Source organism: Gossypium arboreum, chromosome 6 (genome assembly GCF_025698485.1).
Source record: "Gossypium arboreum isolate Shixiya-1 chromosome 6, ASM2569848v2, whole genome shotgun sequence".
Taxonomy (NCBI): Eukaryota; Viridiplantae; Streptophyta; class Magnoliopsida; order Malvales; family Malvaceae; genus Gossypium; species Gossypium arboreum.
In genome coordinates, this window is record NC_069075.1 from 56,740,150 (window position 1) to 56,812,238 (window position 72,089).

Consider the following 72,089-nt stretch of genomic DNA (forward strand, 5'->3'; position numbering starts at 1 on the left):
TTTTTAGTGATTTTTCACATCCACATCACTGCTGCTGTCAGCATCTGTTTTCAAGGTAACCTTTACCTACCTCATAATTTCTTTGATTCAACTAGCCCTTTTAGCATACATGGCACAAGGAATGATCATGATTAACCATTCCAATGGCTAATCGTTTCCAAACATTTCCATACCTCTTAATGAACAACATACAAAATGATTATGATACCATGCCAAAGTGTATATAAGCCATTTTCGCATGGCTATCCAAATTTATACAAAATCAAAGGGGTCTATGACCAACAAACGAAAGAGTAGTCCTATACATGCCATTTCAAAGTTCAACCAAAATTTGTACCAAAAAGGGGGCTTTGATAGTGTGGATGACTTCGACTTCGATGATCCCGAATCCGATAGCTAACGAGCAAAATCTATAAAATAGAGAGCCAAAGCAACGGGGTAAGCATTTTAATGCTTAGTAAGTCTCAAGTAATGAAATCAGCTTTGACTAAAGTATTACATTCACATAGCTAAATGAATCACTTTAGTAATACACATTCTCATAATCATACTTGCTTCACACTTCATCAACATATACACACACAAGGTATCAACCTATCTAAGAGCCGAAAGTTCGTTAGTCGATCGAACGAACACTATTTCAAACGAATCGACTTTTCCGATGCACATGTAAACATACCTTATCGTATGGGTTTTTCGAGCGTATTAATTGAATTTATTACAGCACCAAAACGCTCACCTTCAACTGAGCTTCTTCGGAATTTAGCCGGATATAACCACAAGCACAATTGCCTTCGGGTCTTAACCCGGATTTGGTGACTTGCACAAATGCCTTCGGGTCTTAGCCCGGATATAACAACTCGCACGAATGCCTTCGGGTCTTAGCCCGGATATAATCACTAGCATAAATGCCTTCGGGACTTAGCCCGAATATCATTCAAATGCTCATGTACACATATATCAATAATCACGACACATCCATATTTCATTCTCGTTACTAAGGCTCAAACACAAAACATTTATCAAACCTTTCCAATTTCGGCTCAATAGCCACACACAAAGAGCATGATTTCAATTGACTTTATAACTTAGTCCCTACGCACATTCGGCTGTCCGCCATAATATGACAAATCATTTCAATATAATTCAAGTAGGGTCATTATTCGAAGACTTACCTCGGACGTGGTCGAACGATTTCGACGGCTATTCGACTACTTTTTCCTTCCCTTTATCGGATTTAGCTCCCCTTTGCTCTTGAGCTTAATTTAACAAATAAATTGTTTTAATCATTTGAGCATCGAAAGAGGAATTCAAGGTACTTAGCCCATATATTTTCATTAGACATTAAAGTCACATATGTACGGAAATCATGAATCAACTCAACACATTAGTTAGTACTCTCCTTAGCGAATTTTCTAAGCCAAGAATAGGCATCAATATGCTTGCCTCTAACCGAATGCATGCACACCAATTCCCTCATGTGGCCGAATATGCATGTCCATGTTGAGGCCAATTATACACTTAATACCACACAAAACAGCATACATTTTACTAACTAACGATTCCATATTGTAACTCAATACGCATCAATCATTTATTTCATAACCGAAACATCATCATATGCAAATATATACCTTAAGATGGTATATATGTCATACCAATACATCATGTGCAAACATGTATATCTATATATATATATATATGCTAGAGCCGAATCTCAAAGTTGCTTATATCCAAATATAAACATATATCCAAAGCTCAAATCTTACCTACCATGCAATATGCATAAATCATACTTATGGATATACCATGGTGAATACACCACAACACCATACCGCTTCGATTTTGGTCACGGTTGAACAAGGAACTTAATGCCTCACTCGAAAGAAAAAAAATGCTAAAAAGAAGATTTAAGAGTCATCAATCCACCTTCACATGCATCATTACAAAGCTTCATTTTTAGCATGTAAATGACATCAACACCAAGTAAGAATGATGCATCCATGGCCGAGTGTCATTTCCATCACCTAACAAGATTTCAACCATGGGCTAGGTAGAACTCAAGCTACCAACTAAAACATGCAAGAATCTCATGGCACAACATCAAACTTACCTTAATAGTGACCTAGGATAGCCGAATGCTTCACTCCCTTCTTCCCTTTTTCCTTCAATTTTCGGCCAAAAGATGTTCAAGGATGAACACACACATTTTTTTTTCTTTGTTTTCTTTCTCTCATTCACGGAAAGGGGGGGGCATGGATGAGACCATTTTTTTTTCTTTCTTTGCCCATGCTCTTTATTTTATTATTTCTAACATCAGCATTCACCCAACATGTTTTATGACATGTTTTGCCCATAATTCTTTGTCATGGCGGCCATTAGCAAATAAAAGGGAAATTGACATGCAAATCCTCATTTTGCATGCATGATCAACTAGTCATCACACATTTCCCCATCATACTTTCAAAGTTTTCTACTAGGTCCTTTCTAGTGAAATTCACATTTATAACTCTAAATCAAAACGTCAAAAATGTCACACATGAGTTAACACATATTATAGGCAATAAAATAAATATTAAATTATTTTTATGCCTCGGTTTTGTGGTCCCGAAACCACATTTCGACTAGGGTCGTTTTAAGGCTGTCACACGGCTGGCCACACGCCCATGTGCCAGCCCGTGTGTCTCACACAGCCAGTCAACACGCCCGTCTATCTAGGTTGTGCCAAACTTGTAGGGTATACTGACTTAATTCAAAGGGCTATCCCAAGGGACACACGACCGTGTTCCAAGGACATGTGTCACACACAGTCAAGCCAGATGCCCGTGTGCTCGGCCGTGTGGAGTGAAAATAGGCTTGGTTAAAGCCACATTTCTCACCCTTCTCAAGCATGCCTAAAACAACACATTTCATGTCATTTCAATACATTAATAAGTAGCCAAAACATGTTATTTCATGCACCAAACTTACACAACCAATTCTATCCATTTCATCAACTTAAATCAATACTATTTGTACATTCAAACACATACCAAACTAGCATGTTTCATTCCTCATTACTCACCTATTCAATCATATTACAAAGTACATATCATACTTATCAATACAACCTATTTCAATATGTATTTTTACTACCATCAATCACACACAAAGCTTGACTCATAAATCATCTATTAGCCATTTACTTATCAAGTTTAAAATCATGCTTTTCATAAGAAATACTCATCATATGCCAAATGACCATTTGATCAACTTGAACCATCACCAACCATACCAAAATATGCCACTACACAAGGCAAATTACACATTAAACATAAGTCATTAACAAGCCATATAAAAAAAATGGTCAAATACACACCAACATTTACATCATATACAAGACAAACTCACATTCAACATTACAAACACATTTCCACATAACTCAAGCATGTACATGCCATATAACCAAGTCACAAGTGTATAAATACCGAAATTAAAATCCGAATAGTGTGATGTGATCTCTGCCAACTTCCAACCCGAGTGAACGTCCGAATCACTATAAAAGATAGAAAAATAAGACAAAGTAAGCTATAAAGCTTAGTATGTAACGCCCCTTACCCGTACTCGAGACTGGGACAAGATACAGGGCATTACTATGCACGAATATAACATTTTCGGGAAAATTTTGAAATATAAAATTTTGTTCCAAATTAAAACCAATCAATCATATTCATAATGTTCCTATTATGGACCTACGAGGCCCAAGACATACATTAAGAATGGTCCAGGACTAAACTGAGAACTTAAGAAAGTTTTTGAAAAATTTCATAGGTTAAGCCTCACACGCCTGTGTGGAGGCAATGCACACGCCCGTGTGCTTTAGGACATACCTGTGTCCCTTACCCATGTAGAACTAATTGAATTTATTTCTCATTTTGAACCTAAAGGGGTTCTCACACGGCCGAGCACACGCCCGTGCCCCTGGCCCGTATCCTTATAACGGATTAGATATGCCCGTGTTTTCGCCTGTTCCCAAAAACTCGAGCATTCTATCTACGACATCATCATACGTTTAGGGAAACACGACCAAGAAACACGCCCATGTGCTAGGTCGTGTCCTCCACATGGTTGAGACACACGGCCGTGTCTCTACCCGTGTTTTTACTACCATGCATTCTGACCTAAAAATTTTAGGTGTAGGGGACACACGACCATACCACACGCCCATGAGGCTTACCGTGTGTTACACACGGCCTAGACACACACCCGTATGTCTATCCATGTGGACCCTTTTGGAGGCTACAAATCTAATCCAATGGTCACCCTCTATAACCACTCATATTCGTGAACCTCAATGATGTTTAACATGGCTGAAATATGTCCGAGTACTACCATAAGTGGTTTATTGCATGTTAACCTCATCTCATTGGTTATGTACATGCTAATTTATCCTCTTTGTATTTAGGATTTCCATCTCATTCAAAAACACATTTAGACTTGGCTCATTGTTATAACTCATTGCCAATTATGACCTAACCATCCCAAGTGATTTGGACACATTTCATATGTCTATTTATAATATACCATATTTAATCATCACAAGAACATTTAACCATAAACAAGCACAATTAGTAGGTCATAGCCTACATCAAAATAAGCCATGTCTTATGGCCATATACAAAAAGAATAACTTTAATATTTAAGCCTTTACATAAGCCAACCAATGACACATATCACAAAATAACCAAAACCTATACATGCCATTGAAACAAAATAAAGTGTCTATATACCAACGAAAGACAAGTTGATAGTGTTGACAATGCTCTAATCGTCTTCCAATCTTCACGAGTCTACGAGCTCTGTAAAACAAGGAAAAGAGTGGGGGTAAGCATTAACATGCTTAGTAAGTCCGGATAACGGGAAAGTAAACTTACCGGTTATTTAGCATGCAACCATATAAGACATTCAGGCCAAACATTCATGGTAAAATTTCCTATCACATGTACTCAACCATTAAGTTAGGCTCATGCCAGTACAATGTAACATCCTTCATAGATGAGCTCATCATTTCAAACATGTAACACCCCAATCCCGTATCCGTCACCGGAATAGGTAAAGGGGCATTACCGGACTTGAAACTCATATCAGAATAGTAATTTTTTTTTTGAACATTCCTTTAGATAAGTACTAAAGACAGTCAGGGATACAATTTAAACTTCTATAAGTACACATTAAAAAAAATGCCATTTTCGCATGGCTTATATACATTAACCAAAATATTCTTCTACCCTTTGGTCTATTCTATACATGCCATAAAATAATTCTAAACATAACAAGAATAAACAGGTGGATAGTGATAGTGTGACTAGTTGTTGACGATCCCGAGCCTGTAGCTTCGAAATGAGATCTATAAAACAGAGAAAACAAAGTAAACAGAGTAAGCACTACAATGCTTAGTAAGTTTTAAGCAGTGTCAACAGATAACAATCAAATTATAACATAGTTGTTCGTATTTTTATTTCACTCTTCCTTCGGGCATACCATCCCTTTACCGAATATGCACATTCATCATATACAACAGGCAGATAAACTTTCACATAAAAGTGAGCTCATGTGACATGGATACATTGTATGATTTCACATAACCTCTCACACTGATTCGATGTCACATAATCATAGGAATAGTCTCATAGATTGCTCTCGTATGCATCACATAACTACCTTATGATTTAGTTCAAATCAAGCTCACATATAAACTTGGAGTACATACCTGTTTAACCTTTCGCATTGAATATATTTATAAGCAATTCTTATTACGAAGTCTTATAGCTTTAACCTCTACTCGAATTATCAGCGAGACCTTTAGCTCAGATGAAATCTCCACACGAAGTTATCGGGTCTTACCCGGACAAAATCTCCACACGTAGTCCTCGGGTCTTACCCGGACATAATCTCCACACGTAGTCATCGGGTCTTACCCGGAATATATTTCCAAGTTTCATGTACATTTAATCACATGTTACAACATTCACATCGACTGTTATATTTGTAATTCATTTGCCTCATCAAATATCTAATAATACACGCCTTTCACATTTGGTCATTCGGCCACAATATACACACATCGCCTACATGTTTCACACTAGCCATTCGGCTTTACCACATATACATATCTCATACATACTTCACATTAGCCATTCGGCTTTACCACATATACATATCTCATATATATATTTCACATTAACCATTCGGCTTTACCACATATACATATCTCATACATATTTCACATTAGCCATTCGGCTTTACCACATATACATATCTCATACATATTTCACATTAGCCATTCGGCTTTACCACATATACTTATCTCATACATATTTCACATTAGCCATTCGGCTTTACCACATATACTTATCTCATACATATTTCACATTAGCCATTCGGCTTTACCACATATACATATCTCATACATATTTCACATTAGCCATTCGGCTTTACCACATATACTTATCTCATACATCAATTTCCGCAACAGCTTATAAGCAACTCAAATAGTTTCATCAATGTTTACAACAAATTCACATATTCACTACAAGCTGTTTTCCTGAGCAATAGTCACTAAATTATTTATAACTGGAGCTACAAAACTCAAAATCAATTGCCGTTAATTTTCCCTGAATATAGACTCATATATCTTCCATGCATAAAATTTTCAGAATTTTAGGTTTGGCCAATCAATACCAGATTTTTCTTAAAGTTTCCCCTGTTTCACTGTTTGACTAATCTGACCACTCTTCACTACGAATCAAATTTCTCATTGTACAGAATTCAAAATGTGTTCTATTGGATTTCATTTGAAACTAGACTCATTAAGGAGTCTAAGCATATAAATTTTATCTTATAACCATTTTTGTACAAATTATAATGATTTTCTAAAAACCGAACAGGGGATTTCGGAGTCATTCTGACACCATCTCACTCAACTTTAAATATCTCTTTATAGGAAATTTCTTTGCTCACACGGTCTCTTTTATAAGAAACTAGACTAATTAAGCTTTGATTACATATTTTATTCAGCCTATAATTCCACACCATCAATTTATGGTGATTTTCTAAAATCACGTTACTGCTGCTGTCCTAAGCAAAATATTACAATTTGCTCTTAAATTTCCAAGTCCAAACACTTATGAACTCACCATTTGAGTCTAAAACATATCATGGCCACATCATATCTTATTAAATCAACACATTGTGTCCTATTATGATTGAATTTACTCAATGTTTAATCACTTAAAACTTACCTCGGAAGTGGTCGACGACTAGATATCCACGGCTATTCGTTTACTTTCTCTTTTCCCTTATCCGACTTTGATCCTCTAAGCTCTTGAGCTAAATCAAACAATTTACTTCCCAATCAAACACAATCACATGGCATCCATATACATTTTAGAACCATTCTTAACATATTTACTACTCATTTACAAACAAAATACTCATATCACATTTATAAAACTACCTTTCATAAACACTATGTATAAATATGCATTTCTTCACTATTTACTAAGTCAAGCCAAACCACATGATTCATCAATCGTTAATATATATATATATACAGCATTAACAACTTCACTTAAGCTTAAGTATAAAATTTGGTCTTACCAAATTTTGCACATTTTACCAAAATAATAACTACCAATTTTACACATAAGTGCCGAATCAAATCATACCATAGTTACAATATCACTTGACTAATGAAATATCCAAAATATCAATCTATCATTTACCAAATTCATAAACCACATATAAGGCACATTTTAAACTCAAGCATGTAACTTAACAACTTAACCATTAGTTGCCTAACCACAAACAAAACATATCATAGGCATGTAAAAACATATTTTACCAGTTGATAGCCAAATATAAATATACAACCCTTTACCATTTCCAAAATACATATGCATGGCCAACCTTTTAACCATATATTCGGTCATAAAATTTATTCTTTAATAATTCAACCAATTTCACAATTTAAATCAAAACTAATTGCATCATTTATAACCGTACCTAAATGAACATCAAATAGTATACAAAACATATTCATACGTTAATATCTCAAACCTTACCTTAACAACCAATATGCAAGATATCACATATTCGTAACTTAGCTTATGAAAGCATATGTATTATATCATAAACACATCTTTTACCAATTACCTCACTTAAGCCAAATTTTATAATCAACCACAAAAAATATACCACAAATCATACTTCCAAATGAGCTACTTCCATGGCCGATTATATTTCATCATTAACATATCTCATTTTGAATCATATAATCAACATCACAAACACATCACCAAAACACAAATCATACCTATCATATAACAAGCATAACAAAATAAACCAACCATGTCAAATATAACCATAATTTGATCAAACCTTGAAACCGAACTTAACAAAATAAACAAGCCATTGAATGATTAGAACTTGAACTAACCACCTTCTTTATACATAATTTTCCAAGAATTTCAAGGTACTTACCTCTTCCAAACCTCCTCCAAGCCGAACATGAAGCAAGAGAACTCCTCTCTTCTTCCTTTGATTTTTCGGTCAAGAAGAACAAAGAGGATGAAGCCTTTTTCTTCTTTTTTTTTCTTCTAGGTACGGCAAAAGGGGGGGGGAGCAAGGATTAAACAACTTTGGTTTCTCCTCCCACTCCCCTCATATTTTATTGTTCTTCCCACAACATGTTATCACAAATTGTTTATAATATGTTTTACCCATCCCATTTTGTCTATCCTCAATGTCATGGCCGGCCACTACTAATTAAGTGGGGGAATTGACATGCAAGTCCACCCTTTTGATTTCATGCACTAATTGATCCTTATAGATTAACCTATCACATTTCAAAAGTGTCACACATAAGTCCTATTAACTAAATTCACATGCAATTAACAAAATTCAAATATGAAATTTTCACACATGCATATATACATATAATAAGCATCAAATATGGCGGTTAATTATTTTTATGACTTGGTTTTGTGGTCCCGAAACCACTTCCCGACTAGGGTCACATTAGGGGTGTCACAAAACATGTCTATTCCCATTTAACATTTTAATCCCATCGAATTTCTTGGAATCTCGATGGATATCTCGTTTACCATCAAATCATACAAGTGATCTTTTAAATACAGACTCCCATGAACCTCACTTTTATGGTGGGATTACCAATCCAGGCTAAATCCCCTACAACGTAACTCACAGAGTAATGTCGGGATTACCAGTCCAGGCTAAATCCCCTACAATGACATATACTCCTAGGAGTTCAGGTCTGAATTACCAGTCCAAGCTAAATTCAGATCCTATTCAGATTACCAGCCCAGGTTAAATCCGTCAAAGCACATATATTCTTCGGGATGCTAGATCACTATAGGATTACCCGTCCGAGCTAGATCCTTTATACCATTATTTCATTTTTCGAGTAATCCATCAAACATTCCTTTTTATTCAACCTGGAAATTTCATCATAGCATTAATAATTCATGAGTTGTCATACAATAAATATTACTATTATAATTCAAACATTTACATACATCTTTAATGTATTTAAAGATATTTTACATTCGAGTTACACGAACTTACCCGGTAATTGCTTAGGTTTCATATTTCAGTTATTCTAAAATATTTTGTTTTCCATAATTGATCTCTGGAATCGGTTCCTCGGGGTCTATATCAATAAAAATAAATTATTAATACCTCATGCTATTTATTTCGGACCTAAAATTCACCCTCGGGAAAAATGACCATTTTTCCCCTAAAATTTCAAAATTTTACAACTTAGTCCCTAAGCTCGTAAAATGAAATACATGCAATTCCTTGGTTACCCAAGCCTAGCAGGATGTATTATAAACTCATACTAGCCCACATTTTTCTCTATTTCACATTTCTACCACATATTTTGTACCTTTTGTAAAAAGGTCCTTTAAGAAGTTTTTCATGAAAATCACTTAGGAAAAGACGTTTAACACACATCTAACTTTCATATTCTCCCATAAATCATCAAAGAACAAACATGTCAGACATGGGTCATTTTGCATACATGAACCCTAGCTTAAAATATGGGTAGAAATGGAGAGAACATGTTTCAAGGATCTCAAAAATACAAAGAACATTAAAAATGGGGCTAAGAGTCACTTACTATTGAGCTTGGAAAGTGAAGAAACCCTAGTTATGGTGTCGCTTGGAATTTCAGCAGCAAAAGGGAGAAGAATGGCTGATTTTTGCCTTCATTTCCCCTTTTTATTGATTTTATTACCAAATGACCAAAATGCCTTTCTTTACTAAACTTTCAAAATTTTTCATGCATGCCCATTTTTGTCCAAAAACTTAGAAATTGAGAAAATTACACTTTAAGACCTTCTAATTAATAATCTAAAGCAATTTCATGCAAATTGCTTCAAAAATCCAAGTTTTGCAATTTATTCAATTTGGTCCCTAATTTCCAATTGAACACCTTAAACTAAGAACTTCTTCATGAAACTTTAACACATGCTTACTTTCATATTCTAGGCCTCAGAATAATCATAAAATAAATATTTTGACATCGAATTTGTGGTCTTGAAACCACTGTTCTGACTATGCCCAGTTTTGGGATGTTACGTTTCTCCCCCCTTAGAGACTTTGGTCCTCGAAAGTCTTACCAGTAAACAGGTTCGGATATTGACTTCTCATGGTTTCTTTAGGTTCCCATGTGGCTTCTTCCACTCCATGCCTATCTCATAGAACTTTTACCAAGGTTATATTCTTGTTCCTTAATTGTTTGAATTCTCGAGCCAAAATTTTGACCGGTTCTTCACCATAGGTCATGTCCGGTCTAATCTCAACTTCCATCGAAGAAATCACATGTGAGGGATTTGATCTATATATACGCAACATGGACACATGAAAAACATCGTGAATCTTTTCTAATTCGGATGGCAGTGCTAAGCAGTAGGCTAACATCCAACTTTCTCAGTAATCTCGTAAGGTCCAATAAACCTTGGACTTAATTTGCATTTCCGGTCAAATCTCAAAACTTTTTTCCAGGGAGACACTTTCAAGAATACTTTATCTCCGACTTGAAACTCAATCTCTTTCCTTTTTAAATTGGCATATGACTTTTGCCTAACCGATGCCGCTTTCAAACAATTACGGATCACTTTAACCTTTTCTTCAGGATTAAATCAACCCCGTGAATATGGTGTTCCTTGAGTTCCATCCAATACAATGGAGTCCGGCACTTCTGGCCATACAACGCCTTATAAGGTGCCATCTTTAAATTCATCTGAAAATTGTTATTGTAGGCGAACTCCACCTATGGTAAATATTTTTCTCAACTACCCTAAAATTCAAGGACGCAGCACCGTAACATATCCTCAAGGGTTTGAATCGTCTGCTCAGACTGACCATCGATTTTTAGGTGGAATGCCGTACTAAAACTCAACTTTGTACCCAAGGCTTCTTATCGTTTCTTCCAAAATCTCGAAGTGAATCTCGGGTCTCTATCTGAAATGATCGACAACGGTACCCTGTGTAATTTCACAATCTCGGATATGTATAGGTCGGCCAATCTATCAAGAGAGTAATTTGTCCGTACAGGAATAAAGTGACCGACTTAATTAGTCTATCCACTGCAACTCAAACAACATCCTTCTTTTTCGGGGTTAATGGTAGTCCAGTCACAAAGTCCGTGGTGATCCTGTCCCATTTCCATTCGGGAAACATTACAGGCTGTAATAAACTTGAAGGCACTTGGTGTTCAGCCTTGACCTACTGACATATCAAGCATTTTGACACAGATTCAAAGATATCTCTTTTCATACCATTCCACCAGTGCATGGTCTTTAAATTGTACATCTTGGTACTTCCCGGGTGAATTGACAGACGACTATCATGTGCCTCTTGCAAAATCTTCCGAATAAGCTCATCATCTTTGGGTACACAAACCCTATCTCGAAACATTAAACAATCATTAGAATCAATCTGAAAATTTGATTCGACTCTCGTTTCACATTGTGCTCTTTTGACTTGCAAGTTACTATCATTGATCTGAGTTGCGCAAACCTCTTGGAGAAATGTCGGTCTGGCTTTCAACTCCGCCAAAATCAAACCATCATCAAATAACGCCAAATGCGTGTTCATAACCTTAAGAGTAAATAAGGATTTTCTTCTTAACACGTCGGTGACTACAATTGCCTTACCAGGATGGTAATTAATCACAAGCTCATAATCTTTAATCAACTCTAGCCACCTTCGCTGTCTTAGATTCAATCCCTTTTGAGTCATCAAGTACTTCAGACTCTTGTGATTGGTGAATACACGGCAAGTTTCACCATACAAATAATGTCTCCAAATTTTTAAGGCAAATACAATAGCAGCTAGCTCTAAGTCATGAGTCGGATAATTTTTATCTTGTAGTTTCAGTTGCATCGAGGCATAAGCTATCACTTTGCCCTCTTGCATAAGCATACAATCCAGTCCATTTAAGGATGCATCGCTGTAAATTACAATTTCTTTTCCCGGTTTGGGTTGTACCAAAACTGAAGCTTCTATCAGTAATGTCTTCAATTTATCTAAACTTTGCTGACATTTTTCCGACAATTCAAACTTAACATCTTCATGCAGTAACCTCGTCAAGGGAGTTGCAATCATCGAAAATCCTTTCACAAAGCGTCAGTAATAACCGGCTAAGCCCAAAAATCTTTTAACCTCTGCGACGTTCTTTGGCGGCTTCCACTCGACAATAGCAGAAATTTTATTTGGATCAACTTAGATGCCATCACCCGACACAATATGACCGAGTAATCTAACTTCTTGAAGCCAAAAATCACTCTTGCCAAACTTAGCATAGAGTTGCCTATCCCGTAAAGTCTGTAAAATAGTCCTCAAATGTTCAACATGTTCAACATGTTTGAACTCATTCTAGGAATAAATCAAAATATTATCTATGAATACTACTACAAACTTGTCCAAGTACGTCTGGAATACACGATTCATTAAATCCATAAACGCAGCTGGGGCATTTGTTAGACCAAAAGGCATGATGAGGAACTCGTAGTGACCATATCTCGTCCTGAAGGTAGTCTTAGGTACATCTATCTCCTTAACTCATAACTGGTAGTAGCCGGATCTCAAATCTATTTTTGAAAATATGGTGGCTACCCCCAACTGATCGAACAAGTCGTCAATCCTAGGCAATGGATACTTATTCTTAATAGTCAACTTATTGAGTTGCGGTAGTCTATGCACAACCTCATCAATACATCTTTCTTTCTTACGAATAAAACGGGAGCACCCCAGATGAAGAGCTCCGTCTTGGAAAACCTTTATCAGTCAATTCTTGTAACTGAAATTTTAACTCTTTCAACTCAGTAAGGTTAATTCTGTATAGAGAAATAGAAATAGGCATCGTTCCCGGTACTAGCTCAATACCGAATTCCACCTCTCTAATAGGAGGTAACCCTGGTAACTCTTCTAGGAACACGTCCGGATATTCACGGGCTATCAGTACCGACTCAATCTTCAATTAAGATTCTTTAGTATTCAATATAAACGTAAGGTAAGCTTTATATCCTTTCCTCATATACCTTTGAGCCATCATTGAAGTAATCACAGTTGGTTGTGCATTCAACTTATTCGAATCAACCCGGAGAATGTCACCATTTGAACATTTTAATTCTATGTGCTTGCTACCACAGTTTACTATCACATCATGGATGATCAGCCAATCCAAACCAAGTATTACATCAAATTCGTCAAATGGCAAAAGCATAAGATTTGCCAGAAGACAATGTCCTTGAATTGTCAAAGGACAATTCTTACAAACTTTATCTACTAATACCTACTTGCCTAGAGGGTTCGACACCTTAATTACAAATTCTATTGATTCCACAAACATGTTCATGCTAGACACCAATTTCATACATATGTAGGAATGGGCCGATCCCGGATCAATTAAGGCAATGACATGAGTATTATGAAGAGAAAATGTACTCGTAATGACATTGGGAGTTGAAGCTTCCTCTCTAGCGCGTATCGCATAAGTCTTTGCTGGGGCTCGAGCCTCTGATTTTGCAGTCGTATCCTTGGCAGCAGTTCGACTACGACTTGCACTTCTAGGATGTCGTGGTGGTCTACCTCGAGCATTAGGAACATTAGACTTTGGGGCTAAATCCACCTCTTTATTGGCTCATTCCGAGAAGTCTTTAAGGAAGTGGTCAAGGGAACCGTATCTAAAACATGCCCCACTCTTCATTCGACATTCTGTGAAATGAAACTTGTTGCAGCTCTTACATCTTGGGTTCTGATCATCTACAATCCCCACTAGTTACTTTAGGGGAGGAAAATATTGGGTTGTGTCGTTTAGAGCTTTTTGTTTTGCCCGAATATCCCACCGATACAGTGGAGCGTTCTGCTTGACTCTTCAATTTTTTCATAGGAAAGGAGTGCGTTCTGACGCTAGATCTCTTACTCGAAGCTCTAGCTTCTCTCTTTGCTCACTTTCTTTCACTATTCAGTTCCTCAGCCTTCTTGGCTCAATCAGCTAACGTAACCAACTCTCTTATTTCAAGAATCCCGATTGACAGTTTGATTTCTTCATTCAGACCTTCTTCGAAGCGCTTACACATTTCTGCCTCCGATTAGACCCACTCACTTGCATACTGACTTATTCTCATGAACTCTCTTTCGTATTCTGACATGGTTTTGTTTCCTTGTTTGAGTTCCAAGAACTCCTTCCGCTTCTGGTTCAAGAACCTTTGGCTGATATACTTCTTCCTAAATTCTACTTGGAAAAATTCGCATGTGATACTCTCTCTCGGTGCTACTGAGGATATGGTCTTCCACCAATGGTATGCAGTGTCCTTCAATAGCGACACCGCACATTTCAAACTTTCCTCAGGAGTACAAGACAGTTCGTCGAGAACTCTCATGGTATTCTCAAGCCAAAATTCGACACGTTCTGGATCGTCATCAATTGTGGCCTTAAACTCTTCGGCTCCATATTTACTAAGTTTGTCCACAGGGGCCTTACCAATTCTCACGGGTTCCACACCTTGTGGCACTTCTCCTTCAGGTCGAGTAGGGGGAGAAGGAGGTCATGGTATATTGGGGCGATTTCTTAATTAATCCCTAAACTATTCATCCATCATCTCAAAGAAGGTAGCTCTTGCCTCTTCTCGGCCTTCAGACATAGGTCTTCTACTACTAGTAGCAATAACTCATTGAATGGAAGCTAGAGCATGGCTCTCGACTCCCTCAGACTCATCTTGAGCTTGATTGGAAGACATTTACTATATTCAAATACAATTAAAGATGGTTAGGAGATGTCACACATTCATAACTTGTATAATGGCATGTATAGATATACTCGACATATGCTACATTATCCTAGAATTGACTAAACCGCAATTCTGATACCTTCCCCTTACCCCTACCCGAGACTGAGACAAGGTACAGGGCATTATTGTGCATGAACATGACATTTTCGGGAACATTTTGGGTTATAAAATTTCATTCCAAATTAAAACCAATCAATCATATTCATAATGTCCCTATTATGGACCTACGAGGCCCAAGACATACATTGAGAATGGTCAGGGACTAAATCGAGAACTTAAGAATGTTTTCAAAAAATTTCCTAGGTTAAGCCTCACACGCTCGTGTGGAGGCAATGCACACGCCCATGTGCTTTGGGACACACCCTTACCCCTATGGAATTAATTGAATTTATTTTTTATTTCGAACCTACAGGGGTTCTCACACGGCTGAGCACACGCCCGTGTCCCTGGCCCATGTCCTTCACACGGCTTAGACACACCCGTGTTGTTGCCCGTTCCCAAAAACTCGAGTATTTTATTTATGACATCATCATGCATTTAGGGAAACATGGCCAAGACACACGCCCGTGTGCTAGGCTGTGTCCTCCGCACTATTGAGACACACGGCCATGTTTCTACCCGTGCTTTTACTACCATGCATTCTGACCTAAAAATTTTAGGTGCAGGGGACACACGACCATGCCACATGCCCATAGGGCTGACCGTGTGTCATACATAGCCTAGACACACGGCCGTGTGTCTATCCGTGTGGACCCTTTTGAAGGTTACAAATCTAAGCCAATGGTCACCCTCTATAACCACTCATATTCGTGAACCTCAATGATGTTTAACATGACCTAAATATGTCTGAGTACTACCATAAGTTGTCTATTGCATGCTAACCTTATTTCATCAGTTATGTACATACTCATTTATCCTCTTTGTATTTAAGATTTCTATCTCATTAAAAAACACATTTAGACTTGGCTCATTGTTATAACTCATTGCCAATTATGACCTAACCATCCCAAGTGATTTGGCCACATTTCATATGTCTATTTATAATATACCACATTTAATCATCACAAGAACAATTAACCACAAACAAGCACAATTAGTAGGTCATAGCCTACATCAAAATAAGCCATGTCTTATGGCCATATACAAAAAGAATAAGTTTAATATTTAAGCCTTTACATAGGCCTACCAATGACACATATCACAAAATAACCAAAATCTATACATGCCATTGAAACAAAATAAAGTATCTATATACCAACGAAAGACAAGTTGATAGTGTTGACAATGCTCTAATCATCTTCCAATCTTCACGAGTCCACGAGCTCTGTAAAACAGGGAAAAGAGTAGGGGTAAACATTAACATGCTTAGTAAGTCCGGATAATGGGAAAGTAAACTTATCGGTTATTTAGCATGCAACCATATAAGACATTCAGGCCAAACATTTATAGAAAAATTTCCTATCACATGTACTCAACCATCAAGTTAGTCTCATGCTAGTACAATGTAACATCCTTCATAGATGAGCTCATCATTTCAAACATGTCTATTCCCATTTAACATTTTGATCCCTTCGAATTTCTTAAAATCTCGATGGATATCTCATTTACCATCAAATCATGCAAGTGATCTTTTACATACACACTCCCGAGAACCTCACTCTTATGGCGGAATTACCAATCCAGGCTAAATACCCCACAACGTAACTCACAGAGTAATGTCAAGATTACCAGTTAAGGCTAAATCCCCTACAATGACATATACTCCTACGAGTTCAGGTCTGAATTACCAATCCAGGCTAAATTCAGATCCTATTCGGATTACCCGTACGGGCTAAATCCGTCAAAGCACACATATTCTTCGGGATGCTAGATCAAAATAGGATCACCCGTCTGGGCTAGATCCTTTATACCATTATTTCATTTTCGAGTAATCCATCAGACATCCCTTTTTATTCAACTGGGAAATTTCATCATAACATTAATAATTCATGAGTTATCATACAATAAATATTACTATTATAATTCATACATGTACATACATCTTTAATGTATTTAAAGATAGTTTACATTCGAGTTACACGTACTTACTTGGTAATTACTTAGGTTTCGTATTTCAGTTATTCCGAAACCTTTAGTTTTCCACGATCAATCTCCGAAATTGGTTCCTCTGGGTCTATATTAGTAAAAATAAATTATTGATACCTCATGCTATTTATTTCGGACCTAAAATTCACCCCTAGTAAAAATGATCATTTTGCCCCTAACATTTCAAAATTTTACAACTTAGTCCCTAGGCTCGTAAAATTAAATACATGCAATTCCTTGGTTACCTAAGCCTAGACAAATGTATTATAAACTCATACTAGCCCATATTTTCGTCTATTTCACATTTCTACCACATGTTTTGTACCTTTTGCAAAAAGGTCCTTTTAGGGGTTTTTCATGAAAATCACTTAGGAAAAGATGTTTAACACACATCTAACTTTCATATTCCCCCATAAATCATCAAAAAACAAACATGTAAAATATGATTCATTTTGCATACATGAACCCTAGCTTAAAATATGGGTAGAATTGGAGAAAACATGTTTCAATGATCTAAAAAATACAAAGAACATTAAAAACGGGGTTAGGAGTCACTTACTATTGAGCTTGGAAAGTGAAGAAACCCTAGATATGGTGTCCCTTGGAATTTTGGTAGCAAGAGGGAGAAGAATGGCTGATTTTTGCCTTCATTTCCCCTTTTTATTGATTTTATTACCAAATGACCAAAATGCCCTTTCTTATTAAACTTCCAAAATTTTCCATACAGCCCATTTTTGTCCAAAAACTTAAAAATTGGGCAAATTACTCTTTAAGACCTTATAATTAATAATCTAAAGAAATTTCATGCAAATTGCTTCTAAAATCCATGTTTTGCAATTTATTCAATTTGGTCCTTAATTTCCAATTAGACACCTTACACTAAGAATTTCTTCATGAAACTTTAACACATGCTTACTTTCATATTCTAGGTCTCATAATAATCATAAAATAAATATTTTGACATCAGATTTGTGGTCCTAAAACCACTATTTCGACTAGGCCTAATTTTGGGATGTTACATAGTAAGCTCATATGGTAAAAAACTCGTATTATTAAAATCGCATTTTAAACCATTATTCAAAACATGATATAATTCATATGATTTCATCATTCTATATCGAATTCGTGGACATAGTTAATCAAGATTTTCATGAGTTTATTCATTCAAAACACATATGGTTTGAATACTTCTTATCAATTCATTCACACTTTTATCTGCATAAGCAATTATACATATAAACTTTATTCAATTCAATATTCATCATCTCATTATAACTAAATAAACACATTTTGGCATGAAACATACTTATACATAAATCTTTCTCATTTCATATACATGATACATTAAGAACTTACCAAATTACCATCATTTGATTCTCATATAAGTTCTGTACGTACCTGTATTATTTAATTCATTTGTACTTTTATTCTCATCTTGACTTTGCCCGTTGAGCCATTCAGAATCATTAAGGATACTCAAAAATCACATAAATTTCATACAATGCAATATCCCGGATATGGTCTTACATGTTATCACATATCGATGTCATTGTCCTAGACAGGGACTTACACGAAATCATATAACGATGCCAATGTCCCAGACATCATCTTACACATAATCACAATACAATGCCAACTTCCCAGACATGGTCTTACATGTAATCAATCTTGATAATCCTAATGTTGTGACATTTGTATCCTATCCTATTTCTAAGGTTCACACGGGACTTTTGTACGTTGTAACTCTGTCGATTCTTGCTCTTAGTTGCTCATTTGACATTCATAGAAGTTCAATGACAAATAAACATATATAATTCAATTAAATTAAATAATAAATAAGAATTTATAACACAATTTAAGTACGTTTATTAGCATACGGACTTACCTTAATTGTTAAAATGACAGAATGGATCGACTAGTCTGATACTTTATCTTTTTCTCGATCTAAATCCGTATTTCACTTTTCTCAATCTAGTCATAATCAAAATTAGCTTATTCAATCATTAATTCATTCAATTTAACACAATTTACACTTTTTTCAAAATTACACTTTTGCCCCTATTATTACATATTTTTTGCAGTTTAGTCCTTATCACATAAAATCACAATTTCATGTAATTTCATCCTACCCATGCTTATTCTAATTCTCCTTATTGCCTTAGTAGCCCACATTTTCCAAATAATCACACTTTTAACCACAAAATTTCAATATTTCACAATTTAATCCCTAATTTGCATTTTTGTCAAAATTTACTTTATAAAACCTGTACATCTAACAACAATGATTTATTTTCTATCATCAACTAACAAAATACTCATGCATTCAACAATGGCAACATTCAAATACTTTAACAATTTTGAAATTGGAGATACGAGCTAGCTAGATTATGAAGCAAAGATCTCAAAAACGTAAAAATTATTAAAAATGAGACAAAAGCCGTACCTTGATTGACCAAAATAGCTTGGACGAATGCTCAATCTTCCATGGCTGTTCTTATTATGAAGATTCGGTGGTGGCATCTCAATTAAAAAGATGATATCTTTTATTCTTTTGTTTTATTAACCTTAATTACTAAATTACAATAATAACCTTATTATTAAACCATTTAAACACCTGATATAAGCCCATAAATGTCCACCCACAATTGAAATGGTCTATTTACAACATAAGGACCTTAACTTTAAGGTTCTATAGCTATTAGACACCTTTAACTATTAGAACTCAAGTTTTACGCTTTACATGATTTAGTCTTTTTTACCGAATTAAGCATTTAAACAGTAAAATTTCTTTATGAAACTTTCACATAATTAATCTATCATGCTGTAGACCTTATTAAAATAATAAAATAAATATTTTGACTTCAGATTCTGGTGCCAAAACTACTGTTCCCATTAACCCTAAAAACGGGTTATTACACCTGTCCATAATGCTCCTTCGACACATAAATCCTTCACCAACAGGCCTCTTTTGTCGTTTGTGATATCCTTAATAAACTCAGAATGTTCATCTACATCCATTTAGTGTTGCATAGCTCATTGATTTTTTTATCATCCCATGGGATGCAGTCTTCTCGAACACAGATGAACTCTAACTCATGGTCATAAAAGGTTAGCGTAAAACTCACGTACCAATGAACTCTACTTCAAATTACAGATGGTTTTGTAGACTTGCTTGCCCAAGTCTTACTGTTGTGAAAGGAGAATGCCTTATTCTGGGTGGAAGTTTCGCTTCAAAATATTATCTTGAAACCTGTCCTTAGTTGTTTTCATTAAAAAGATCATCGGCTCCTTTTTTCTGCATTGGCATGGAGGATTTCGGTTCACGAACTGTAGTTGCAGAGGATGAGTGTTCTTCAACAGACTTGGTGGCTTTCTTGACTGATCCTCTCATTCTTGCCATATTTTTTGAGTGAAGACTGTTTAAAGTTGTAAAGGTACGAGCTTGGGAAGAGAAAGTGAATAAAAATGGCTATTTTGTATGTGTTACAGTTGGCACAGTGGAGAGGGGGTTTATAGCGAGTGAAAGAAGAAGATAGAAAGGCGTGAATTTTGTGAAGGGATATAAAGTTGGCGAGAATAAATATGTCCAATAAGAATTCTGCCCGCTTAGACAGATTAGTCAACTAGGTCACTTTTGATCAAATAGTGGGATCTAAAATTTCTTATATGCCCTCATTCTTGATGAGTCATAAGTGATAGTACGATAATACGAATTGTGTTGACAATAAAGTCTAAGTGCGTCGACAATGGTACCTAATTATTCTGCAAAAAAAAAACAAGAAGTAAAATAGACTTTAAGAAAAAAATAAAATAAGATCACATAATGATAAATTCAATAAAAATTAAATTTTTCGACCAATTTAATGGTCCCTGCCTACTTTTGAATAACATTCCCAAAATAGTATTTCAACCACTGTCCATTTACTTTGAACTAGTGTCCATCATGTAAATCTTTGATTGTGACTGCACCATGAGGAAATACTTTGACAGCTTTGAAAGGTCTAGACCAACATGAGCACAATTTACCAGGGTGCAATTTCAGTCTAGAATTGAATAATAAAACTTGTTGACCGTGATAAATTGTCGCTACAAAATAATTCTGTCATGCCATCATTTGGTCTTTTCCTTGTAAATTGCAGTATTTTCATAGGCATTTCACCTAATCTCCTCTAGTTGAGTGATATCCAACAACCTTTTCTTTCTAGCAGCTTCATGGTCCATGTTCACTTGCTTAATTACCCACATTGCTTTGTGCTCCAATTCCACTAGCAAGTGACAAGCTTTCCTAGAAACCAATTAATATGTTGACATCCCTAATTGAGTTTTGTATGCTGTCCGCAATTCCAAAAAAGCATCATCTAGTCTGGAAGACCAATCTTTCCTCAAAAGGTTCACAACCTTCTCAAGAATGTTTTAAAATTGTTGATTCAATATTTCGGCTTGTCCATTAGTTTGCAAATGATAAGTAGTAGCCATTCCATGATTAACTCCATATCTTTTCAGTGCGGTTGCCACTTGGTTGCAATAAAAATGTGTACCTTAATCACTAATCAATGCCTTTGGTAAGCCAAAGCGGATGAGTATATGCTTGTTAAAAAATTTAAGCACTGTCTTTGCATCATCCTTGGGGACTGCAACAACTTCAACTTACTTCAAGACGTAGTCAACATCTATTAATATATAAAGATTTCCAAATGAACTTGGAAATGGTCCCATAAAATCCCTACACCAAACATCGAATATTCAACCTTCATAATTGGCTACTGCAACATTTCAATACATCGGGATATAGAACCTGTGACAGCCCAAAATAGACCCTAGCCGGAATGTGGTTTCGGGACCACTAAACCGAGTCATAAAAATAATTAATTGTTATATTCTATGCTTACTATGTGTGTGCATGCATATGTGGAAATTTCATTCTCTAATTTTACCCATTTGTATGAGAAAGTATTAAATAGGGATCAAAGTGAAACATGGTGAAATATGATAGGCTAATTTTAAATGGCTTGTTAGTACATGTTAACAAAAAGGTGGAGTTGCATGTCAAATAATCCCCTTCCTAAGGAGGAGTGGCCGGCCATGACAAGGTTATGGGCAAGGGAACATGTTCCCAACATGTTTTACTAAGGGATGATGTTAGAAATAATAAACAACTAAGCATGGGTGAGAAAAAAAAAAAAATGTGTGAGAGAGTAGCATCCCCCATTGCCGTGCAACCAAGAAGAGAAAACAAAAAAATTGGTTCATGCTTGCTCTCTCCCTTTTTGGCCGAAAATACTAAGAGGAAGAAGGGATTTTTGCTTCATTTCCTTTGTTTAGAAGAGATCTAGAAGGAGATTTGGCTAAGTTGCATCAAGATTAAGGTATGTATGAGGTTGTGTTGGGAGTTTCATGCATGGTTTGGTTGCTAATTTGATGTGCATGTTAGCCATGGCTCAAATCCTTGTTATGCCATGGAAATGGTATTTGGCCAAAGTTGTTATGGTGATAAAGCCATTGCATGCTAAGTGTGAAGCTTGATGATGATGCATGCAATGATGGATTGTCTACTCTTGAGTAAGATTTTGAGTTTTCTTTTTGTGTTTAACCATGATTGAAGTTGAATGGAGCATGATTGTCATATTCGCCATGATGCATTCATGAGCATGGTTCATGCTTCTTGCATGTTAGTTAAAATTTGTATTTTTGGATGGCTATGGACACCTTGAAATTCGGCCATGCTCATATTATATATATATGTTTGCACATGATGTTTTGGCTATGAAGTAAGTGATGAATATATTGGTTTAAAGAAGAAGATGTGGAAGAATGCTTGTGAAATTGCAAGCACAATTCGGCCTAGCACACATATAAGTGCTTGATGCTATATTATAAGTTTTGGGCCACAATGTGCAAAGCATTAACTACTTGAATTATGTGAAATAAAGTATGGATGTGTATTGATTATTGGTTATGTATGTATGAGCATTTGAATTCTACCCGGGCTAAGTCCCGAAGGCGAATATGCTTGTGATTATAATTGTGTTTGAGCCTTAGTAATGAAAATGAAATATGTATGTCCAATGATTATTGATGTATGTGTACATGAGAAATTGAATGATATCCGGCTAAGCCCAAGACAATTATGCTGGAAATTATATCCGGTTAAGACCAAGGCAATTGTGCTAGTGGCTATATCCGGGTTAAGACCAAGGCATTCGTATGCGAGTTATTCTATCCGGCTAAGACCAAGGCATTTGTGCACGTGATTATATCCGTTATATTCAAGAATCTTGGGATGGAGGTGAGTGTTGGTTGCTGTAATGAATTCAATTAGTACACTCGAAAAGCCCAAAGGATAAGGTACGTTATATGTGCATTGAAAGTCGACATGTTTGAGCAACATTCGCTCAATCGACTAATAAATTTCAGTTATTGAATTGATTGATACTTTGTGAAAGTATATAATGATGAAGTGTGAAGTAAGAATGTGTATTAATGAAATGATGCATTTGGCTATGTGAATGTATTGCTGTAATTAGAGCTGATTATATTCCTTGAGACTTACTAAGCGAAAAAAATGCTTACCCGTTACTTTGGCTCTCTGTTTTATAGATTTCGCTCGATAGCAATCGGATTCGGGATCAATAAAGTCGAAGTCATCCACACTATCCACGCCTCTATTTTGGTATAAATTTTGGTTGAACTTTGAAATGGCATGTATAGGACTACCCCTTGTTGGTTGAATATGTTGTGATGTATATATGTACGGCCATGCGAAAATGGCTCGTAAAAGTGAAGTATCGACTTAGACTAATTGTGGTTTGTATGTATATATTTGATGTCATAATGTGGCTATGGCTTGGAAATGGGAATGTTGGTCATATAATCAGCCATTGGCATGGTTAAAATGATCATATATGAACCTATGTATGGCAAGACTAGTTGGTTCATGGAGACTACCAAATAGGTAAGACCTACCTTAAAAACAGATGCTGCCAGCTGCAGTGACGTCAATGTGAAAAATCACCAAAATTCGTAGGAATGGAATTAAATAGTGAATAAGCTATGTAAATGAACCTTGATGAGTCTATTTTCATATGGAAGAAACGAAACGGTCATAGGAGTTACATGTTAAGAGATATTAAAGCTATTGTGAGACAGGGCCAGAATGGTTTCTGGGTTCCCTGTCGCAACTTTAAAAATTCACTATAAATTATCCAAAAATAATTAGGAGACATACCTTATATGTACAGATTCCATTTTGAGTCTAGTTTCATTAGAAACAAACTGCACCAGCATTAAATCCCTGTACAGAGAGATATTCAAGTTATACCACGGAAAGGTCAGAGCAGTCGATCCCTGTAACATGGGTGACTTTAACTAATAAACTGTACCAATTGGCCAGACCAAAAATTCTAGAAATAAATCCATGGATGGATATATGAGTCTAAATTCAGGGAAAATTTACGAAACCAGTTTCTGAGTTTTGAAACTCGAGATATGATTTTTAAGGCGACAGTGACGCAGTTTTCCAGCCTGACTGGAAATGTCAAATGGATGGGCAAAACAAGTGAACTTGGCTTGTTAACCCCTCGTGTCCGACACCGGCGATGGTCTCGGGTTCGGGGTGTTACAGAACCAGTGCGTTGACACATATTGTATTGATTCACAAAATTGTGGGCATCTTTGAATAATAAAGGCCAGTAGAATCCTGATTGGATAACCTTAATAGTAGTTCGCATGCCACAGAAATGACCTCCATAAAGAGCATCATGACATTGCTTCAAGATTGAAAGATCTCCTCTTCTGGAACACAACGCCAAATAATGTTCTCATTGTATTCCTTGAATAATTAGGGCTCATTCTAATGATACTTCACTACTTCACGAATAAATCTTTTTTTTATGGCCTGTGACACCAATGGGAGTTTTCTACACACTAGATAATAAATCTTTCAATCCAGACAGACGGTCTCCAACTTGATTCTTTGAACCTTTGTGATCTTTTATCTTAATGTTGAATTCTTGCAATAGTAAGATCCAGCATATCAGTTTTGGTTTTGCATCCTTTTTCGCAAAAAGATATCTCAATGTCAAGTGATCAGTAAATACGATAACCTTTGCGCTGACAAGATAAGAACAAAACTTGTCGAAAGCAAAGATTATAGCCAACAATTCTTTCTCTGTAGTGGTATAATTGATTTGAGCCTCTGTAAGAGTTTTGCTAGCATAATAGATGGCATGAAATATTTTTCCCTTGCGTTTTCCTAGAGCAACACCTACAGCAAAGTCGCTTGCATCTCACATAACTTCAACAGGTTGAGACCAATCTGGTGCAACGACAATGGGTGCATTTACTAGATGTTTCTTTAATTGAATAAATGCATCTAGACACGCATCGTCAAAGAAGAATTTTTTTTTTTGTTCAGTAATAAGCATAAGGGTTTTGTAATTTTTGAGAAATCTCTAATAAATCTTCTATAAAACCTCGCATACCCAATAAATCTACGAATCCCTTTCACATTTTTTGGTGGAGGTAATTTCTCAATGATTTCTACTTTCGCTTTGTCTACTTCAATGCCTTGACTAGAGATGTGATGGCCTAATAGAATGCCTTCAGTTGCCATGAAATGACATTTTTCCCAATTTAGAACAAATGTGCATCTTTACATCGCTTCAATACTTTATCCAAATTGTCAGCGCAATGATCAAAATCATTTCCATAGATTGAGAAATCATCCATAAAAACCTCTAAAGAATCTTCAATCATATACAAGAATATTGCCATCATGCACATTTGAAATGTGGCTGGTGCGTTGCAAAGACTGAAAGGCATACAGCGAAAAGCAAAAGTACCAATGGGATAGGTGAAAGTTGTTTTCTCCTAATCCTCTAGTGCAATAGAAATTTGATTGTACCCAGAATAGCCATTTAAGAAGCAATAATAGGCTCTTCCAGCAAGCCTGTCCAACATTTGATCAATGAAAGGAAGTAGGAAGTGGTCATTCCTTGTGGCAGCATTAAGTTTGCGATAATCCATATAGACTAGCCATCCTGTAGGAATGCATGTAGGAATTAATTCATCTTTGTCATTTCTAACCACAGTGATGCCACTCTTTTTAGGACCGCATTGCACTGGACTTACCCAATTGCTATCAGAAATAGGGTAAATAATTCCAGCATCAAGCCATTTTATAATTTCTTTCTTGACAACTTCCTTCATCTTCTCGTTTAACCTTTTTTGTTGCTCAATTGATTGCTTGCCTTCATCTTCCAAATTGATCTTGTACTTGCAAAAAGATGGACAAATGCCTCAAATATTGGCACTACTCCAAGCAATAGCTTATTTATATTGCTTAAGAATATGGACCAATTTCTCTTCTTGAGTTACATCTAGTGTTGCGGAGACAATAACTGGGAGAGTATTATTAGCACTTGAAAGATGTATTTAAGTTGAGTAGGTAGTGGTTTCAATTCTAGGGTAGGAGCTTCGTCAATAGATGGCTTGAAAATTAGATTTGTTTTGTTGGCTAAGTCTAAGGATTCAATCTGCCATCCATGTCTGAGTTCAATATTATTAACTTCAACCATGCTATCACAATCATCTAAGAATTCATCATCAAATGTCACTGCAAACTCCTTAGAAAGTATTATGCTTTGGTTATTGAATTATTCCTCAATTAGATCATCTAGCACATCGACAATACGCCATTCTTCTTTATCCTTGCATTGAATAGATTCAAAAACACTGAAAGTAACATGCTCATCATTAAGTCGCATTGTCAGTTCACCTTTGTAAACATCAATAAGAGTTCATCCGGTGGCAAAAAATGGTCGTCCCAAGGTTATGGTAACCTCCTTGTCTGCCTCACAGTTAAGTATGATAAAATCAGCCAGAAAAATAAATTTATCCACACGAACTAAGATGTCTTTGATTTGTCCTTCAAGTTGAGCCAAGGATTACAATGCCACTATAGTAGGTTTCATGTGACCAATTCCCTACTTTCTAAAAGTAGATAGTGGCATTAGGTTAATGCTAGCTCCCAAGTCACGTAAAGCCTTACCCAAATAATGGTTGCCAATTGGAGATGGGATAGTAAAGCTCCAATGATCTTTCATTTTTGGGCAACTTATTTGTCAAAACAACACTACAGCTTTCTATGAGTGCAATAGTTTCAATATCACTGAACTTCTTCTTTTTGGACAAGAGGTTCTTCATAAATTTCCCATAATTCAGAATTTGCACAGTAGCGTCTACTAAAGGAATATTTACGTGAAGTTGTTTCAGTGTGTTTAGGAACTGTTGGTACCGCTTATCCTGCTCATCCGTCCTGAATCTTTGTAGAAAAGGTAAAGGTGGAGATACATCTGATTGTGCCGACACCTTTGATTGCGTCGACAGTTTCGAGGGTCAGACATTAGCCATATGAGTGTCAATTTGTGGAACTTCTTTGTCTGGTAAATCAACAAGCTCTTTATATTCAACCTTCTCACCAGGGATCACTTCACTAGTATCTTAAGGTGCTACAGTAGAGTCTGTAGTCGGCTAACTAGTTTGTTTACCACTTCTAAGAGTGATAGCCCTGCAGTGTTCTTTTCCCCTCGGATTGGGATTTTTTGTGTCACTAGGTACTATGCCTGGCGGTCGAGTATTTAGATTCGTAGTAAGTTGTCCTAATTGTGCTTCCAACGCTCGAATAGAAGATGAATTCCCTTACACAATAGCTTCTGTGCGAGTAGTATGCTCCCGCATTAAAGTCTCAAGAGCTGCTAACAGGTTAGAAGGAGAAGCTTGCGTGTACTGTTGTTGTCGATGTCCTTAAACATGCTGATTCGACATTGAAGAATGTTGTGGCTGCACCTAATTCTGGTATGGATGCATCTGGATTTGTTGGATGCATCTAAGTGTGCTAATTATAGTTTTTTTTGTTGTTCATTGTAATCCCCCTGTCTTGGATTATAATTTCTTGAGTAAATATATTCCCATATTAGAATGTTGCAACATTTTGTCCAGCAGTCTGAGTTTCCCAAGCTTGTTGATTGTATGCAGAATTATTATAAGAGTTGCCATAAGGATTGTTGCGGATGTTACTAACATAAAAGACATTCTCTACATGTTGTGGACAATCTTCATAGCTATGGTTGTCACCGCAAATCTTACAACAAAAGGTAAGAACATCAACTTGTTGAGCAACTTGTATAGGTGCAACATCAGTAGTCCATTGTATTTTTTTTATCATATTTGCAAGAGAAGAAACTTGAGCACTAAGTGCAGATATTACATCAAATTCAATAACTTCTGGAGTAGCTTTTGCTTATTCAGCTCTAGAGATAAGATATTGATAATCATTCTAAGCAATTCTTTCAAGAATTCCAACAGCATCATTATAAGTACAATCCAGAAAATGACTATTGGCTGATGCGTCAACAAGATTCCTCATGTGTGAATTCAGCCTATTATAGAAATTTTCAATTTGTGTTTCCTGTCGAATGCCATGCATAGGGCAACATCGAAGCAAAGATTTATAATGTTCTCATGTAGTGTGAAGATTCCCATCATCTAGCTAATGATAAGATGTAATATCATTTCGGAGATGAACATTCATTGTCGGCGGGTTCAAGCGCAAAACAAACTGTGTTGCTAGTGCATTCCAAGAAGTAATTGATCCCACAGGTAGCCCAAGGACCTAAGTACAAGCTCTTCCTGCAAGGAATAAGGAAATAATTGCATCTTCAAAGCATAATCAAGAACGCATTTTTGACTAAAGGAAGCACAAATCAATAAAACTGATTTAAGATGTTTTCGGGTATCTTCATATGGCAGTCCAACATATTGCCTATTAGAATTCAACATTTGAAACATTACTAGCTTGAGTTCAAAATTCCTAGCTTGGATTGCTGATCTAACAACTCCCGGTCATAAGTCATCTAAGACAGGTACTACAAAGTCTCGTATAGTCTTGTTTTTTATTTGAGCGTCTTGCGAAAATGATGGGTTATTAGTATTTTGGTGCTGCCCTAGGGTATGACTTCATTGTTTCTTGGTAAATCCATATTCTTTTGTTCTTAAAGTCTTCTCTGAACGGTTCTTTCAATTTCTGGATCAAAATTGGCATTAAACTCTGAATTGCTTCGGGTCATCAAACACCTAAAATAAAATGTGAAAATAGTGACAAAAAGAAAACAAGTTAGTGGCAACTAATTATTATATAATAAAAACAAAGTGCAAAAATAAAAATAAATATCAAAAAAACGCCATCCTCGACAACGGCGCCAAAATTTGATCCACTATTTAACTTCACAGCAATAATGTGCAAGCATACACTGTCGATACAAGTATAGTAGACAGATATGAGTCTATCAGATATCGATCTCACAAGGATGGTTGTCTTTTGTCTATCAATGTCAGTGCAATAAATAGATAGAAACGAGATAAATTGTGAGAGTAGTTGTCGAAGCAATAACTTGAAAACAATAAGATAAAATATGATAATGATAAACTGGGATCCCCAACGTAAATATTCAACAGAATACTAAGTGCTCACAAGGTATAAAAGGATATGTGACTTCTGAAGCATTAAATTGCAACGAATATCTTACCAATCTTAACTTCTATATTTAATCTAAGACTTAAACATGCACATTAACCACACCTTAGACTTAAACATGCACATTAACTACACCTTTCGATGATGGCAATGGAACACCATTAAGAACAATGGATTAAATTCCTCTAGTCCTCAAACAACTTCCGTTGTCATGCTTATTAGCTTGAACTATCACTGCACTTTCCAGTGTCAGTGGTCGCAATAACAATTCCATGTTAAAAACATTCAAACCCAAAGATTAAATAGTAGAAACAAGATTGAATAAAATAACATTTAACCCATAAATCATGTGTACTTTTCTACAAACATAAAATAGAAAGTAATCACAACTGTTTAGAAAAGAAATATAAAAGAAACAAGTGGAGAATACTATTCCTAAACAATCTCGACTTGAATCTCTCCATTCCCTCTTATGTCGCACTTAAGGCTCCTCGTCAAGAGCGAATCTGCGTCCCTTTCATGTTAGTTCACCCATAGGAGACTTAAGCCACCATAGCTGAAAAGCTTCAAAAGATAGGTTCAAGAAGATAATACCCTCCAAAAAGTCTTCTTTTTTTTTTCCTTTTCACGTGAATATTTATATTCTTCCAAATAACACAGGTGTCCTTTCATCAGAATCATGCTGCCTCTATATATACAACTTGGTTATACCAGACTAGACAACCCGCACATTTTTGTTCTTATTCGGATAGCTGTCAGGTGCGGCGATAATTCTGGGCGTAATCTAGAAATACTCATGCATCGACATCGGTACCAAAACATGACGAAATTAAGGATAAATAGGCCAAGATCAACTGAGTTATAAAATGCAATTTACTGATATGTACTAAAGATAACTAAATGGGGAAAAATTAACCAATACATAGGGAGAAAACATATGTTCTTTCTAGTATTATCAAGTGGACATGCCAGTATTTCCACATTTCTCTACCCGATCATGTGCCTCACAATCTTGACACCTCACACGATGTCGATCACTGATTCTCTTTAATTTTCTGTTTTAGTATTTTTATTTTTATTTTTTTAGTTGTACTTCTTTTTGTTAGTTGTTTTTATTTTATTTTTCAGGCTTATATGTTTTTTGTTTAATTTATTATGCACTTTTATTTTTACTATTTTGTTGGTTGTTTTTTCTAGTTTGTAATTTCCTTATCTTATTTATTCTTGTCTATTTTCTTAATAGTTTGCTCAGAAAAATGTACTTCATTTAGACTCGCTTACGCTTTCGGATTGCACTATTCTGGCGAATTCATCCAAATACAAGGCAATTTCAGTTTTCTCTCGTTATGATTTTATGCTTATTCTGTGATTATATCTGTTTGTATATTGAGGAAAATGTACATCTTAAGTGTGGAGAGGTTGTTTATATTTTATGTGATAAATTCCATGAATTATTTTTTCTATTTAAGTAATTTTTTCACAGCTACTATTGAAGTAATTTCTTTTAATTTGGTGTTTGTATTGATTCTGTTTTGGAATAATTTGTGGATTTTTGTGAATTGAGTGATTTATACTTTAAGGCACGAGAGAGTCAAGCATGATAATCTGTTTTACAGAAATTATTATTTTAGGTTGTCTTCCTAAATTGAAATATTATTTTGAAATTTTAAATCTGTAAGTTTAACATCAAAACCATATTGTGAGCTTTTGAGCCTATAAAGCATATTTATTTTTTCGTGCTTATTTGATTTTTGATTATGAGTATGTTGACTTGATTTTTTATTCTAGAACTTGTTTCGGTTATACATGTTCGTACCACATTATTGATTCGATATGCTGAGATGATAGAGACACTTACGACTTAGCCCACCTAAACTTTAATCATCTTAGTTGTTGTATTATCCTTTAGTAAACGCCGTTGATCCTAACACATTTTTTATATAACTCGTTAATGTTAACTCGTAACCCATATCTATGTTGTAAATTATCTTTTTTATTAACTCTCTTTTTGTCGAGATTTGATTTGGTTAGTTGCCTGACTATGTTTCATTATTTGAATTGATGAATTTTACTTTGTTCTTAAAAAAACAAAAAAATAAAAAAAAAATTGAGCTTGAATCGTTAGCTTCATACTATGTTGAAAAGCTCATTTTTATTATTTATTTCTTGTTGATGTGAATTCTTTTAATTCAGCAACTGATTTTTTCTAATTTGACAACTTATCAACTCGACTTTCAATTGTAACCAATTTTTCTAACTTTTTTCATACCCTTAACCTAAGCCCCATTACAACATTTTAAAGACCTCTTAATTGGTGTGTCAGCCCATTTTGTAGTGGTGGAGATTTGATTTTCAAGCAAGCATATGGTAATAACATTTTTCCTTTGACTATTGAGTGCACATTACTTGAACCTTAAACACTTTGAGTGCTTTGAGTGAATTGTTAGTGAGGATGATATTTCTTGTTGAGTTTGAATTTCAGGTAATTATTGAGATAAGGGAGATGCCTAATATTTTTAAAGCTTAAAATTCTCTACTTGATTTGCTTGTGTTGTTTAGTGTCGTTTTAGTGTGAATTTCCAATGAATGATTATCTGTAGATTATCCTAAGACATTATCGGTGAAAATAATAAATTGAGAAAAGTTAACTTGATTGTGGGTTGAGAATTTTGCTTGAAGACAAGCAAACGCTTAAGTATGGGGATATTTGATAGGTGCTAAAACTAACATGTTTGTGGGCTCATTCTTAATGCATTTTTGGGTGATTATTCGATGTTAATGGTGAATTTTATGCTCATAATCCTCTAAATTCATATTTTTATATTTAGGAGAGCATTTTGGAGCAAAAAGAGTGAAAAATGAGTGAAAATCAAAAAATCGGAGCAAGTTACAGGAGCCACACGGACTGACCCTTTCCACACGGTTGTGTGAGCCACACGGGTTGTCACATGACAATGTGGTAGGCTATGTCAATTTCGCAATTTGCACTCTAAACCAGCAGGAAAACTCGATTTTTAAGTTTTTCAGGTATTCTAAGACATATATATAACAAAATAAGAATATAAAAGAGAGCCGTCATAGAATACCCAAGAAAGCAACTCGAAAAATACCATTGAAGCAGATTTTGAAGTAGATTTCTATCAAGATTGAAGATTCATTTTTGATTTATTTGGAGATTATTATAAGTTTCTTTATTTATTGTGGTTATACTGTATTGTGGATGTTTTTATTTGCTAATATGAACTAATTTTCTAAATGCCTAGGAAGATGAACCCTATGATGAATTATGTCTTTTGAATTTATTTTACGCAATAAATACTTAGATCTTGTTCTCAATTATGTGTATTATTGATTAATGTTTGATGTGCTTAAATTAGAGAAGAAATAGGCTTTGTTTAAGAGTAGATCTTGCATAATTAAATGAAGTTGCATGCAATCCTAGAAATAGGACGACATAAATGTACCGGATTAGAGTCAAATCTAATGTGGGAATCCATAGATCGAGTTAATGCGATAATAGGGGTTTTAATTAGAAAAAGAATTTCAATTAATCAACCTAGGGTTAGTTGCTCTTACTCTTGAAAAAGATATTAGCATAATTTTGAGATTTCTACAGATCAAGATACTAAATGAATAAATTGCGTAATTTAGATTGATAGTGACAGATGAAATCTAGGTTAATTCTTTCCTAAGTACTGTTTCGCTTCTTGGTTGTTAAACGATTATTTTCTTGAATTATTATTTGTCGTGTTCGTTAGTTAATTAAATTAGTTAATTTTAGTTTTCAATCAATGATTTTTGAATTTATCAATTACATAATAGAAAGATAGTAATTACTATTACTTTTAATCTTCGTGAGAACGATATCTTTATTTACTATAACTATACTATTAATTGATAAATACATTTAACTTAGTCACTCGTGATCATCAATATAAGATGCATATTTAAACACAACATAACACAAACTTATAAATTAATATCGGAATGATAGTCTATACAAAAACACAAGAGAATATAAAAAGCAATAAGATATATATGTAACGAAAACATGTTCAAATCTATATAAAATAAATTATTAACATGTCAAAATTATATTTATAATATTTTGAGCGTAAAAATAACACAAAATATAATAACATGAACAACTCTCAATTGTCTTGTTATATTTAATATATATTGTAAAAGTTTTGGTATGTTAAGAAACAATTTTATGTAGATTTTAAAATTTTGATTATTTTTTCATTGAATTTATGTTGTATAATGGGTAATTATTTCAGTAGAATAAGTGTCTTTTTTTTTCTAATTTGTGTCCTATATTTTATAATAAATGAATTATCAAAACTAGTAAAACACAAATGTTAATAAATTGTGCATAAAATAAAATAAAATAAAATGTATAAAAATATAAAAAAATATTTCTATTTTATATTTTTAAATAAAAATAAATTATCTTCAAATAATATAATTTATTTTAAATATATATCGGTGACACCAAACTACTCCTATTTATTAATTCAAATAAGATGGTATTAGCTCATTATAAAAACTAAGATAAATAGTTGACTAACAGTTGCTAAAATACTTATGATTGGATGGGAGAGAAGTAGTCCCTGAATGACAAATATGATCAGGTGCTTGCTACCTTGGATGGAGTTCGGTAATTGTGACCTCATTTTCAGAAACTACCGCAGTTTCCTTTCTGGATTGACTACATTTTGTCGCCCCAGAATTCAAGTCTTCCGACCACAGCATCTCTACCTCTGATTGAGTGTTACTGTGCATAAAAAATGCAGGTTGTGAAGGTAATGGAAGTGTCACAGAGTAGCTTGTAAGCATCAACGCAACCGTAGCCATGTTTGGTCTCTCAGCTACATTTTCTTGAACGCAAGGCAGCCCAATGTGTAAACATCTCATCACCTCGGTCGTTGAACTGTCTTTTAGTGTTGAATCCACAAGCTCGTTTGTTGTTCCATCTTTCCAATTCCTCCATGCCTGTCACGATTTGAATGCTTTGAATAAATTTTCTTATCACAATCTCATAAGCACAAATGATATTGATACTTACATAGCTCAGAAGATCATCTACATTATCTCCTTTGTGAAACGAACTGTTCTTTTGACCACTTAAAATCTCCAAAGCCAGTACGCCTAAACTAAAAACATCTGATTTAACTGAAAACTGACCATGCATTGCGTATTCCGGTGCCATGTATCTGCTACAATTCAATATCAGAAACATTAGTTTTCCTTGTGAATGAAAGAAAAGTAAATGTGATTTAACAATTTTACAAGATTTCCAGTACTTACTATGTTCCCACAATTTTGCTAGTAGCACCGTGAGTTTGATCAACTGCACACAATCTTGCCATCCCGAAATCTGCAATTTTAGGATTCATCTCTGCATCTAATAGTATATTGCTGGCTTTGAGATCACGATGAATAATTCTTAGTCGAGAATCTTCGTGAAGGTAGAGGAGCCCACGAGCAATGCCTCCGATGATTTTGTATCGTTTTTCCCAGCCCAAATATGCACGCTTAACGGGATCTGCATCATCATAAATGTTTACATCAGGTTGATAGTTTGATTTATAGTACTTATTGTATAATACACTGATGATATCTTACTTCATACCAAATAAAAACTGATCCAGGCTAGCATTAGGCACAAACTCATAGATGAGAAGCCTTTCGTTTCGTTCCAGGCAGAAATCTTGAAGCCTAACCAAGTTCCTATGCTGAAGCTTGGCCACTAACAGAACCTCGTTTTCGAATTCTAGATCTCCTTGTCCGGAATCAGTCGACAGCCTCTTCACTGCTATTAATTCGCCACCGGCAAGTTTTCCCTGAGAAGACACCAAAATGAATTATATATGTACAAGTTTTATCTTATAGGGACCGATCCCCTTTGTCTTACCTTATAAACTGCACCAAATCCACCTTGTCCAAGCATATTTGAATTAGAAAAGTGGTTTGTTGCAGCACTAATGGTGCTGAAATCTTATTGCAAAGCCTCTGCATTTTTTATTTCATCCACTGCTTCAGCTGCCTCACCACCTTCTTCACAGGTGTTACAATTCTATGAGCTAAAATTGATTCAACATGGTTCTAGAAGGGAAAATGTTAAAAGTAAAACATAATGAATTTTCTTTTCCTAAAAAGGTTTCTCACGTAAAAAATCTACCTGTTCTTTATTTTTATTTATCTTTTCTTTGCGATATATTGTCATTATCGACATTCTATATCATAGAAAAGAAAGAAAGTAAAAGTTGATCAATAAAAATCGTTTTCACTTACTTTCAGCTTTCACCTTTGACTTCCTCACCCTTAAAAAGATGAAGATGCAGCTGGAAACTACAAGTACCGCCAAAGCAACAGCTGAGACAGATGCGATGATAATAGTTCTAGACGAATTACTCTTTTTTCCTGCAAAAATTTTCACACATCCCTTTCATACAAGATGGAGAAATTTCTAACAATCGTTGACTTGAAAAATAAGGTACCTGTTGTATTTTTGGTGTTGTTTGATGGCAAGGATGTTGCTGGTGGTGGTGTCGATGTCAATGGTGTATCAGCAGTCGTAAGATTATAGAAGCGTTCAATCTCGAACCTAAAGTTACAGCTAGGCTCGAGTACTCTGCCATCTTGTTTTCTATCACAACATTCGGGGATAAGTTCAATGGCCGCGGACAAGCAAGAAGTGCATTCAACCTGGGATAAATCAGGAGTGCATTGAACACTAACTGTTTGAAAAGGTGTGACTTGGGCACTTCCTGTCGCAAACTTGCGAAGGGAAGTCCCGGATGAAGCACTATTGATGAGGCTACTACAGCAAAATAGGTTTGGCGTTTTTAGCGGCATTTTTAATAAAAGCGCCGCTATAGGTTCACATTTAGTGGCGCTTCAAGAAAAAACGCTGCAAATTTACGCTAAACGCCGTCGTTTTAGTGGAGCTTCAATGGCATTAGCGGCGTTTGTACAAAAACGCCGCTATAGATCAATACTAGTGGCGTTTTCAAAGAAGCGCCGCTAAAGGTATGCATATAGCGGCGTTTGTTAAAAAACGCCGCAAATTTTTTTTGCAAAACGCCATCGTCTTATATTGACCTTTTTAGTGGCGCTTTTATAAGAAACGCCGCTATATGTCTTATGTAAAGCTTTTAGTGGCGCTTTTATAGAAAACGCCGCAAAAAATTTTGTGAAACTCGGCTTGTGCAGAGCTTTCAGTGGCGCTTTTACAGAAAACACCGCAAATTCTGATCTATAGTGGCGTTTTCTCTAAAAACGCCGCAAAAAATCTTTTCATCTTTTTTTTTGTACTTTAAGTGGTTTATTTATGTTAAAATACAATTTATTTTTAATTAAATATTTATATTCTTCAGAAAAAATAATGACACGTAGGAAAAATTTGAATGTAAAAACATAGAAAAATATTTGTTAAAAATGATAAAATACTATTATTTAAAATAATTTTAAAGATTTTTGGTATATGACTGATTGTTTTTTAATTTATATGTTAAATATTTTCTTATATAATTGTAAAAGAGATTGTATTAATTTTAAAATATTGAATTAATTATCATTATAGTTTAGGGTACTTTACGGTTTAGGGTATATGGTTAAGGGTTTAAGGTTTATGAGTTATTATTTTAAGGTTTAAGGATTATGGGGTTTAAGGGTTATGGTTTAAGTGTCAGTGGTTAGGGGTTTAGAGTTTATGTTTTATTATTCAGGGTTTATGGATTATGGATTAGGGATTATGGGTTTAGGGTTTTGATTAATTAGTATTTTTTAATTTATATATTAAATAATTTCTTATATAATTGTGAAAGAGATAGTGTTAATTTTAAAATATTAAATTAATTATCTTTATAGTTTAGGGTTTACGGTTTACAAATCAGGGTATATGGTTTATGGTTTTAGGGCTTATGAGTTACAACTTTAAGGGTTTGTGAATTATGGTTTAAGGGCCGGTGTTTAAGGTTTAGGGGTTAAGGGTTACGGGTTAGGGGCCAGTTTAGGGTTTAAAGTTTATGTGTGAGGTTTATGGTTTTAGGGTTTAGGGTTTTAGAGTTTAGGGTTTAGAGGTTAGGGTTTAGGGTTTATGGTTTACTGTTAATAAATTATGGTTTATGGTTTAGGTTTATATGGTTAATGGTTACATGTTACGGGTCTAGGGTTTAGGGTTTATGTGAAGGGTTTAGGATTTTAGGGTTTAGGGATTAGAGGATTAAGGTTTAGATAAATTAGTATTTTTTAATTTATATATTAAATAATTTTTTATTTAATTGTAAAAGATATAATATTAATTTTAATATCGTAAAATATTAGAGTATTGGTGTTTTTGAAAAAAAATGAAATTATTTAGATTAAATTTTTAGATTAAATTATTTAAGAGATAATATATAAACTTTATATATTTAAATATTAGATTTAAAAAATGATAACAAATAAAATTAAATACAAAAAAATGAATATAAAATGGAGGTTAGTGGCGTTTTTGGAAAAAATGCCACAAAAAGCATTTATCTTTAACTAAAACGCTGTCGTTTTAATTGGAGCTAGAAGAGGATTAGTGGCGCTACCTTACAAACGCCGCAATATATGGGATTTAGTGGCACTTTTCCAAAGCGCCACAAACGTTTAAATTTTTGATGAAACGATGTCGTTTTCTTTTCTAACATTTTATCCTCCTCATACCCGACACTTAGCCTCCTCAATTCCCCTAATCCTTAAATTTTCCCCCAAATCCCTAAGCATCCGAAGCTCCTGAGGCTACCCGACCACCTACTCGTCGCCGTCCGCTGTCCTCACTGCTCCTAAGATTTCCCCCAAGTGCCTTTGGAATTTAGCAACTGAATTTTTTGGCACCAACTTTTTGCTCAACTACGTAACAAGTAAGTGTGTGCTTGTCTGTTTTCAGTTAATTTCTGTAAATCACCTACTTGTTTGTTTGTTTTCGATTATTCAAATGTGTTGTTTTTGATTGTCTGGGTCAGATGTAAACTTAGCTTAAAAGTATTCTATTTCATTCTATAGGCTGAGAAGGTGGATCATTGAAGAATTTGATGTGGGATATCCTCTAATTTTGTAATCTTGTTTTTAGGATTTTTCGTCAATTTCTCTTTTCATGAAGTATTTGATAGTTTTTGATCCGGTTTTCAGGAATATCTATTTTTCTTTTTTTCGAAATCGTGTTTGGATCTTCGGGTTCGTGTTTGGTTTCTTGTTTTTGAATTGGTGGAGATTGGGTTAGTTTTATATTTAATGCTGCGATGTTTGACCTTTGAAAGCTAAGCTTTTACAATAAACTTTGCTTGAATTCGATGGACATTGCTCCTATTTTGCGATTTGAATATGATTTTCAAAAAAAAAAAGTTATTTTCTTGATTTTTGGTGGGAGACGTTTCTGGATTTGGTTTCTAGAAATGAGAATGCTGTGACTTTAACATGCTTCTTGTATAGATTGAAGCTCATTGTTTTTGGTTTGAATTTTGATAAAAGATTGTTTTGATTCTGAATATTTTACATTTTCATTTGCTTGAAGTTCAAATGTTGTTTTTTCTCTTATACGAAGTTTAATGGGAAAGCTACTAGGTTCTCTGTTGTGTTGTCTTTCTCATTTACTTGTGGTTCTCACTTCTTTGGTTTTATTTAGTTTGCTGCTAATTTTAATCTTCATTTTGTTTTGCAAATGTTGAGAAATGATTGTGTTTGGATAATGTTTAGTTGCCATCTCTCTGGTACACATGCACAGTCAATCAGTCTTTTTGTCCATATCCATGTTTATATTTTTATATATCTTTATCTCTAGTTTGTAAATATTATATAAAAAAAGGTGCAATTTATCTGTCTCTTGTTTGAGTATTGGAGTTTAAGGCGTGATTCTTGCATTTTGTTCTGGGAATTTTTAGGTTTATAGTGCTGAAATATAACAGTATGAAGCTAATTTATAAAGTCTATGGTGCTTTCAATGTATTTGCATACTTTTTGAGTTACATGTCCAACAATCCTTTCTATTTGAATCATGCAGAAAGATATATATTTGTTTTTCACTTTGGAGGAGGGAGTTCAAGGAACTTTGGACTGCATTACCCTTGAATTTGGTCTGATCTGTAGACTATTGTTCTGCTGAAGTATGTCTTATTTAGATGAGGTGAAATATTTTTTTCCGATCAAGACTTGAAAAAATGAAGGGGGAAAATGTGATAATAGTAAAAGCAAGATAGTTTGTTCTCTTTTCAAGTGGAAAGTGTTGTCAAAGTAGGAGAAGTGATGCTCACATTTGTGATGGTTGTAGTTAGCATCTTGTTTGTTCTTTTAGGTTGACTATTGGATTTCTTCAAAAACTCATCCTTTTTCCTGGATACGGGGGCTTTAGAATTGAGTTGAGTGGCACCTGACTTTTTTGTACATCGTTCCTTCTTTTCCCCTCTTTTTTTATTTTTCACTTTTCTTTTTCGCAGATAGAGCCAATCCCAAGTGGAAATCGCCTCCGGTTTTGATCCAAGTACTTGCGCAGTGTGTGAGTGTTTGCCTAGATTTTTTTACTTCTTTTCCCTTTCTCCATTTTTTTTGTTTGTATATTGTGAGTCACTTATTTCCCCTTCTTGCTTAAGCACCTATCCTAGTCACTTCTGTGCTTATAACCGCATGAATTAGAGACACTTTCCTTCATGAGTCTGCTGATTGGATATGTTGCTATGACTCTCTGTGCAAAATTCTAAGGTAATGGCTCTTTTAATTGATAGTTAAATGGTTTTTGGAATGTGATAGATGCTTGTTCTTGCATCTTTTTAACAACTTTGAAAGTTACTTATATAGTTTTATTTATCTCTTCTTTTTCCTGTTTTTTCTTTAACTTTTAGTTTTTTTATTTTTGAGAAACTGCAGGTATGTGGGAAACATCCATTCACAAGTGACTAAACCACTACTCCAAGAGGTTTTTGCAAGTACTGGTCCTGTTGAAGGTTGCAAGCTTATCAGAAAGGAAAAGGTATTATTTTTAAGATTTTCCCTCTTCTTTTTTTGCCTTTATGAAAGCTGTGAGGGTGCACTATTTAACTTGAAGGTTGACTTGGAGCAGTTTATACACTAGTGATAGGACACAACCAAACTAAACTTTCTAGCAAACTATAAGTAGCTTATAATCATTAGTTCTCGAATCAAACCCAAACCCAAACCCAAATTTTAAACATACATCATCAGTATAACAGCAAATATTTGGTTGAGGCAATGTAATGTATTTTTTTAATGGAAGGGTTCCAAAAAATGAAATTCAAAACATCTTGTGGTAGAAAAGTAAGACAAACTAACCATAATTGTTACTTTGAAATCTTGTGTTATTAATTGGATTTGACTATAATTTGATATACCAACTATAATTTAATATACCAACGAGCTTTGTATAAAGAAAATGAAAACCCATAAAAAGCGGGTTTAAATATATTATTTTTAAACTTCATTCACTATATACAAGGTGATGCATTTTTTTCTAGGCTTTTGATTAGACATTTACGATCATACTTTTCTATTTTAGTGTTCTTCACATATTTTCAGACTAAAAAAAAAATTGACGATGGTAATGAAATTATTTTTAAATTTTTATATATTTTATTTTATTAAATCAATTGATTTATAAAAATATTTACTTAAAACTTTCACTTTACTTTATGAGACAGGATAAGGGTGGGTTACTTTGAAACAAAATTAAAGTAAAAAATATCATTACAAAACTAAATTAAATATTAATTGACCTTTTGAGAGAAATATTCTCTCAATAAAATAGTTTAATTCATTGATGTTGAAGTCCTCATTTTAGTTATAAATGTATATTATTGTTTTTAAAGTTATTCTTTGAGAAAATTTAATTGATTTTTTAGAAAAATAAAATAATTTTAATTAGTACATGATAATGATGCCATTACTATATACAAAATCATTTTGAATTTGGTCAAAATTTTACTATTAATCATTATATTTTGTATAAATTATTTAATTTAATATTTATATTTTAATGATTATTTTTATTATTTTTGTATTTTTGAGTTGTTTAATTTTAATTTTGGGTTTTTAGAAAAATTTATATAATCTCTACGTTTATTTATAACCTTTCTTTAATTCTTAAAACGTAAAAAGAATATGTTTAAATGCACTTAAACTTGTATTCTCGAAATTGCTACAACAACAATAATACCAATTAAATAAAAGTTGAATTCGATTTCTTTAGAAATTTGAAAATTTAATATTAAAAATAAATTAATATTGTGATATCAATGCCTAAAATAATCAATTCATGTGATTTTGATATTAATAAAAATGGACTATCTCACCACACGGATCCAACAACAAGGCTCGAAGTTGGAGAACAAAATTTATTCATGTGATTTTTTAAAATTTATTTAAAATTTATTTAATTAAAATATTTTTTTAGCTTGGGAAATAATATTTATCTTAATATTAAATATATATCGTATAAAACTTACAAAACTTACATAATACATAAATATGTATCATAAATATATATCATATAATAACTTACATAACTTATATACCTTACAAAATACATAAATAAATATCATATCATAACTTACACAACTTACATAATACATAAATATATATCATATCATAACTTACATACCTTACATAAATGTATATCATAACATAACTTACATAACTTACAAAGCTTACTTAACTTACGTAATACATAAATATACACTTCAAAATCCCCCTGCCTGAATTAGTTTACACTTATTAGATAATTTATACTTGATATATATTATCTATTTTAGTAAACGTAATTTATTGTCAACTTTAGATTTCAAGAACTACGAAATGGATAGGAGTTGGATGAAATTGTCAAGGGTAAGCAATGCCTATCAAAATGGAGTACAAACTTTTCTAAATTTTGCATTTCAAAATGCAAGCCAAGAGAATATGATTCTTTGCCCGTGTAAGAAGTGTGGCAACATCAATTGGCATTTTCGTGAAGTTGTCTACGAGCATCTAATTGTTGATGGCTTTATTCGGGGGTATAAAAAATGGATTTTCCATGGAGAGTGTACATCTAGTGGAACTTCTTCAATGATTAATTCAACTTATCCTTATACTGATTACCACCAGTATGTTAGACAAGATGACATGGAAGGTATGTTGCGGGATGCATTTAATATGCACAGTCATGGTGAGGAATAGTTTCTACCTAACTTTATTGCATCCGACGATTGTAATATTGGTGGAAATGTTTTTTCCGAAACGGGAACAAGTGCACCTGATGAGGAGCAAAATGAAGAAGTGGTGAAGTTTTACAATTTACTTAACAAAATGAACGAAGAACTTTACGAGGGATCAAAATATTCGAAATTGTCCTTCTGTATTCGTCTATTTCACTTAAAATGTTTGGGAGGGTGGACCGGAAACTCTTTTACAATGCTGCTAGAGTTTCTGAGAGAGATGTTTCCGTTTGCAAAAATCCCCTAGTCTTGTCAAGATATGAAGAGGCTAATAAAAGATTTGGGCCTTGGGTACGATAAAATTCATAGTTGCCCAAATGACTGCATGTTGTACTGGGGTGATCAGAAGAACCAACAGTCTTGTCATGTTTGCGGTAAGTCTCATTGGATGAATGGGAATACAGAAGATGTGAATGGGGATGATGGTGGGGCACATTTAAGAAAGAAGCCAGTGAAGGTTATGCGATATTTTCCCCTAATACCAAGACTTCAAAGGCTTTTCATGTCGTCAAAGACGGCCGATTCTATGAGGTGGCATAATGATCAAAGAACCAATGATGGATTATTAAGGCATCCTGCTGATTCTTTAGCTTGGAAATCGTTTGACAGTAAATTTCCAAGCTTTGCAAGCGATCCTCGAAATGTGAGGCTTGGGCTTGCAGCTGATGGCTTTAATCCTTTTAAAATCATGAGTACTTCGTACAGTACTTGGCCTGTAATGGTTGTTCCTTACAATTTGCCTCCATGGATTTGCATGAAGCAATCTTCATTTATTTTATCAATGATTATCCCTGGAGAGAAAGGTCCCGGGAATGATATTGACATCTATTTGCAGCCACTTATTGAAGAGTTAAAACAATTATGGTCGGGTGTTGAGATATATGATGTATTAAGAAAGGAAAACTTTAATTTACGTGCAGCTTTATTGTGGACAATTAATGATTTCCTGGCTTATGCTAATTTATCGGGTTGGAGTACTAAAGGACGTTATGCATGTTCTTGTTGTGCTGCGCAAACTTGTTCGAAGTGGTTGTATAATGGGAAGAAGTTCTCTTACATGGGCCATCGTCGGTGGTTAGATGGAAATCATAAATTTAGATTTCAGAGGACTCTATTTGTGAAGATCAAGAGTACAAAAGAGCTCTGAAAGGCATCGTTGGATCTGAAATCTTGTTTATGTTAAAAGATATCAACTTTAGTTACGGGAAGATGAATCAACCACCTATCACGCAAACAAGGAGAAGATCGAGGGATGAATCTGATGATGAATCTGATGAAGAGGATGATCCTAATGAGGCAGACTTGTGGAAAAAAAGAAGTATTTTTTTTGAGTTGCCTTATTGGGAGCACAACATTTTACGCCACAATCTTGATGTCATGCATATTGAAAAGAATGTCTGCGAGAACATAATTGGTACAATTTTAAATGTCGATGGAAAATCAAAAGACAATCTTCAGAGTCGACTTGATTTAGTTGACATGAGAATTCGGCGTGATCTTCATCCTCAAGTACTTTTGAATGGGAAAAATCGGTTGCCGCCTTCTATTTTTTCAATGTCAAAGAAAGAAAAAGAGGTGTTTTGCATGGTGTTGAAGGATATAAAGGTCCCAGATGCATATGCGTCAAATATATCTCGATGTGTGAGTCTTAAAGATCGAAGATTATATTCATTAAAATCACATGATTACCACATCTTGATGCAAGATTTACTCCCAGTTGCTTTACGGTGTTGCATGTCAAACAATGTGACATCCTGTATAATTGAACTATCCAATATAATGAAAGCTATTTGTGGCAAAGTTTTGGATGTTGAAGAACTTAAGAAAGTACAGGTTCGAGCTGCTTTGACTTTATGCAATTTGGAGAAGATCTTTCCACCTTCCTTCTTCACTATTATGGTGCACTTGGTAATCCATCTCCCTCACGAAGTAATACTTGGTGGACCGGTTTTTTATCGATGGATGTATCCAATAGAAAGGTGCTAATTTATTTGTCAAGTATTTATTTATTTGCGTCTATACATTTAGTTACAACTTTTGATAAATATTGTATATCGTGTTTAGGTTCCTAAGTAAATAGAAATCTTATTGTCGCAATAAGCGTTATCCAAAAGGATCAATTGCTGAAGGCTACTTGGCAGAGGAGTGCATGACATTCTGTTCTAGATATTTAAAAGATGTTGAAACACGATTGAATAGACCAAATAGAAATGTTGGGCTCAATGATTATAACTTGGCCGAAACTTATTTATTCCAAAGTTATGGAGAACCAATCGGCAAAGTTGAAATTGCAGAATTAGATGATATATCGTGGATACAAGCACATCGATATGTACTTTTTCACCACGATTTAGTTGAACCGTTACGCAAGTAAGTTCTAAAATTTCCTCACATATTCGTTGTTTTGATTTGTTTATCTTCTAACCAATTACACTTGTTTTTAACATAGTGAGTACAAACAAATTTTGAGATCTCGTGCACGCTCTCGAAGATTGCAACATCGAGAGATTAATAAGTTATTCACAGAATCTTTTCATGAATGGTTAAGTCAAACGGTATGTAACTAAAGTTAATAAGTTACATATAATCGCGAAATTTAGTTACACATAATACATTTCTAATTCTTCAACTTACTTTCGATTCAATAGGTTTGGAGTGGGAAGAACGTCAATGACGAAGTTAAATGGCTTTCCCAAGGTCCGAAAAGAGTAATAAAAAGATATAGTGCCTTCCTCATCAATGGATATAGATTTCATACAAAGTATCTCGAGAGAATGAGGAGAACTCAAAATTGTGGAGTCGTTGTTAATTCTTCAGTTACAAGTTATGCTAGTGCTAGGGACAGTAATCCGGTTGAGGGTAACATGGAGTATTACGGACTTCTTACCGACATTATTGAGTTGGATTACTATGGCAGATGGAAAGTTGTCTTATTTCGGTGTGATTGGGCTGATGTTAATACTGCTCGAGGAATTAAAAAGGATCAATTTGGTTTTACAATGGTGAATTTCTCTCGCTTGATTCATACTGGACAACAATTAATGGACGAGCCATATGTATTTTCCTCTCAAGTGAAACAAGTTTTTTATTCGAAAGATCCAATTGATGAGGGTTGGTATGTTGTACTCCAGAACACCCCTAGAGACTTGTTTGACATGGGTAATGGAAGTAGAGATGACATCGTCGAAGGATCAGAAACATTACCTTTTCCAGAACAAAACTTAGATGAAAATATCCCTAGTACTAGTACACAACATCAATGGGTTCGACATGATGTGGATGAAGATATTTACGAATAATGATGTAGTAAGATTTTACGTTTTTTTAATTATATGTACTATTATAATTTTAATCTTGGTCATGTTATATAATTTAACTATTTTATATGTACTATTATTGTTGTAATTTGTTACTAAAACTTTAACTATTTTATGTGTATTGTAGGAAAAATGCATAGAAGAAGATTACGAGATTTAAGTATTGTCTAGAATACTCCAAATTCGGAAGAAGGAAATAGTGAACAGCAGACAGTTGTTGGATCTTCGAATGTGCCGGAGACACTTGACGAGCCTGAAGAATTTCAAAGTAATGTTAAGTTAATTTTCCATGTTTTGACTTTTATTATTAATTTTTTGCCAATTTTAATATAATAATAGTATATCATTTTTCAGCTGAAAGTGGTGAGACGCGCAGAGTTCGAGGACGTACGCTGCTTAGAGATTTATACGACTTAGATCCTGTCGAGCGTGTCAAAGTAAGTAGAAATACTCATGGTCAGCCTGTTGGATTTGAAGCTCGACTTTTAGCAGGCTATTTGGGCATTTTAGCACGAAATGCCAATATGTTGCCCATAACTACGAATAATGGCATCACATGCCTGATAGCAACAAAAATCAGGCTCTCGCTAATATTAAGGTAACAAATTGTAAATGTAATTTATAATACTTTGGTTTAAGTTTCATTTATATTTACATTCTAAACTTGTGTTTTTTTAGGAGAGATTTGCTTTAGAGGTCTCCGATGATTATATCAAGAAGGCATTGGGTAAAAAATGGAGAGACAATAAAAGCACTTTAAAAAAACATTATTTTAAGAAAGACATAAGCCTCGAGGAAAAATTGAGAAATGTCCCGCCGGAAATGCTGAGGTACCAATGAGAAGATGCGGTTAGATTCTGGAATTCAAAGAAAGGAGAGGTATTGTGTATTTCCAAACTCTTATATATAGTGTTTACTATATACATAATAATAATTTCATTATGTAGGACCGTGAGTGAGTTGGAACAAGCAGCAGGCAAAAACAAAAATTCACGCACACAGCAGGGTCGAGAAGTTTTGCTTCTGTAGCTGAGGCCGAGGTACTATGAATTTATTAATTCTTTCAAATATTAATTACTTTCTACTATTAAATAATATTTTTGCTACTATATTGTAGGAAGTCAAATCTGGACAAAAAGTTGGACGCCTTCAACTTTTTCAGATTACGCATAGGAAGAAAGATGGATCTCCTATGACATCTGAAGCTGGAGAAATTATGGTATATTTACTTAATAATATTTGATTTATTCTAAATATTTATAATGTTTAATTATAATTGTTTAATTCAATTCATCACTACTAGTTTTAAATAATGTTAAGTTATGTTGCATTCCTTTTTATTATATATTTCGATTTTAACTATTTAATTGATTGTTTAGGAGAAACTAAAGGAGAAGAAGACGGAATATGAAGCGATTGCTTGATCGATAGTTTTGTTAATCTTGAGAACATTGATAATGTAATTATCACTGAAGTTTTGGGTCTGAAAAGTACGGTCGGGTTCGATTTCAAGGATCTGGTGTTACCCCGACTCAATATTTTGGATCCGGCTCCCAGCAATACATGCCTTCCGAAAGTCAAGCTCAAGCTGAAGTTCAGAGGTTAAGAGACCAGATAGCTTAGATGCAAGCGAACACGGTTGAACAAATTTCTGAGGTTCAACGAAAATATGAAGAACTCCAGCAACAACTTAGAGCGGAGGCAGCAGAGAGGGAGGCAGCGGCAGCAGTGAGGGAGGCAAAGGCACGAACGAGGAGGCAAAGGGCAGTGCGATGGCGAAGAGAGTAGAGCAAAAAGTACGATGACCTCCGATTCTGACTTCAAGAGATGATGCGATGTTTCAAAGAATCGCAAAAGCCGTCATCTTAAACATTAGTTTTCTCATTGTAAGAATGTTTTTAACTTTGTCACGTTTAACATTATTGTAAGAATATTTTAAATTATACTTTATTTATTAATTATATCATATATCTTTCGTTAAATTTGAAGTATTATTTAGAATTAATGTTTTTGGTTGTGTTTTTATGCTAAATTTGCTGTTTTTGGCTGCATTCTATACTATATTTGATGTATTTGGTTGGATTTTAATGCAGGAAGGGTTGGATATTGGTGAAAAAAATATATTACAAATCTGCTATGGCTTTTAGCGGCGCTTTTCCCACAAACGCAGCTAAAAGCCATGACTTTTAACGACGCTTTTTTAAATAAACGCCACCAATTTTTTTCGGTGTTGCCTTTAGCGACGTTTGTTGCGGCGTTTTAAAAAGCGCCGCAAAAAGTTTTAGCGGCTCTTATAGTCTATTTTCTTGTAGTGGGCTATCCAACAGGGTACTCAAGGACTGATTAAAAGCATCCACATCGGTCACATTATTATCATTCCACATGTAGAGCAAAGGGTCGTCTTCCACAACGCCAAAGATGATTTGTGTAACGAAACATGCAATTGTTATACCAGATAATTGCTTCCCTCTGGTCGGGACAAAGACTTCTCAGCTCGGTCGTTGCGTTGTTGATGCAGCCGAGGCAATCGCCTGATCCCACATCTCCTCTGCAAAGTGCAGTCGAGTTAACTCTATTGGAACCCTCCCCGGAAGATAGATTGTAAAATCCATAATCATTTGCTGTGTTTGCAGAGAAAGACGATATGAGACGATTGAGGTTGGTCTCGTAAGTGCTGTTTATGGTGAAATTGACACCGGTTTCCATACGGGAATAGTCTAGAGGCTCTTCTTGGGCAACGGCAAGAGTAAGAAGGAAGGAAATAGTGAAAGAAATGAATAAAAACTGCAATGAAGAATCCATTGCGCTGCTGCTTCCTCTTCTTGAAAGCTTATTAGACTTAATGATTTAGAGGGTTTATATTATAAAAATCAATGCTGATGGATTGGAAAAATTGTCCAACTAGTTGAGTTGACCAGGATATAATTTTTTCTGAAAATGTTGAATAACTTGTAATATTAAAATTGTTTATGTTACATAGAAATAAGAAAGTGATTAGGTTCAGCTTTAAAAATTCATAAAGATGATTCATTGCTTGATGCATACGCGGATGGGGAACTAAACGAGTCAAAGTCAATTGTTGATTATAAATTAATAGAATCTCCAGGTCCGGTTATACAGTTGTTTAGCCTTAAAAAGGAGGAAAATGGCTACTGAATCCAAGTTTGAACATCACATAACATCTATTTACTAAATACATTTAAATTAAAAAAAACAATTATACCATTTATTATTATTTATGTATTTTCTATTTAGATTATTCATTTTTCTATTTTTAACTACAAGATAATTACATATAAAAATGTTATAGAACTAAATATATTTGTTTTTTCATAAAATATATTTCACTTCAATTAAAATTACATATTTTAAATTTATATTTAATTTAGTCATATTACCTTGGGATAAATTTATTTTTTTGTAAAATTAATTAATTATATTATTTAGTAAACTCTAATAAAAAGAAATTGATAAAATTATTAAAAAATATCATCTCAAAATTAATATTATAATTACATAAAACTTATTAAAAAAAAAGAGAAGACAAAAATAAATTATGATTATAATTTATAATAGGCTTTTAAAAAACAAATAAGGGCTTGATAAATTTAAGATAGTCTCAATCCATGTAAATCATATATGAGTTTTAGTGTATATATATTTTAGTTTATGTCCCACCCTATATGAATTCTATATATAAGTTTAAACATGTTCCTATTATGAGTCTTATTCAAGTATATTTTTAATACAATTGTGACTTAAGTTATGATTTTTCAAATTATAGGATTAAGTGAATTTTATCATCAAACCTCCCGGAATTTGGATACTTTATATTTTATTGTTTGTAGTGGTTATATGGTTTTCGAGCATGTAAAATATAAGCATTTTTCAAATATGACCGAATCACAATTTATACCTATAAAAATTATGTTAAATAAAAGAATATTGACTAGTCTCAAATTTAATCACAACTATAATATCATTGAAGACAACCTATTCTTAACACAATCATCCCAAATATATATAGTACACATTTGGACTGTTCAATCTATATCTTATGGATTTATATATTGCAATTTTGACTATTATATTTATCTTTTGATATTTATAGTGCATATGGATAAGAATCATGGCCATTCTTATTATAGCTTTTTGCCTTTTTTTTTTTTTTTTTTAGATTATGTAACCATTTGATATTTATATTATCCTAAAATTTAAGGTTTAATTTTTATATTTTAATTTTTACATAATTTGGTACCTCAACTTTTATAATGTTATTAGTTAGTTTAAATGTTTAATCGTTATGAAATTTTTAAAATTGTTAATATTGTTAATTTTTTTGTCAATTACAATATTTTTTAGATTTAAAATGTCACACTAATAAATTTAGTACAAGAATTTTAACTATATTAACAACAAGACCTAAAATTTAAAATCTAAAAGTAAAAAACTAAATTTCTAAAATTAAAAATATAATCACTAAATTTTAAATGTAAAAATATATATATAGAAATTTAACTTTGTAAATTTAGCTTAAAAATAATTAATCTGCAAAGGGTGCTTCAAACCATATTAGTAATTAAATAAAAGTAATGGAATCACAGGTTCCATTTTTATTTCTAATTTAGAATGTATTTATTCATTTGAAAATTTGCTTGATAACTTATTAACAAGCCAAAAAGTATGCAAAATGATCAGAGTTGGTGTTCACAATTCCATGTGGAAACCTGGAGGAAGGTCTCTTCTCTTCTCTGCCTAGTTGCCAGGGCCCCAACAAAGCCTACGTTGGTGATCTAAGAGCCGAGTGTCCCAACTAGACAGAGCCCGTTTCATGAGAGGTGACTCCACCACACGTGTTAGTCCTACAAATTATAAAAGGTAAAGTAGGCATTTACTAGATGGCTCGTGAGTAAATGGATATCTTGTCAACGAAGGTGAATACCGATAGGTATTATTCCAAAATCTACTATTATTGTGAACTCTTTGGCAATAACTTGTTGTAGTTATAAATTCCAGACTTGCAAAATTATAAAATTCTAGTATAGAAATCAAGTATTAATATGGTTTGAGAGCCTTCTTTTCTGAATCCAGCACTCTCAAACAAAATATTTGCAGCTTTTCCTCTCCTATCATTTGTTAGAACAAAAGAAAAGTGAAGTCGACTGCTGACTGAGCTTATTTGTCACCCAACTTCTTTTGTATTCATCCTAAGCAGATATGCTTGCCACTGCCCTGTCTAAAGTTAGGCCATGTCCTAAGGAATGAGCTCTCCTACTTTTTAGGGCTAGTGGACTGTTAGTAGCCCAAATTGACACTTCAATCATTGGTGATGGGTCACTCCACCTTGTAGGCCCAACTGAGCTCCACTTTAGTGGATTTCTACTTTTTGGATTTGCCTTTTACGTAATAGTTCACTGTTGGTACTTATACGATGTTAAATTTAATTTGATTATAATGCTGACATCAAATTCCTAAGAATCCTATTCCATCAACATTTTGGTTGATGCATGTTTTAGAAGGAAAATAAAAAGGATTTTGAAATCTTTATTTATTTTTTTTCAATTTTTAAAAAGAGTGAAGGAAAAAGTTCTCATGAACAAGACATCATTGAAGTTTAACCCTTAAATCAAGAGGAGACTCGTGAACCTCCTTAAAAAGGAATAGGAAAAGTTTTGATTTTTTTTAAAAATTTTCGAAACTGATTTGAAGAGTAAAAAAAGAAAACCTTTGAGTTGTGGGGTTCCAAAAGGAAGAAGAAGAAGCAAAGATTTGAAGGGGGAAAAAAGGAAAAAAAAAAGAAGAAGGTAAATTTAGGTTTTTTCTATTTTAGTTACTTTAATTTTTTTTAATTTAATAATTTTAGATAAGATAATTGTGTAAATTATTCACTGAGATTAAAAATTTTATTTTGTTAATAGATTATTGATGTGACAAGTGATTAAATTGAAAAAATTTAAAATAATTAAAATAAAATGAACTTTATTTTAGAATGACCATAAATGTAATTTAGTAAAAGAGATGTTTATGTACAGACCACAGTGCACTACCTTTGGAAACTAGAGAATTTTGGGTTCTGTGACGGGCAATGCTTGCCAGAAAAAGGGTGGAAGAGAGAAAAGAAAGTGAGTTTTAAAAAATGAGGAATTTACATCATACGGGCCTCCATGTTTTTGGCATTATTTTAAAGGGTTTTTACCTTTTAAATTACAATTTTAGTTTCCGTTATTCCAATTTTTGAAATACGGGCTAGTAAAATTGACCATTGAGTCTCTTTTCCTTCACATTGTTTCTGAAGTTTTAAAATTAATGCTTTTAGTTTAAATTAAATTGAATTTGATTTAATTTTATAATTAATATTATTAAAAATAATTAATTATTTATATGATATACACATGAATTATTATGAGAAATGTAGTGCGAGCAAAAATAATAGCTCTACTCATAAAAGATCTTCATACGTTGATAAAAGGAATTATCCTTATTTTCCTATAAACATAAATTGTAACATCATGATATTGATGGAAGATATTAAATGTTGAGTGGAAATGAAAGAAATAATATTAGATTAGCCTAAGAAGACTAATTGATGGGTGAAGGTAGTTCATTGAGAAAGTGGGAACGGTATCTATGACCAAAATGAAAGAATGTGGGGACGGAGGAAACTTCCATACCTAAAATATTGATGGAGTTTGTTAGATTGACAAAACAATGTAGCCTGTGACACGCGGTTATTAGTTCATTACTAAAGTCGCTGCTTGAGTTGAAGAAACGTGAAAATAACCCAAATTAAAATAGTATAGTCAATCCAACGCCTTTTTTTTCTTTTTAATTTAAAATTTGATTTTTTTCATTTGAATTTTTCCTTAATTTGACTTGGAACAGCGTGGTGAGCTGAAACCTGGAGGAAGCTCTCTTCTCTCCATAATAGCTAAATTTATGTAAATATACTGGAAAAAAATTTATTTAAGAAATTAGATGTATATTTTTTAAAATTTATCAATCTGTGTTATTTTTGGAGAGAGAAAAGAAAATGCATTCACTTATCTGGTTATAAAAGCGCTCCTTGTAAGATTTTTTTTTTCATTCTTAAAAATGCGTCCTACGTGGTGCATTTTCTTTGCCAGATTCGTGAAAATGTGTCCGGTAGGACATATTTTTCCCTAAAAATTGTCTTATTTATTTATTCTCGTTTTGAAATTATAAATTTGTAGATTTATCTTTTCTCGCGTTTGAGATAAACATTGTTATAATTGTAAGGTATGTTTGAATTTAATAAAAATATTTTCACTATAAAAGACACACAAACACTTATACAAACCATATACAACATTAATTTACTAAATTTTCATTTAAATCCTTCAAGAATAAGTGTTTGAATTACAATGTTTGTAGCATGACCAACATCTTCAAAATCCTTAACTTAAAAACTTATGTACATGAATCCCAATTATAGTAAACAAGATATGTATATTTTAAATAAGTGTATATTGCGAATATAAAACAAAAAAAAACAACTTCGGAAAGTTATAAATAGATATAATACCAATCCCTCGAATGTGTGCCATAACTGGGTGTGTGTCGGGTATGATTAAGGTTCCGTCGCACTATTTGGGTTGGCGGCTCAACTAGGACTTCGGCCTCGTCCTCATGTGCACATCGAGGTTGATTGCTGACCTCATATCTTTCCTTTATGGATGACTAGGACCGTGTCCCAGCTGCCTATAGTGCATCCTCTATTGATCGAGTCGACGTTTGCGAGGATAACCTAGCTCGAAAGAACAACGATGTTGGGGGTGTTTGAGACATTATCAACGGACCACTATATGGTGTTCCATGGGGTGATCCGCATGGAGCGTGTAATACAATGCAAGGGGTGGCGGCTGTGCAAAATAAATCCCGACAGAACGTGTCAGTGTAGAGAATGATTGTACGTGTTATGGTGCTGGTGTAAAATAAACCGGTGCGTGTTGTGATGATGGTGTAAAATAAAATGAGTTAGTGACAGAAATAAATGAATTATACTGACCGGGAGGTTGCACGACAGAAATAAATGCTGGAATAAAAAATCAATAACTTTGAAATTTATAAACTAATCTCCTCTCTAGTTTCTTGATCTAAAGTTAGTTGGATGTCCTCGAGCCCGACCAGTATATTGCTATGTCCTTGAGCTCGATCGATATAAACTAATCTTTTCTTCTACCACACACTTTTCACCTCTTCTCCATAAATCATTTTTGGGTGCTAACAATTTCGATCACTGAAAATATTTCCTTAATGTTCGAGGTATTCTTGAGTCGTCGGTGATGCAATATCACTCCGAGTTATACACATTTCATATATCATACCGATTGAGGACCATTAACTCCGAAGCCTATCCCGGGGAAGCCAGGTTCGGGGTGGTTTTGGTTTAAATGATCAAGGGTAGAAGTTTACATGAAGGTCTCAATCGACGACCGTTATGAGGTAATGGATCGAGGTATAACAAAGGAGCCAGTTAACGGTCATTACACGATACGAGCTCAATCTTTTCTGATACTAAAAAATGATGCCCTAAAAAAATACCATATAGAAGTTTGAGGGCATATTTATACGGAAAAACTTTGAGGCTTCTCGCTATAATCGATGTAATTTTTTTCTTCATTTCCAAGAAATTGGTACCTTTAACCTTCCTTCTTATTAGAAGTCTGACACTGTCATAGACGCAAGAGGACTCTCAGGCGGGGAGCGGCTTTTTTGGTGCCGTAAATGTGATGCTCATTTCGGGGCGACGATGATTGTCTTTATTAAACAAGCCATTAATAACTACAACCGATGCCGCGTCGATCCAAGATTAAACTCTACTATGCCAGAACATCCGTTCTCTACCTGAGAGCCCTCTTGTGTCCACCTCGGTGTCAGCCTTCGGATAAGAATGAAAGTTTAAAGATACCAGTTACTTTGAAACAAAGAAAAAAATTACGTTGATTACACCGAAAGTCCACAAAATTTTTCTGTATGATTATGGTTTCAATCTTATGTGTGGTATATATAGGACATCATTTGCGAGTATCCAAAAAGGTTAAACTTCTGATCGCGTAACGACTGTCACCTGGCCCCTCGGTTATACTTGAACCCATGACCGTATCACAACTGCTAACAGGGACCTTGACTTAGACTTTGGCCCTTGATTGTATCAAGGATTATTACCTTGAAACTAGATTTCCCCTGTAACACCCCTCGCCCGTATCCCTCACCGAAACAGGGTTCGAGGTGTTACCCGACTTAAACTCAGTCAATCACACAAAAACCGTGCTGAAAAATTTCAATCAATTTAAAACTTTTCTTTTCACATGCAATCTATCCCATATATGAGCTTACGAGGTCCAAAACATTAAAACCCTATACATGCCATAGACTCAAAATAGTAGGATTTACTTACACCGATAACGTGAGCTCGACAGTGTGATAATATCTCCGGTGAACTCCAACCCGAAAGGTGTAATCAAGTAAACAATCTATAAAAGAGAAATGTAACAACGAGTAAGCTTTCATAAGCTTAGTAAGTCTTAAGCAATGCAAACAAATAAATGCAATTATACTTCGATTATTTAATTTCTTAAAAGGCCAAATTCTAGGGATATTGCCATCTGGCCGAATATACACAAGCACATAATGCACGTTCAGCATTCTTATCACACTTAATCTGAATTCATATAACATATTTAAATCAAATACCCTCACATACTTTCACACCCTGACCAGGTGTATCATGATCATAGGTATAGTTTTAACATTTATTCACGTACGTATCACATTACTCACTTATGATTCACTTCAAATCAAACTCACATCTGAGTACATACTGCGTACCTGGCCCACTTTACGTATTAAATGTATTCATTTGACAATCTAGCTCGAGGTACCTTAGTCATAGGCTTTTCTCAAATCATCGACATTTCGCCTACTAGGCTCGAGGCCCGATATCATTTCACCAGCTTTATAGCCTGCTAGGCTCAAAAGCCCGAATAGTATCTTACCGATATTATAGTCTGCTAAGCTCAAAGGCCCGAATAATCAAATCAACAAGTTCCATATAACATATTCATATCAATTGAGATTTAACATCATTCGAACGTATATAATTATACATCTCAAACACTTTTCTTTCATCTCATTTTCACACTTAACATTTGATAGCTTATGCATAACATTTCACTCAAATTCATTTCAAACTTATCATTCGATTATAAAAGCATATTGCATATTTACCAACATGTTATACTTGCCATTAGGCCATATAAGCATGATACAATACACTATCATTTCATCTTTAACATTCGGCTAAACCCTTATCTTACAAGGAACACCGAATTCACATAACATATCATTTCACCGGCATTACGCCTGCTAGGCACGAATGTAATATCCCGAATTAGGGCCTAATCGGAATAGTGGTTTCGTGACCATAAATCCGAGATAGAAATAATTATTTTATAATTATTTTGAGGTTTATGATATGATTGCATGATTGTGTGAAAATTTCGTGATGAAATTCTATGCCTAAAGTGCTTAAATTGAAAGTAGGGACTAAATCGAATAAGTTGCAAAACTTGCATTCTAGAAGTTTTTAGTATGAAATTGTTTTGGAATATTAATTAGGAGGTCTTAAATAGCAATTTGACCAATTTTAAGTTCATGGACAAAATTAGGACATGGAAGGAATTTTTGGAAAGTTTAGTAGTAAGGGTATTTTGGTCATTTAGTTATTAAAATGAATTAAAAACAAAATTAAAAGCCAATTTTTGTCCATCTTCTTCATTAGGCCAAAATTTCAAGGGTTCTCCATAGCTAGGGTTTGTTTCAAGCTTCCAAGCTCCATAATCAAGAAAGACGTGGAATCGACCTCAATCGAGGAAAAGAAAAGATTGTGGACTAAATTGCAAAATCTTTGTATTTTGGTACCAAGGTAAGTTCATGTGTAAATAATGTAGCATAATGGTTATTTTTAAGTTATTGATGTTAATTATATGTTATGCTGAATTTTATTATGAAATGTATGCTTTGTGGTTAATTTCAAATAATATGTAAATTATGTGAACTACTTGTTAAATATAATTGTCACCGAGTATTGATTTCGGCATTCTACGGAAGACGGAAAGGATAAGTGTTCGAGGAAAAAGCCCGTTTGAACCTTAGGAATAGATTAGGATACAAGTGACATGTCACTAGGATGGTTGAGCATCCGAACTCGTTGAGTTGAGTCCGAGTTCACTTATGGATGCGAATGTCTGAACTCGTTGAGTTGAGTCCGAGTTCGTGAGATGTAACTAGGTATCGGAACTCGTTGAGTTGAGTCCGAGTTCACTTATGGATGCGAACGCCTGAGCTCGTTGAGTTGAGTCCGAGTTCGCTTATGGGCGGGTTACATGATTGCTTGATTGCATATATGGCACTTATGTGCAAGTTATCCATGTATCCGAATTATATTCCGATGTGTTCAACGGGTAAAGTTCTACTCAAATGGAGGAATATTCGAGATGTAAAGAGATGTATTGGTAAGTGATGTGAAATGGATATTTTGGACAGGTATGTATTTAACCCTCGGGTTGAGTATTGATACAACCATGATAAGGTAATAAGATGATGAAAAATGATTAAAAATGTGATATGTGTTTTAGTAATACATGCTAATGTTGATTGGTATGACTATTTGTTATGTTACTTATTATTTGCATATGAACTTACTAATCATTTATGCTTACTCCCTCCTTCTTACTCATTGTAGTTTTGGACAAGCCAGCTCGGGGAGTTGGGATAGGTCAAGGCTCACCACACTATCCTAAGACTTTTGGTAATGGCTTGTAAATTTAAGTATGGCATGTATAGCAATATACCTTTTTGTGTAAATGATCTTATGGTATGGTGATGGAATGGTTGAGGAAATGCTTGATAATGATAAATTATGAAAATAGTTAGTTTAGATTATATTTGATGTTAAGGAAAATTATTAAGATACTTAGTGCATAAAAACTCATAAAAGGGATGAAATTTGCCATAAATGAAATCTGCAGCAACAACGACGCGAGTTTAAAATTTACTAAAAATCATAAAAATTAAACTTGGTGATGGACTACATATCAAATTGAAGCTTATTATGTCTAGTTTCACATGAAACAAATGAAATAGGTAAAGGAATTATATGTTACAAGATATTTGAATTTTAGTGAAACAGGGTCATAGCAGTTTCTGAATCCCCTATTCCAACTTTAGAAATTCATCATAAATTGTAAAGATATAATTAGGTAGTGTATTTTATATTCTAAGAATCCTTATTGAGTCTATTTTCAGGAGAAATAAACCTCATAGTCATATGGATTTATTACAGAGAGAAATGTGGTTTGTAGTAAACAGAGGTCAGACCAGTCAAGTCCTGAAACAGGGGTAACTTTAACTAATAAACTGTACTAATTGGCCCAACCAAAAATTCTAGAAAAAAATTAGTAGATAGGTATATGAGTCTAGATTTAGGGAAAATTTACGGATCTTGATTCGAGTTTCGTAACTCGAGATATGATTTTTCTTGTGACTGTGATGCAAGTAGCTTAAAGGCTGTGAATGTAGAAATAAATAATCCAAAGTTCTAAATATGTTAAATTAAGCTTAGTAACACCTCATACTCGACTCCGGCGACGGTCTCGGGCGTGGGGGCGTTACATTTAGTGGTATCAGAGAAGGTTTAGTCGGTTCTCGGACTACGTGTTGTATGTACGGATTTTACTGTACATGCCATATGTATGAATTGTGATAGTGTGACGACTTTTGACCTTTTTAAATGAATTTTTTTTATATAGTAAATGGATCCCGATCCAGCTGTAGCAGATGAAGTAGAGAGTAATGCGCCAGCTCCGGTTGAAGGAGCAATACGATCGAAAACCCACCCCTCACTGTTGGTCGGGGAGGAGGAGAAAGGGATCGAGAAGCCTTTCTCCAAATGATGAGTGCATGGTACATCGAGTTCGTTCTCACGAACCCAAATGTACGACCTCCCCACCTCCCCAATTCCTCAACCTGCACTCGATGCCTCAAGGTATGGATATGATAAAATTTCATAGAACCCCGTTGATGTAATTAAGTAAACAAGGGGCTGAAAAATTTAAAGCAAATATTGATGATGATGCAGAGAAAGCAGAGTTCTGGCTTGAAAATTCTATCTGGGTATTTGATGAATTATCTTGTACACCTGAAGAATGTTTGAAATGTGCTACATCTTTGTTGAGAGATTCAGCCTATAATTGGTGGAAGACTTTGATTTCGATGGTACCAAAAGAGAGGGTAACCTGGGAATTCTTTCAAGAAGAGTTTGGAAGAAATATATTAGTGAAAGGTTTATTGATCGAAATGTAAAGAGTTTCTTGAGTGAAGCAAGGTAATATGACATCTCGAATATGAAAGAGAGTTTGTTCGATTGAGTAAGTATGCGTGGAATATGTTTCTCTGAAGCCAAGATGTGCCGACGATTTGAAGACGGGCTCAACGAAGACATTAAAGTATTTGTCGGGATTCTTGAATTAAAAAAAATGGTACTATTGGTTGATCGAGCTTGTAAGGCTGAAGAATTACTTAAAGAAAAGAAAAAGGTAGAGGCTGAGACTAGAAATTGGAAGAAAAGACCGATGAGCGGTTCATTTTCACAAGAACTCGAAAGTCAAGGAATATGAATCCTCGCTCCCAAGCTTCACCTGGGCAATCATATGGGAATTATAGGAAGCAAAATGTGGGTCCTAAATCCCGGACTACTTGGCTGACAATGTAGGAACTCGAGATTTGTTAAACCCGAAGCGCCGGTGATGTGGTAGAAATCATTTTGGTCCGTGTTGAGCAAATGAATGTTTTCGATGTGGTTCTCCGGATCATTTTATTAGAGATCGCCTGAGAGAGTGAAAAAGAAAAATTTCGAATACAAAAACAAGTGGGCGGATTTGAGAGGAAGATATCCAAGAAAAGCGGGAGCGAAGCAAGCAAGAAGAATGAAGCTGAGGATGCACGGTTAGACTGAAGGAAGGGCTCCGGCTAGAACTTATGCTATTAAAGCGCGTGAAGATGCTTCCTCACCGATGTGATTACGGTACATTTCTCTCTATAATGTTAATGTTATTGCTTTGATTGATCCGGTTCTACTCATTCATATGTGTGCATGAAATTGGTGTCTAGTATGAATATACCGTTGAGAACACGTAATTTATGATTAGAGTGTCGAATCCGTTAGGCAAATGTTTGACTGTTGATAAAGTATGTAAGAAATGTCCTTTAATGATTCGGGATCATTACTTTTCGGCCGACTTGATGTTGTTGCCATTTGATGAGTTTGATGTTATTTTGGGTATGGATTGGTTGACATTGCATGATGCTAAAATAAATTGCAAAGAAAAGGTTATAGAATTAAAGTGTGAAAATGGTGAAACTCTCGGGTTGAATCGGATAAATCAGAGGCATTGCCTAGTGTGATTTCTTCAATATCGGCTCAAAGATATTTGAGAAAGGGTTATGAAGCTTATTTGGCGTATGTAATTAATACAAAAGAAGTTGAAAAGAAAGTTGAATCGATCTTGGGTTGTGTGTGAATTTGGACGTATTTCGGAAGAATTGCCGGGTTTGCCTCCATCGGGAAGTAGAATTTGGTATTGATTTGATACCGAACGACTCGATTTCGATTGTTCAGTATAGAATGGCACCAGCAGAGTTGAAGGAATTAAAGTCGCAGATTGCAAGAGTTGGTGATAAAGGATGAGACAGAGCATCTTGAGCATTTGAGGATAGTTTTGCAAACTTTGAGAGATAAGCAACTGTATGCTAAGTTTAGTAAAAGTGAATTTTGGCTCCGGAAGTTGGATTTTGGGTCATATTGTTTCGTGATGGTATACGGGTTGATCCTAGTAAAATTTCAACCATTGTTGATTGAAACCACCGAAAAATGTAACGAAGTTAGAAGTTTCTTGGGGCTATTTGGGTATTATCGGCGGTTTGTAAATGGATTTTCTATAATTGCTACTCCTATAACTAGATTACTCGAAAGGATGTTAAATTTGAATGGACGGAAGAATGTCAATGAGTTTTGAAGAATTGAAAAGTTATTAACAGAGGCACCAGTGTTAGTACAGCCCGAATCGTAAAGAATTTGTGGTGTATAGTGATGCTTCTCTAAATGGTTTGGGGTGTGTGCTCATGCAAGAAGGAAAAGTGGTGGCATATGCTTCGAGGCAGTTAAAACCTCATGAGAGGAATTATCCTACTCACGATTTGGAATTGACTGCAGTGGTGTTTGCTTTGAAGATTTGGCGACATTATTTGTATCGTGAAAAGTGCCGAGTATATACCGATCACAAAAGTCTTAAATACTTGATGTCACAAAAAGACTTGAATTTGAGATAGCGAAGATGGTTGGATTTATTGAAAGATTATGAGCTTGTTATTGATTATCATCCGGGAAAAGCGAATGTGGTTGCCGATGCTTTAAGTAGAAAGTTGTTGTTTGCTTTGAGAGTTATGAACACTTAGTTGAAAATGTCAGATGACGGTTCGATTCTAGCAGAGTTAAGAGCAAGACCGATGTTTTACAAGAGATTTCAAACTCGAAAAATGATCAAGATTTGCTAGCCAAAAGAAAATAAAGTGTGAAGTCGACACGGATCGATTTGAATTGGTTCGATGGGTGCTTAATGTTTAAAGATCGGATTTGTGTAAATCAAGAATGAGGAATTGATTCAAAAGATCCTACAGAAGCACATAGTGGTTATTTTCGATTCATCCGGGTAGTACGAAAATGTATAATGACTTGAAGAAAATGTATTAGTGGAATGGAATGAAAAGAGATATATCGAGTTTGTGTCCAAATGCTTAATTTGTCAACGTGTAAAAGTCGAACACCAAGTGCCTTGAGATTACTCCACCTATTATGGTTCCTGAATGGAAATGGGATCGGATTACTATGGATTTTGTTCAGATTGCCATTGACTCGGAAAGAAAGATGCCATCTGGGTAATAGTTGATGATTAACTAAGTCGGCTCATTTTATCCCGGTACGTATGGATTATTCTCTTAACAAGTTGGCTGAACTGTATATTAGAGAAATTGTTAGATTACACGGAATACCATTGTCGATTATTTCAGATAGAGATCCAAGGTTTACCTCGAGGTTTTGGCAAAAGTTGCAAGACGCATTAGGTACAAAGTTAAATTTCAGTACTGCTTTTCATCCACAAACTGATGGACAATCAGAGAGAGTAATTCAGATTCTTGAAGACATGCTCAGATGTTGTGTATTGGAATTTCAAGGAAGTTGGGAAAGATATTTGCCGTTGGTAGAATTTGCTTACAATAATAGTTATCAGGCGAGCTAGAAAATGGCACCTTATGAAGCATTGTATGGTCGTAAGTGTCGAACGCCTTTGTATTGGATGAACTCAAGGAAAATCGATTTATGGAGTTGATCTAATAAAAGAAATCAAGAAAAGTGAAGGTAATTCGAGATTGTTTGAAAGCTGCTTCAGATAGACAGAAATCTTATGCAGATTTAAAACGAAAGGACATTGAATTTCAAGTTGGTGATAAAGTATTTTTAAAAGTGTCTCCGTGGAAGAAAATCCTTAGATTTGGACGGAAGGGCAAATTAAGTCTGCGTTTTATTGGGCCGTATGAAGTAATTGAAAAAGTTGGACCGGTAGCATATCGGTTAGCATTACCACCTGAATTAGAGAAGATTCATGATGTGTTCCACGTATCTATGTTACGTCGGTATCGTTCGGATCCTTCACATGTAGTTTCACCGATAGAAATTGAACTACAACCAGATATGACCTACGAAGAAGAACCGATTAAGATTTTAGCTCGAGAGGTCAAACAACTAAGGAATAAAAATGTTGCACTTGTGAAGGTGTTGTGGCAAAGGCATGGAGTAGAAAAAGCTACATGGGAAACCGAAGAAACTATGAGAAATCAATACCCACATCTATTTACAGGTAAGATTTTCGAGGACGAAAATCCTTAAAGGGGGGGAGAGTTGTAATATCCCGAATTAGGGCCTAATCGGAATAGTGGTTTCGTGACCATAAATCCGAGATAGAAATAATTATTTTATAATTATTTTGAGGTTTATGATATGATTGCATGATTGTGTGAAAATTTCGTGATGAAATTCTATGCCTAAAGTGCTTAAATTGAAAGTAGGGACTAAATCAAATAAGTTGCAAAACTTGCATTCTAGAAGTTTTTAGTATGAAATTGTTTTGGAATATTAATGAGGAGGTCTTAAATAGCAATTTGACCAATTTTAAGTTCATGGACAAAATTAGGACATGGAAGGAATTTTTGGAAAGTTTAGTAGTAAGGATATTTTGGTCATTTAGTTATTAAAATGAATTAAAAACAAAATTAAAAGCCAATTTTTGTCCATCTTCTTCATTAGGCTGAAATTTCAAGGGTTCTCCATAGCTAGGGTTTGTTTCAAGCTTCCAAGCTCCATAATCAAGAAAGACGTGAAATCGACCTCAATCGAGGAAAAGAAAAGATTGTGGACTAAATTGCAAAATCTTTATATTTTGGTACCAAGGTAAGTTCATGTGTAAATAATGTAGCATAATGGTTATTTTTAAGTTATTGATGTTAATTATATGTTATGCTGAATTTTATTATGAAATGTATGCTTTGTGGTTAATTTCAAATAATATGTAAATTATGTGAACTACTTGTTAAATATAATTGTTACCGAATATTGATTTCGGCATTCTACAGAAGACGGCAAGGATAAGTGTTCGAGGAAAAAGCCTGTTTGAACCTTAGGAATAGATTAGGATACAAGTGACATGTCACTAGGATGGTTGAGCATCCGAACTCGTTGAGTTGAGTCCGAGTTCGTGAGATGTAACTAGGTATCGGAACTCGTTGAGTTGAGTCCGAGTTCACTTATGGATGCGAACGCCTGAGCTCGTTGAGTTGAGTCCGAGTTCGCTTATGGGCGGGTTACATGATTGCTTGATTGCATATATGGCACTTATGTGCAAGTTATCCATGTATCCGAATTATATTCCGATGTGTTCAACGGGTAAAGTTCTACTCAAATGGAGGAATATTCAAGATGTAAAGAGACGTATTGGTAAGTGATGTGAAATGGATATTTTGGACAGGTATGTATTTAACCCTCGGGTTGAGTATTGATACAACCACGATAAGGTAATAAGATGATGAAAATGATTAAAATGTGATATGTGTTTTAGTAATACATGCTAATGTTGATTGGTATGACTGTTTGTTATGTTACTTATTATTTGCATATGAACTTACTAAGCATATATGCTTACTCCTCCTTCTTACTCATTGTAGTTTTGGACAAGCCAGCTCGTGAGTCGGGATAGGTCAAGGCTCACCACACTATCCTAAGACTTTTGGTAATGGCTTGTAAATTTAAGTATGGCATGTATAGCAATATACCTTTTTTGTGTAAATGATCTTATGGTATGGTGATGGAATGGTTGAGGAAATGCTTGATAATGATAAATTATGAAAATAGTTAGTTTAGATTATATTTGATGTTAAGGAAAATTATTAAGATACTTAGTGCATAAAAACTCATAAAAGGGATGAAATTTGCCATAAATAGAATACTACAGCAACACTGACGCGAGTTTAAAAATTTACTAAAAATCATAGAAATTGAACTTGGTGATGGAATATATATCAAATTGAAGCTTATTATGTCTAGTTTCACATGAAACAAATTAAACAGGTAAAGGAATTATATGTTACAAGATATTTGAATTTTAGTGAAACAGGGTCATAGCAGTTTCTGAATCCCCTGTTCCAACTTTAGAAATTCATCATAAATTATAAAGATATAATTAGGTAGTGTATTTTATATTCTAAGAATCCTTATTGAGTCTAGTTTCAGGAGAAATAAACCTCATAGTCATATGGATTTAGTACAGAGAGAAATGTGGTTCGTAGTAAACAGAGGTCAGACCAGTCAAGTCCTGAAACAGGGGTAACTTTAACTAATAAACTGTACTAATTGGCCCAACCAAAAATTCTAGAAAAAAATTAGTAGATAGATATATGAGTCTAGATTTAGGGAAAATTTACAGATCTTGATTTCGAGTTTCGTAACTCGAGATATTATTTTTCTTGTGACTGTGATGCAAGTAGCTTAAAAGCTGTGAATGTAGAAATAAATAATCCAAAGTTCTAAATATGTTAAATTAAGCTTAGTAACACCTCATACTCGACTCCGGCGACGGTCTTGGGCGTGGGGGCGTTACAATGAAGGCCCGAATACACATCACCGGCACGAAGCCTGCTAGGCACGTAGGCCCGAATATACATCACTGGCATGAAGCCTGCTAGGCACGAAGGCCCGAATATACATCACCGGCACGAAGCCTGCTAGGCACGCAGGCCCGAATATACATCACCGGCACGAAGCCTTCTAGGCACGAAGGCCCGAATACACATCACCGGCACGAAGCCTGCTAGGCACGAAGGTCCAAATAGACATCATCGGCACGAAGCCTGCTAGGCACGAAGGCCCGAATACACATCACCGGCACGAAACCTGCTAGGCACGAAGGTCCGAATAGACATCACTGGCACGAAGCCTGCTAGGCACAAAGGCCCGAATACACATCCTCGGCACGAAGCCTGCTAGGCACGAAGGCCCGAATACACATCACCGGCACGAATCCTGCTAGGCACAAAGGCCCGAATATATATCACCGGCATGAAGCCTGCGGGATTTAACCCGGATATTTTACCAGCACGAAGCCTGCGGGTCTTTAAGCCCGGATACACATCAAATATCATGCATATTTAATCATATATTAACACATCTTATTCAACATATCACATTTTCATTTCACCATTCAAACTTAACCCATAGTGACCATTCGACTATAAGTCATATGCATAAATTATTTATCGCGCAACTTAGTTCAAGTAGAACCAAAAGGTCACGATTCATCTAATATATACATATTGCTCACTGATTCACACACAACCTTTCAAATTAGCAATTATAAGATGGTTCCGCATATAGCCCATCCTTATCGATAATTTACGATGGTTTTACCCTTACTTATATATATGTCATAGGCATTTTTACCTATGCTTCTCAATTCACATTCATGATTCAATTCCAATCAATTTAACATGCCTAAGTACATATCGCATACCTGAATAATTTACTTTACGGAACGAATCCACATATCGTATTAGCCCATAGTCTTATAGCACCACACTTTTAATGGTTTACCTCATCGAAGTTCACATTTAATCACTTCAGTGCCAAGCCATATTCGGCTACCACAAAGGACTAATAATAATAATTTTATACACATCATGGTTTCCTTTAAGTATTTAATAATCACAAATCGTGATATCTCCACCAGCACATATACGGCATAGTTTATTCATTGTAACACTCATTTAGTGCATCAAATTTCCAAATCCAATTCAACTTAAGCATAATAGCCATAATCGGCTTATAGCCTTAAATCATTACATATTCGGCACATTAACTAAATAAAATTTACATTCCCTTTACCATATTAATTTAACTCTTTGGCATATAAAAAGGAATCAAGCTTAAACACTTAAGAACTTACCTCAAATATTGCCGAACTATTACAACGGCTATTCGATTACTTTCTCTTTTCTCTTATCCGAATTTGCCCCTCTATGCTCTTGAGCTTAAAATTTAAAGATTTTAAATTAGTCATTATTCGACTATTCAAGCATCACTTTCAAAATATTATATATATATATATATATATTCAACTTTCACACCTACTGATCATAGTAAGCTTATAAGAAATCAATAAGCAACTCATTAACAAATTTTTGTCAATGTTTACCACATAATCATAATTTCACTGCAAGCTGTTTTCCTGAGCAACAGTCACTAAATCATTTATAATTGGAGCTACGAAACTCCAAATCAAGTGCTGTTAATTTTATCTGAAAATAGACCCATATATATTTTACCCATAAAATTTTCAGGATTTTTTGTTTGGCCAATAAATACCAGATTTTTCTTAAAGTTTCCCTTATTTCACTGCTTGACTAATCTGACCACTCTTCACTACGAATCAAATTTCTCATTGTAAAGAATTCAAAATATGTTTTCGTTTATTTAATTTGAAACTAGACTCATTAAGGAGTCTAAGCATATAAAATTAATCTTATAACCATTTTTTTACAATTTATAATGATTTTATAAAAACAGAACAGAGGATCTAGAAGTCATTCTGACCCTGTCCCACATCACTTCAAATATCTCATCATCGGCAATTCTTTTGCTTACACGGTTTCTTTTATAAGAAACTAGACTCATTAATATTTAATTACATAATTTATTCAGCTTCTAACTCATCTCCCAAAATTTATGGTGATTTTCCAAAATCACATTACTGCTGCTATCTCAAGCAGATTTATTACCAACTCACTCTTTCACACATACCTTGCATGCATGTTATTTAAACATGCATATCACAAATCAATCATCACATACCTATAACTTCACTTAAGCATAATCTTCCTTTAATCATTTTAAAGCACAATATTACTCAATATTATCCAAGTTCACATTCGGCCATAATACACACAACATGTTAGCCGATTTCCCCCCTTAGCATCTAAGGCACATGCATGCTCATTTGCTTGGCTCAACTTCATCTATTCTCCATTTTTTATCAAAAGAACATGAAACAACAACCATTTCTCTCATTTTCATTCATGACTGAATGCTCACAACATAACCAAAAATAAAAAATATGCTTCATGGGTTAAGGTAGAAACAAGAAAAACCCATGAACATCAAAATAGAAGCAAAGCACCATGAACTCACCTTGGATTTTCTTCCCCAAGTGACTGAACATTCAAGAGCTCTTTTCTTCTCCTTTCTCTTCTATTTTCGGCTACCATGAACAAGGATGGACAAACTTTTCCCTTCCATCATTTTGTTATTTTTAGTCTTTATTTTGTGACATAAAATGACACATATCAATTAGTACCATAACTTCATGTCTTAAATTATTATTATCTAATGCACATGTTGCTTCCCACCAACATCATGGCCGGCCACTACACATAAAATGGGGAGTTTGACATGCAAATCCTCCCATTTTACACTACAAATTATTTGCCCACTACAATTTGGCCTATAGCATTTTCAGAAATTTTCACATAGGTCCTATTTCATAATTTTACTCTCAAATGACAAAATCAAAGCATGAAATTTTCACACATGCACTTTCACATATAATAAACACAGAGTATAACATTTAATTATTTCTGTGACTCGGTTTTGTGATCCCGAAACCACTTTCTGACTAGGGCCAAATTAGGGCTGTCACATCCCCACGATGAGTTTTTGAGGTAATGGTCTTATCTCGCCATGATATATGAAATGTATGTATTCTGAGGCGTGTTATCACATCCTCGACCCCTCAAATCTACCTATGAACTTTCGTGGTTTCAGTCGAAAACCCTAAAGCCTAGAATACACCAAGCCTTAAACCCTAACTCTAAAAGAATAAAAATGGTTAGGGTTTTTAGGAGAGAGAAAGAGAAAGTGTGCCCAGTTGAGTGCGTTTTCTTGCCACCTATGCAGAAAGAGTGCCCAGTTGAATGGCTTTCCCTTTCTCTTTCTTAAAAACTACCTATTTCCCTAAATAAAAAAATAACCCAAAGGCCTAATTAAAAAAAACTCGGCTTATACTACTAATTTAGCCTTTAAAAAAAGTCAAATAACTTTTTTTTAATGAAAAAATCAAAATAATTATAAAAAAGTTCATAAGAATTAAAAAAAATGGAGTATACGGGGTTGCCATGCGCACTCCCATGTTTAAAAGCTTAAAGTTTTAGTTAATATTTCTATTAAATAACAATTTGGCTCTTCATGAAAGTTAGGTGTTCAAATTCTAACTCCTTTTAAAATGTTGAGGATTAAATTTATCCCATAAAAAAGAATAAAAACCAAATTACCAAAAGATATAAACATTAAAGACTAAATTTATCATCATGTCATTCTTTTATTAAGTTTTGGGTATAACCAAATAGAGGTGTGCATGGGCCGGGCCGGGCCGGGCTCAGACAAAATTTTAGGCTCGTTTCTAGGCTGCCCATTTACTGAAATAAAATTGTTAAGCCGAGCTTGGCCCAAATTTATATTAATTTTTTTAACTTATTTCATTAAATAAAAAATTTAAAATATAATAAATCAAATACATTTAAAACAAATATTAAAACAAGAAACAAATAAAAATGATACTAAAACAATTCTTAAAATAATACACAAATTAAAAATATAATAAAAAGTGATTATATTAAAATTGAAAATAAAATGTAAATATGATTAAAAATAAAAAATATATATTTAGTATATAATATGGGCCAAAAAAGTTTTGTTCGAGCCCGGCCCGTTTTCTAAACGGGCCTCGTTTTTTTGTTCAAATCTATATTTCAGATTTATATCTTTACTCGAACCCTTTAATTTTTTAGGCGGGCCTTCGGGCCAAACCGAGCTGAATAGCCCGACCCATGCACACCTCTATAACCAACCTAAGAAAGATAAATTATCGTAGAAATAGGATGAATGACGGATCACGTAGTTTGGATCCATAAGAACGAAATTATTCATTTAATATTTCCCTTCATTTGATTATAAAACTTTTGACTTAAACATGTAAAAAAGAAAATTCCAGAGCGTGGAAACGTGGAGGAAGATCGCTTTTTTCCCCAGCATAAAATGAAGAAGACAGATGAACATTAACAATTTGTATTGGGAAATTAACGTAGAGTTCGTGTGATGTGGGTTAATGTTCTCGCTTTTCTTCTCACCCATTTGCTCACAGGCATGAGTATAATCTTTAATCAAGACTATGTATGCATAACAGAGTCTGGTAGTTTCACAACCAACAGTACATATGGTAAAAACCTTGACCATATTCTCGATTCTCTCCCAGATAATGTCTCTAAAAGTGGTGGTTTCTTTACTGCCACCGCTGGCCAAGACTCCAACAAAGCTTACGCTCTTGGGCTGTGCAGTGGAGACTTAAATCCACACGATTGTTATGGCCTTGTGAAATCCGCTGTTCGTGATCTCAGAGATAAATGTCCCGACCATAAAGAAGCCATTTCATGGTCAGGTGATCCCGCATGTATTGTACGCTATGCAAATCGCCCCTTTTTTGGAATCCTGCAGCTAGAGCCTACTACTGCTGGCACTATCACGCAGGACATCGGCTCCAACTTACCACGATTTGATACGATTTGGGAGAGTTTGACGGACCGTTTGGTGAGAAACGCTTCCAACGGCTCCTTTAGTCGTAAATATGCAACTGGGGAAGCATATTTTACAGTATCTCAAAACATAAATGCACAAATGCAGTGCACTCCAGACCTATCACAGGAGGAATGTGATTCCTGCCTGCGGGCAGCCAAGAGTTCCTTTAAAGAATGTTGCCATGGGAAGCAAGGAGGTTATGTTCAGAAGCCTAACTGTATGTTCACATTCGACTTGATTCCCACAATTACACAAGGTTAGTACGCATCTAATTAAAGTAAATGAAAAATCTACTACTACTCTTATCTCTTTTTATCTTCTTCTAGTTGTCAAATATTATACTTATAGACTGCAAAATAAAAAATTTGAAATATAGAAACCAAGCATTCATCCAATCTTTAATATGGTTTGCGAGCCTTCTTTTCTATTCCTTCTTACCCTCATCATCTCTGATTGCATTTGGATCAAACAAAAAAAACTGCAGGCTTTCCTTCTCCTTTTCATTTGTTAGAACAAAAGAAATGACAATTCAATAGTTGACTGATTGAGTGGGTTAGCCAATCAATTTCTCTTGTATTCATCCAATGTGGAGATGGGTTGTCAGCACACTTAGCATCTAGTCTATACAATGTCCTAGGAAATGAGTTGCAAGTTGTGATTTGTTGTTTCGAAAGGGTAGTGAGTAGTTGTGTTTCTTGTTAATTACATGTAGTTTCGAAGGTTTTCATAAGATCTGTTTATCTTGGAAAGACCAAAAACCAGAGAAGAATCAGAACAAATCAATCTGGGTTCCACTTGGTGAAAGTTCATCGGCGATTCTTGGACTAGCTTTGGTTTCTGCTTGCTGTATCTTCCTATGGAAAAGGACAAACATTCAAGGTATGCACTATTAGATCATGTTGACATTTTTCCAATTTTGGATATAATCTTACGCCAATCACATTATATCTTATTACAGGGGATAAAGAAGATAGCCAAGAAGTTCAATTACTTGACTTGGTAATCGGAAGCGGGAATCATGAGAACTCAAGCGAAAATGTTGAAACATCTCAAGAGTTTCCTTCAATTAAATTGGATATTTTACTAGCAGCGACCACTAATTTTTGTGATGAAAATAAGCTGGGACAAGGTGGATTTGGCCCTGTGTACAAGGTAATTATGATTAGAATTTTCTTTATGATGAAGCCTACAAAGTATACATGTTAATATGTTAATTTCCAGGGCACACTAGCAGATGGAAACGAAATTGCAGTTAAA

At 34.5% G+C, this 72,089-nt stretch overlaps 1 protein-coding gene and 1 pseudogene across 1 annotated transcript in view; one reads left to right on the forward strand and one right to left on the reverse strand.

Annotated features, from left to right (window-relative positions):
• Window positions 1–29,011: 29,011 nt before the first annotated feature.
• Window positions 29,012–49,360, reverse strand: LOC108485021 (cysteine-rich receptor-like protein kinase 44; annotated as a pseudogene).
• Window positions 49,361–70,260: 20,900 nt separating this feature from the next.
• The window catches only part of LOC108485022 (putative cysteine-rich receptor-like protein kinase 30), a 2,347-nt gene continuing 518 nt past the window's right edge, over window positions 70,261–72,089 (forward strand). The window contains exons 1-4 of the mRNA XM_053029318.1: window positions 70,261–71,088; window positions 71,583–71,711; window positions 71,791–71,984; window positions 72,054–72,089. The exon at window positions 72,054–72,089 is cut by the window's right edge and continues 84 nt beyond it. Of these exons, the coding sequence (XP_052885278.1) occupies window positions 70,356–71,088; window positions 71,583–71,711; window positions 71,791–71,984; window positions 72,054–72,089 (1,092 nt within the window). The 5' untranslated portion in view covers window positions 70,261–70,355. The remainder of the gene's footprint in view (window positions 71,089–71,582; window positions 71,712–71,790; window positions 71,985–72,053) is intronic.